We start from the raw sequence: 71,521 nt of genomic DNA, 5'->3' as shown, positions 1-71,521 counted from the left end.
CGCTTCACAGAACACACTGCAAAGTGAATTGACTGTATAGTTGTGGGCGAACGCGGCAGCCAATTGCGCACAGCAATGTCCCACAAACAGTCGTGGATTGAAAATGACCAATTTATTATTGTTTTGGGTTTTTGGAGGGATTATTATTACGTTAAAGGTGTTGTATCGAATGCAAGGTTTGGTGTTGCTATGTGATGTTGACAAACAGCGACACCTTCAGGTAACTGTATCACGTTGATGTCAGGCAACTCGGCTCTGACACGTTCTCATTGCTGGAACATATTAGTGAACGAGACTCAGCATCAGAAGTAACGCTGCCAAATGAGTAACAGTTTTCAACAGTCATTGGCTTTTTTTTTAAAACATTTTTTATCTTTCTTTCTTTCTTTCTTAACAAACAAACAAACAAATAAATAAATAAATAGAATTATAGAATAGAATCATAGAATTGTACAGCACAAAAAGAGGCCATTCGGCCCATCGAGTCTGTGCGGCTCTTTGAATAGAGCAATGTAATGTCAATCCCACTCCCCGGCCCTTTCCCTATAACCCTGTAAACCCGTCCTCCTCAAATACCCGTCCACCGCGTTTTTAAAAGTAGTTATCGAATCGGCCTCGACCGCCCTTTCGGGCAACGCGTTCCAGATTCGAACAACTCGCTGCGTGAAAAAATGTCTTCTCACCTCCCCTCGGCTTCTTTTAGAGACTATTTTGAATCGAGTCACCGACGTACCCACCAGTGGAAACAGTTTTTCCCTTTCTAACCTATCAAATTCCCTCATGATTTTGAAGACCTCTATTAGGTCTTCTCGTAACCTTCTCTGCTCCAATGAGAATAATCCCGGCCTCTCCAGCCTTTCCTCATCATTAAGGTCCCTCATTCCTGGTACCATAAATAAATAGCAGTTCCATTTATTTTAAGTGAATGTGCTGATCACTCCTCCCGCCCTGGAAAGGAGAGGCAAAGGAGGCAGCAGACTCCAGCTCTAACCACTGACACACAGCCACCGTGAGGGGTGGTTCTACGTCTATCGAGAGGAAAGTGACACAGCAAAGATGCTTCCCCACTCCCCTTCAGTCAATTCATTTTACGGTATATTCTGTGAAGCGCTTTCAGACGTTTTAGCGAAGTGATAAAGCGCTGTATCAAATGCTAGGATTATTACTACTGTTATTATTATTATTATAAGTCTCTCAGTGGATGAGGGGTGGACATAACCAGACCAGCAGACAATAGTTCAGCTTCTTAAACCGAAGGACACGAGAGCAGTTTGTAATAATTGAAGAACAGCAAGAACTTGCGATTTTACTGTTTTTTTTAATCTTTCTCTCGTTGCAAACTATTTTCATTCCAAAGACTTATTTATCAATATACGTGGTAACCCCCCCCCTCCAGTTAGCACTGACGAGAAAAGTAAACATAGTTCCCAAACGATAAATATTATAAGAAAGTTGATAGTATTGTATAAAATATTATTTGTACACAGTGGTATTCTCCCTTGTTGTCCCCTCGCTCCTGGGCGTGCTTCATTTTGCTTTGGTTAAGTATCGCGGGGCCAAACATTCTCATTGACTGTTAGAACGGATAGCAACCGGAATAGAGCAATTGTGGTATTAGATAATGGAGAAGAAGGGGTTAGGAGGGGTGGAGGCTCTGGTGGAGTATAAACACTGGCACGTATAAATAAGGCCAAAATGGCCTGTTTCCACACAAATCATTCTGCATAATGCTGCCCTCGATCACGGCTGATCTCTGTAACTTAACACCACTTCCCTGTTCTTTCACAGTATGCCTTGATTTCCACCGTCTACCAAATATTCAACAATCTCCCCCCTCCCTCTGAAATATTTCGATTGACGGATATCTACAACCTTGTTTTTGTGGGAATGGGGATGGGGGGTAAGGGGGGATGCGATGTGGGTGGCGGTGGGGGGGGGGGGGGGAGCGGGGCTGAGGGCGGAATAGTGAATTCTACATTTCTGCAACCCTGTAAATGGTTACCTTGGTCACCTTTTTGCCTAGCAAATTCTTATGTTCTTATGGGTTGTAGATGGGGACGTCACCAGAGGAGTTGTTTTGCAGTCTGAGAATTAATTCAAGGAGAATATTGCCCATTGGAGCAACAACGGCTGGGGTAGAAGGTAAGAAGGCCTTTATGCTAAAACTAGTAATACCTTCCTAACGTTTCCCGTGACAGATGCGGTAACGGAAAGATAACCGCCCGGGTATGAATTCAACGCTCTTCATCACGGAGCCCAGCAGACCAGACACACCCTTGGAGCAAACGAGCCGGTTGGTTTAAGTCGAGATGGATAGGAGTTTGGCCATAAAGCTTTCGATTCAGCTTTATCAAAAGGTAGCAAACCGGTTGCATTAGAAATGACTTTATTGGGGCCCGATGTGTGAGGATGTGTTTGTGTGTGGACACAAGGGTGGGGTGGGGGGGTGGTTGATGGTTGTGGGGGTGGCTCAGATATCTGCCTGTTTCCTTGGAATGAACATCATTTGGAGAGAAGATTCTGGCTCGATGGGGTGCTGGGACAAATCCTTGTTATTTCTGATGTTCGCTAGGGTTCTTCCATTCTCTGAGCGGACAGTGTACCTCTTCAACAGAGTCACCAGGATGCCTTTCATCATCACCATGGCGATGTATTTTCCCACACAAGAGCGAGGACCACAGCCAAAGGGCTGGAAATAGCGTTGAGGAACCTGTGGAGGGGGTCGAGCAAGAGTTTCACGCTGGGTTACACTGGGACAAACACACACGCGTGCTCCCCACCCTCGACATCCCTCTACTGCCCCCTCCACCTTGCCCCCATCATTCCCCATCTTCAGGTCATGCCTGAAGTACCTTCCTCTCCAACCGTGCTTACGGTCACCTCCCCCCTTCCCCCTCTCCCCGGCTCGGTGCCGTGCTCCGCCACTGTCAAGAGCTCTGGGACGCTACCCCGTGTGAGGGTGAGGAGAGCTATATAAATGCAAGTTGTTCTTCTACAGTAAACCCTCGCGGATCGCTTTGAGATGTCCTCCCTTCCCCTCCTCCTGACGTGAAGCTTGGTAGGGCAAATGCGAGGAATGTTATTATTTATTCTTGGCTGCACAGAGCCGGGGAGGATCCCGAAATAATAATTTAAGTGCTCCGAGACGCTGTCTGGTGTTGTTGTTGTTGTTGTTGTTGTTTTAATTCCCCCAAATTTTCAAGTACAGTACTCACATTTTGTTCAAAATTCTCCAAGTTGAATTCGTTGGGCTTGGGAAAGAATTCGACCCTGTGCATGCGGCCCAGGTTGAGGATGATGTTGGTGCCTTTCTTGACTTGGTAGCCATCGATCACGTCATCTTTGAGCGCCTTGCGCATCGTGAAGTCCACCACGGGCTGGTACCTCATGCTCTCGTTGATGAAATTCTCCATCGTCCTCAGCTGCTGCAGGTCACTGTTCTCCACCTCACGGTCCCCTAGACATCAACACAGGAAGAGTTAGGCAACACGACACAACACGACACCAATTTCTATTTATATATAATTGTAAGTGCCTTTCACATCGCCAGCAATGGCCCAAACCAAGGTAAGCATCCAATCCTCATGGCTGACCTAATGCTGTTTAGCTACGGACTGGGCAAAGCCTCAGGCAAGTTTCCTTACTCCACATCCTGCTGTTTACCTCACGTAAGTAGGACCAGTTATTAGTCGATTGGGTGGGGGGGGGGCAGTCGCTTTCCAGGGGGTAATAATCCCTCCAAAAAAAAAGGGGTCACTCGATCCACACTGTTTGTCGGACACTGCTGTGCGTGATTCAATCTCCCTCCTTCACCCCCTGCCCTCCACCCTCCCCGATCCCGACCCCCAGCTTGGGTCTGAAACACTGTCTGTTCAGCATCTTCTCCTGATGTGAAAGGTGCTATACAAATGTAACTTTGTTGTTTGTTGTTGTTTTAATTGACTGCCGTGTTTTTCCCACACAATATACGGTCAATCCACTTTACAGTACATTCTGTGAAGCTCTTTGAGACGTCTCAATGACATGATGAGGCGCTATATCAAATGCAAGGATTATTACCATTACGGATGTATTTACTTGGAATATAATCTAGTCCTTATTGGTTTGTCTGGCCATATAAATTCAAACTGTGGAAGTACCATCCTGGAGACTGGAAGAGTGGTCAAAGCCATTTGGTCCAACTAGTCCGTGCTGGTGTTTATACTGCACACCTACCCTCTCACCCCTCCTAAACCCCTCTCCCCAGCTCTCTCACCAGCCCCCACCCCTCTCTTCCCTTGTCCCTCATCAGTGCGTCTGAGCTTCCTCTTAAATGCACCGTTGCTTTCCTCTTGAACCAAGCGCTGTGCTGTGCCTTTCACTCCTAGCCCATTGCGTCTCGATCCTATTGGCAAAACCAAGGACGTGAGGACACTCTGTACTGGAATAACACAACAGATTCAAGCTTAACGGGTCTGTCAGGAAACGAGCCAGGAACTTTTGGGACCTGAATGAATTATAGACAATTATGCCATTATCCCCCCAGCTTGCCCTAATTTCTTAAAATACACAAATGGACATTTATCCCAACCCGCTTGCTCGTCACATTGCTTGAATAGCTCTTTTTAACAGTTTTGCTTTAGGACAGCGCTGATTGATAAGCTTGCTTTGGACAATGCAGACTCGAAGCCTGCTGAATAACTGGACTCGGAGTGCTTTAAGGAAACAAATTATCCATCCCGGGAGATCCCACCAGCTGGGCCTTGCTGTAAGAACGCTGGGATCTGATCAGGCTTTCCTGGGCCGAGAGAGGAGGTGCAGAAGAACGCCCGATTCGAACTCAATGACCACTGGACGAGCGAAGCCCAGAGGGAAGTGCAAGGTTCAGTATCTCGTTGTGAAGTCATTTAATTTCGGAGAAAATCACTCATTCGCCTCACAGGGATTATTATTGACCTGGGTCTGTTTCCCATCGTGGCCACCGCCTTTCATGCCCATGGAGTCCTGTAGCTCAGTGGTTAGAGCACTCGCTTTGCAAGTGAGAGACCTGAGTTCAATTCCAGGCAGAGGGCGAAACCTTGGGCAAGTTTCCTTACTCCACACAGAGCCTAATAATATTCCCTCCAAAACCAAAAACAATAATAAATTGGTCATTTTCAATCTACGACTGTTTGTGGGACATTGCTGTGCGCAATTGGCTGCCGCGTTCGCCCACAAATATACAGTCAATTCACTTTACAGTGTGTCCTGTGAAGCGCTTTGGGACGTCCTCCCGACGTGAAAAGCGCTATATCAAATGCAAGGATTATTATTATTATTATTATAGGTGGCAAGTTGGCTTGCAAACAGGTGACAACTCCACACACTGGTTGGAATAAGGCATAGCTTTAACATTAAAAAAAAACTGCTTAATGTGTTAAGCCCAAAAATGTAATGTAATGGCTACATTTTCTCCGGAGTAATTTACGGCATGTTGCTATTTGAGTCTTTTACAAGGTCAATACAACAAGCCAATCCAGCCACGCCTGCTTCACGCAGGATTTTACTGTAAAGTGTAGTGACTGTGTGTTTTTGTAGGTGAACGCGGAAGACAGTTTACACACAGCAACCTCCCGCAAACAGCCGCGAAGGGAATGACCTTTTTTTTTGTCTGAGTGGATTGTCGGCCAAGGACACCGGGAGTGAAACTCCCTTCTCCGTTCGAGCAACGCTGTGGGATACTTAACGTCCGCCTGAACAGTCATCAAGCGAAAAAAACATTTAATTTGTATAAGTATAATTTCCCGACCGCAGGAAAGTGATTGCACCCAACAATAAATATCCTCTTGCCTGTAACGTCTTGTATTTCCTCAACGACTTTCTTCTCAACCTCGGGGTATTGAGCGATCAGCATTAACATGAAGAAGATGGTGACAGACATGGTGTCTGGCCCAGCGATCAGGATTTCCAGCACGCTCTGGGTCACGTTCTCAGCGGTCAGTTCCCCGTGCGTCTGCAAAACAGAGGTAACAGGGGTGAGAGGCAGCTTTACTTGCTCTCCAGCTGTTCACTGTTCACTCCTATCAGGTCTGGGCACTTGGGAAAAATAGGAGCAGATGGAGGCCGTTCAGCCCCACGAGCCTGTTCTGCCAGTCTTGGTAACTTTCTGCTCTTCCCGCGCCGAACCTCTGGGAACACTCTCCGTGAGTCCCTCCGCCTTGGCTTCTCCTTCCCCGCCTTCAGGTCACCCCTGAAGACCTTCTTCATCCACCGTGCTTCCCGTCAAAACCTACCCCACCCGCCACCTTCCCCCCCCATCACCACTCCCCTCCCACCCCATGGCTCGGAGTCAGCAAGTTATTGTTGTTGCTGTCATCCCCATTCCCTTGACAAGAATAACAACAACAAATGACACGTGTACAGCTCCCTTCGCGTCGGAAAAGACATGGCAAAAACGCCCACGACTGCGGGCCGCGATCTACCTGAGCAAAGATCAGTTCTGTGGCGAAGTCGCTGCTGTCCTGCAGTTTCTCGGCCTCTCGCAGATCCCGTCGTTTTCTCAGTAGCAGCTCCTTGACCGTGTCCTGCAGTTCCCGCCTGGTGACCCAGCACAGGGCAAGACAGAGCGAGAGACGATGACAAAGACTCACAGAGCACGTCCAGCGCGGAAACAAGACCCGCTCAGCCCAACCTGTCCCTGCGCCCGGCGTTTATACACTCCGCACGCCGTACGTCTCCGCTCGTTCCTTTACTCCCTCCCACGCCCTTCTACTCTCCTCTCCCTCACGGGAAAGGTCCAGCTTCCCCTTGAATGTGTCTACACCATCTGATTCTAACCGCTGCTTCAGGCAGCGAGTTCCACAATCTCACCATCGGGGGAAGGACACAATGGCGGCGTCTTATAATACAATTGGTGATAATTATCACATCGACCAGGAAATGTGGACAAATGTGCTAAGGGGAAAGGAAGGAGTGGGGGAAAGGGTAGGATAACTACTGACTGCTTTTGACTGCATTTCATGTCGAGGCGATAATTATCATGGGTGATATTATCACACCTGCTGTTTAGCCACTCCAACAGGAGGAAGAGAGACTTACGCAGCATTTTCGTATTTCTTGTATATCCACTTGAAACGGAAGAAGACGTCTGGCTTCAGGAGCAGCGTTTGCCAAGTATCAAAGTACTTCTGGATTTTAGACACCATTTCGCCTTCTGTAACAGAAAAGCAACCCATGCATTTCCGTTTGCACCGAGTCCTGCCCCTTGAACCCTGAAACTTTAAGGTTAAAAACGGACGTTTCAAGCTAAGACGAGGCGGAATTCTGGGCTTCAGGCACTTATCGCTAACCAATGGGAGAAAAAAAAAAAAATCAAGCTGGGCCTACCATGCAATGGGACTCTGAGGAAGAGTCTATTGGAGACATCAAGCGTGATGGCTCTCAGAAGCTGCAGTACATTTACACAGCTGGTGGCAGCGCAGTTATCGCCCTGCAGTCTCTCCAGGTGGTCGCAAGTGGACTCCACGCACATAGCCAAGGTCCTCTGTAGCCCAGGGCCGGTCAGAGCTGAAATGAATGCACATCGATACCGGTAAATCAGACACACGCCGCGTTTGCAATTGTTTCTGTCTTCCGGCCTCCTGCCCGACAATCCCCCCCCCCCCCCCCCCCCCAGAATGAAATTAGTCATTCGCTTCATGGCTGTTTGTGAGACGCTGCTGTGCGCAATTGCCTGCCGCGTTTCGCCCACAAATCACAGTCAATCCACTTTACAATGTGTTCTGTGAAGGGCTTTGAGACGTCTCAACGATGCGATAAGTCAAATTGAGTCCAGGTGACACCTCGGAGCGGTGGTGGGGGGGTGGATGTGCTGCATTGTCATTGTCGGAGATGCCTGCGTTCCTTTGGATTCAATTTTAATTTCATTTAAACCAAAATCCCGTCTGTGCCTGTTCAGACCCTCAGTATCTGTTGACAGTCTCGGGGTTAACAGAGATCTGTGTATTATAGTTCTGATGAAGGGTTGTGGACCCGAAACATTGACTCACTTTCCTTTCTCCACAGATGCTGCCCTGACCTGCTGAGTGATCCCAGCGACTTCTGGTTCTGTTTCAGATTTCCGGCATCTGCAGCATTTGGCATTTTGTCTGTGTTTTATAGTCCTGTTAGCACTTCTGTATGTATTATGCATATACCCTTTATTGCAAATGCAAGGATTATAATTATGCGGTGCCGAACTCCAACGTATATAATATACCTCTAGAGAGTCAGCAGCGCAAAGTCTTTATGGACAGAAATGTGCATGAAAATGGAAATGATTCTAACCCATTGCGATTTTGAGGTGAGAGAAGAGACGATCGAGAGAGCTCCACCCTAACGAAACCCTGCTTCTGTGCCATCGACGACAGCAGCCTGCATTTACATAGGAGCTGTATTCATATAGTCACGAGCACATCAAAGTCTCAGAGCGCTTTTCGGTGGTTGTGGTGAGGAAGGGCGAGGGGGGAACGGATGCCGAGCCGGGTGGAATCGACCATAGGCACGGTCGAAGAGATAGGTTTTAAGGGCGTGATTTGAAAACAGAGAGAGAGAGAAAGGGGGAGATAAGGGCGTGGTGGGGGCGAGACAGAGGTGCGTCGAGAAAACGATTAGACAATCCGCTACAGATAATGTCAGGAGGCGTCTCACCTTTAGCAAAGTATGGCCGGGTCTGTTTCCAGACGGAGGGGTTATTGTTGAAGATGATGCCGTTCTCGTTCATGCCGATGCACTGCAGCGCTCGCTTGTTCCCGAACCGGGAGATGTAGTGACTCTTCTTCATCACGTGGTTCACGGCAGACGATCTGGGCAAAGGGTCAGAGCGGAACAGTGACAACCGGCAATCGCACGGCTCCTTTCCTTAATCGCACGACAACACCTCAAAGCAATTTTTAAACGGAAGCGAATCAGAATATTACTCAAGACAACGCTGATGCCAGCCTGGCTTGTCGGAAGGACTTGAAGGTAAAACACGGTGTGGGGGTGGGGAGGAGAGGGGTTGGGGGGAGGGAGTCAGGGATTCCTCCCATTCGCTCTCTATTAACCCTTCGAGCCAAAGCCCCAACGGGAAGGGTGGACAAGCGACGGTAAGCTCCCCAGACAGTGTTCACAGTGGCAAGTGGTGCTTAGTTGGTTAAACTCCAGCCATTACCACACCCTCAACACCACCACAACCACCCAACACACACAGTCTGGGGTCACCGATCCTTGGCTCTCACCAACCCGCACACTGAACACTCTCCGTAATCCTCTCTCTGAGAGAGAGAGAGAGAGAGAGTGAGAGGGAGAGGAGAGTTCTCATTCCGTTCCCGACACAGGGAAACTTCCCTTGCTGCAGATGGTTTGTGTGTGAAATCCTCAGTCTGGTTTGGAGACCCTTTTTTTTTGTTAGTTTCGTCGGCTGAGTGTCTGAGACATGCGGAAACCCATCAATCACCATGCTTAAAGGGTATCCCACACAACAGTATCCTACACCGGAGATAGACAGATTGTTGGAATGGAATGCGCACTCTCTCTCTGCTTATCTAAAGGCTATTAAAGGCGATGGGCGAGTTTCTGCAAAGTCTCAGACACCCTTCCCTGGCTGACACCCGATCCCCTCCCCTCCCCTCCAGCCCCCACCCCAAAAAAGTTGATTTCCGATTAACAAACTTCGACAGAATCGAGAGGGAGATGTTTCCGAGTAAACGTTTGACTGCATTTTTTTTTTTTTTACTTGCTGATAATGAGTGTTTCTTCGCCGTGTATCCAGACTCTCACCACCTCGCCGTATTTCTCGTTGTAGTAATTGCAAGCACTTCCGATCCCCATCCACAGGAACCTGCTATAGGACACCACAGGACCGATCCCCAGGAAGAAAGAGGGACCTGGCCAAAGAGATTTAAACACAAAAGTAAGGACCACGGAAAACAAGCGAACTCTCAAGCCTCTCTTTTTTTTCTCTTTTAAAAACAACCCCCCACCCCACTCTCCCCCCAAATCCTGCGCTTCACCAAAAAAAAAGCCGCGATACCATTGCAAATGTCTGATAAGTCTTAAAAGGAACGACGATATTTTAAAAAATATATATATATATATATATATAATTGGGTAGCTATCACGACTTGGCGGTACTTTCCGGAATTAGGTAAGCAGCACGCGTCCCTCCAGGGAGAGAGAGAGCGCACGATCCGTTTCCGACCATCTATCTCTGGAATCTCCACGTGCAGGTGAGATGATGCGTGGAATTCCCAGCTTGGATTGGACGCTCTTAAGCAACCGTGATGGGTTTTTCTGCGCGTGTCAGACACTCGGGCCGACCAACTGACCAACAACAAACTCACATCTACCCAAGTCTACCCCACCATCGTACCCGCACACAGGCACGCGCGGTGCAACCCCCCCCTCCCCTTCGTACTTCGCCTCCAAAATTTCAACCGGACTGCAGTTTTTCTTGAGCAAAATTCTCAGGAAACGCACGAATTCTCAAGACTTTTTTTTTCCCCCTCTCTTTCTTTTTCCCCCCCCACCCCCTTAACAAATATCGTTTTTTTTTTTTAAAAAATGAGGCATTTTTATTCCAAAAACCAAACCGACAAAGGAAACGACGATACGGCGACAAACCTCAGAGCCGAGGGGTTCGTTCTCTCTGCTCTTTTTTTTGGTTGCTATTTTTTTTAAAAAAAAAACAATCCCCACTTACCTGGGAATGGTGTTTTCCTCTGGGATTGCCAAACCAGGACGAGAAGCAGCACTAGAAGGAGTAAGAGAGGAAGTGTAGCTCCGGACACTCTCTTGGGCAACGTTTTGATTGTCACATTATTTCTCTCTGCATTTCCCGTCGACCACATTGTTTCCTCTTGTCCAGCCTGATTCATTCCCACATCAGCTGGACTTCTTGACTTGCATATAAAAAGAATAACGCAGAGCGAGAGAGAGAGAGAGAGGAGAGAGAGATAGAGAGAGAGAGAGAACGAGAACGTAGGAGCACCTTAAAGAAGGAGGATGCCGCAGCCACTGATCGTAGCACCGGGTTCGGTGCTGAGCAGCAGTGTAGCAGGATGGCCACCACATTCATTTTTATAAGGCAAGAGGCGAGGGGTTCAGACAGGGAGAGCCCGCAGGCGAAGTCAAAATAAATGGATGATTTACTTTTTCTTTCAAAGAGAGAGATCTGGGTAACCTTGGTGCAGAAAGTCATCACCCGGCTCTGTGTTTTAATCTGGGATCTTGTCCTTGGAACAGCCACCAGTGACGTTAAAACTCTGCCTTAACCCACCGGAGTTAAATAACACCCACTCCCCATCCCATCACTGTTAACAAACTCACATCTGCCCGAGTCTTCCCCCACACACACCCCACCGCCCCCCCCCCCCCCCACCACCTCCCCCCCCCTCACACACACACACAAAAAGGTTCAAATGGTCACCAAAAAAACTCCCATTCAAAGCTTTCATGTTTTTTTTTTCCCCCCCATCGCCTCTGATGTCAAACTAGAATATTTCTTAAAACTTGGAAAGACCTTACTTTTTTTCCTTACTTTTTCCCAAAATACACACTTTGCTGAATGTTATGTTATTTTAAAAACATATGTGATGATAATAATAATCCTCGCCTTTGGTGTAAAGCCTTTGAGACGTCTCAAAGCGCTTCACAGAATACTGTAAAGTGAATTGACTGTATATATTTTGTGGGCGAAATTTACGTACTTTGTCGAATTTACTACACACATAAGACTAAACTTTTCCTTACTTTTAAAAAAATATTTATTTTGTTGAATGTAATATTACTTTTTTCAATTTTTGTTGTTGAATGTAACACAGGCTGCCCACATGTAACTACTTGTATCTGTATTGATACACAGAAACTCACCCCATCCATTCCTTGGTTAAACAAAACATTGTATAAATGTAAATTGTATTGTATTGTAAAGTAACAAAAATACTCCCACTGATGCTCACAGTAAATATAGATATTGTCATACACACACACACACACATACACACTCAATCGGACCTGAGTCACCTGCACACGATGGGAAGGAACGCTGTTGGTGTTGATATGCCTTCCGGCAGCGTCAATCTTTCCGTCTGCTTTTTTGTGGAAATGCTTTGTTTCCTACAGCTGACGATCTCCCTTGTTCCCTTTTTATAATGGATTCCCCCCACCCGTTGCTAAGTGAAAAGTTGCCAGGAGACGAGGTGTCAGCAGCAGCGAGAGAGAGAGAGAGAGAGGGAGAGATATAGAGAGAGAGAGATGTACTTGAAATCCTGCGACTGTTTGTTTAACTCTCTTCAATTTGCAGCTATTTTAGTGGTTTCATCTATTAGAGTGGTGTCTCAGTAGCAGCCTGTGTTCAGATGCCATGTCGGTAAGTTCCCCGCGTGCTTTTTCCAAAGCTTGCGTTAATGCACAACCTATCTCTCAGTCTGTGTGGCAGAGTTTCTCAAACTATCAGGAGCATCTCCCTGGAGAGGTTCTGGGCCAGCGCCAGGGAAGGTGTCAGTTGCACACCTCCCGACAGTACCGGGTTTCGTGCCCAGGAATCGAACCCGGGTCCTCTCATTTGCGAGGCGAGCATGCTAACCAATACGCTACGGGTCTCTTTAAGTCTCGTCTTCAAACCTACCTCTTTGACCGGACATATAGGCAACATATCATCCCTTTCCCATGATCAGAGGCCCCAAGTCCCCCCCTAGTCTAAGCGCGCAAGATGATTTTCCCACCACACTGAAGGCAGATGCCCACCAGGTAGGTGTTGAGGAAACTGTAAGCCTTGGGGGCCAAAGCTGCTGGTGTACATCCAGTGCCTGGAATCCACCTTGATTGGCCTGCAGTGAGGCAAGCAACTGCTGCTTAAACACCGCACCTTCAATTTGTGGAACCGATACTCAATGGGAAGGGACGTCTGCCCGCGCCGCGATCAGGAAGACGGTGGCAATGCTCTCATGCATTTCATGCTGAGACCTGTTGTCCACTGGGAAGCTCACAGGGAGTTCCTTGTACCTACCATCCACCCAGTGAGGCTCAAACCCACACTTGTTGGATGTCGAATGACCGACTAGTAACTGTCCTGGGTCCAAGGTAACATGCCTGGCAACAAAATGTTGGAATCGAGCCAACGCTCTGTGGCGGTCTCGGTAGTCTGGTTCCTGAGCCAGACGGACCTGAAGTATTCCAGGGCACTGCTGATGACAGAACAACCAGTCTGGCTCATCGACAGGACCTGGAAGGACAGACTTGTCACTGATCCCACCCAGCTCCTGTTAACCCAACAAAGACTTAACAGGTAGGATGGTTCTCACTGGACAAGCAGCGGGAAGGCTTGCTCGACACGGCTAGTTATGCGGTTTTAGCTGTTTAGACTCCCCATTCCCCATTCCTTTTGCGTAGGTGGGAATGCATGGGGTTCTCGGCTTGGTTCGGATAATCTTAAGCAAGGTGATGTATTTCCGAACACATGTCGGACACACGGCTGACAAAACAAAATTGGCTGAAAATTTCAGATGGCTCAGGATCTTACATTTGGGATAGAAAGTTTTAAGAAAGAAAGAAAAAAAAGGCTCCCAAATTGCATCTGAATTCAAGCATCTTTGCCCAGCTCTGCGCAGTGGTGAACTTTAGGGAAAAACTGTCTTCGGGTCTTGGGAATGTCGTCAAGGGGAAAAATATTTGTTTTGCAGGTGGTTGACACAACATCGAACCTTCAAGGACTTTGAAACCATCCAAACTCGGGAGGGCATTGTTGTTGCAGATGTTGTGCGAGTAAAAACTGTTGTGTATTTTTTGCAGCTGGAAAATTATTGCCTGAACCACCTCATTCAAATGGAAGAGCAGCTACAAGCCAATATGAGTGGGCGCTTTGGCGAATCTCTCAAATCAGAGGATATGCTGATAAAAAGGTTTAACCTTTTCATATCAATTTACACCCATTAGTTTCATCCAAGTGCTTCCGGCAACCCAATTCCAACGGTGAGTGTTTATAGATATCGTTATGCTTACTGCTGGGGCACAAGGTACAAAATGGACTCGAGTATTTGGATTTGCCTTTGAATCCTACCAGGCATGGCAAGCAAACAAGCCTTGGATTTGATCTCACATTTCACATCTGGAGCACATCTCAAAGAGAGTCACAGGATTTAGTGTAAAGTGCTTTAGTTCTGCCGGTTGTGTTGGGCCGGGGTGCTTATGGCTGCTGAGGGCTGGTTGCCCTATTCGAGGAAGGTCTGTGGGCCGCATAAACCAATATTTTTGCTTTTCCCTTCCAGAAACATAACATGACAACAGCATTTGCAGGTTATGGAGGGAGCAGGTGGGCCAGATGAAATGGAAGTGTTGGTGGTCGAAGGGGGGTGGGGGGGGGGGGGTGAAGAAATGAATCAGAAATTTGGAAAAGTGTTCCAAAAGAGAAAGGAGTTTCTTCTGGTGTCCTAAGTGTACCCCATGATTATTATTATCATTATTGACCTAAGCAGGGATTTGCTATCTGTTGGGTTAAGATAATTGTTGAAAAATTATTCCCACGGTATCTCAGTAAAATGAATGAGCGCTAAAAACAAGCTGATACGACTGGTGATGTGTAGGGCAGCGAAAAGACCAACATAGCCATTTCCAAAACAGTCACTAAATAGTGAGGGAGTCTGACTTTTCGGTCCTTATAGTTCCTATGTTTCCAAGGGTGCAGTATTCAGACTCCACCATTAGATGTCATCCGATGCTGACTCAATGTCAATGGGTAGGGAGGTGTGGGTTCAATTTTCTGGAAAGCTGGAGAAATGAATGCAATTTTTATGCAATGATGGCGATAGAAGCTGAGAAACAGATGGTTTAAATAGCGGAGTAAAACCGCAGAACGAAGCCTTTTTATCTCCTTTTAAACTCTTTTCGAGAAGCGGTTGGGGGAAATAGTAATTGTTCTTTTAGTTTACGGCTGTCTGTCTGTTTGTCCATCCGTCCGTCCGTCTGTCCGTAAGTCAGTCTCGTAGCTATGTGTCTTTGAAAATCACAACTTTTTGGTTTATTTATTTCGAAATCGGCTGCAGACTAGAGTGACGTTCAGTGAAATTCACACCTCCTCCTTCACGCTATTTGTTGTTGTTGTTGTTGTTCCCTTATTCCTGCTGGTGAAATATAATAACAATAATAACGATCCCTGCGTTTGATACAACACCTTTCACGTCGGGAAGGCATCTCAAAGCGCGTCACAGGATTTTACTGTGAAGACTGTGTGTTTTTGGAGGCGCGTGGCACAGTTTTTTTGTAGCGTGGGCTATTTTCGCGGAGTATCTGGTACATACTCTGAAACTCCATCCCGGAATCTCTCTGCCTTTCCACGCCCCCACCCTCCAACACCTCTAAAACCTCTTTTCGACCGTGTTTTTGGTCACCTTTTCTCCCTCCCTCCCTCCCTCTCCCGCCCGGTAAGCTGTGCAAAGCGCTTTGAGAGCGAGAGAGAGAGAGAGACTCTCTTGACGTGGAAGGACGCTGCGTAAAGGCGTATAATTTTTTTGGATGCAACCTCACTGGAACCGAACAGAGGCAGATTGCTTCACATTTTACCCACGACTCGAGGATCCCGTTGGTGTTTAATTAGCATATCGTCAGCTGGTCAGCCTGTGGGTTGTACAATTCCTGGAGACAGATAATACCACAGTTTGTGGGGGGAGTTTGCGTTCTGCTTTCCAGCCAGCCAACAGTGACTTTACAAGAGCATTGCCCATAGCTGCCCGTCACCGTTTGTTAATTGTCTTCACGCTGTTTGTTCCCGAACTGCTGTGTAGGAGCTGAGTGAATTGTACAAGCTCCTTTCATGCTGAGAAATAACAGAACAAACCTTTTTTGGACCTTGTTTTTTAACCGCCCCCCCCCCCCCCCACCCCACCGTTCTTTTTTTTATTTTGTTTCAAAAGATAAGTTAAAGATTCTCCAGCTTTTTCCCCCCACCCCCCCCCCCCCCCCGCCCGTCAAAGGGGTGAGGCTCAGCCTAGCGCCTTGCTTGCTCTGCGACATCAGCGCATTTTTTCTCTCTCGCAATGTCCCGGCAACATTTTTCCAGTGAGGTGCAAAATGCAGGCAGCTGAGCCAAGCCACGGGCAATCGGGGCAACAGATTGCCAGTCACTGTCAGAGGTGTGAGGCGTGAGGAGAAACGAAATAAGCCTCATAAAGAGTCCTCTCGCACGTCACCTTGTAAACGAGGTATATCACGTGCTTTGCGGGACAGAAAAAGGCAACTCAGTGCAATGGTTTCAGATGAGCAACGCGCTACAAATTGACATTTATAGAGGACATCTTAAAGCGCTTAACAGTACTGGCAGGGTCAGAAGGCGTTCAAGATAATCAGCCGCCCTCGGCAATACTTCATTGTGCCGCTCCCAAACTCCTTACGCTGCACTCTGCTGAAGCCCTGGCTTGAGCCTGAGATTAATGACTAGTTGGCTACCTCTGCAGTGCTCCCACCAAGGCAATTAATCAGTTCCTTCGAAAGCTTCCTTAAAGCCTGTGACCTTGGAGATCCGGAGTCGAATTATAGTTTGATTGAATAAAAATCATGTCAGGAAGACGTCTCAACGTGCTTCACAGGATTGACTGCAAAGGGGAGTGGGACTGTGTTCGCCTGCAGAGTGTACAGTCACTACATTCTACAGTGAATCCTTTGAGAGGTCCACACGAAGTGAAAGGCGCTGTATCAAATGCGGGGAATATTGGTATTATTGGCTGTCCAATTAGCCATTGGTTGCTATAGATGAAGCCTTGCAATGGCTCCCCTGTACCACAGATCAACATCAACAGCAGCAACGATTTACATTTATATAGCGCCTTAGACATCAGCCGACACCTATTACCCACTGCCTTTATCGGGGAGAAAGGACCAAGATATCTATTGTGTCGAGGAGTGCTTGCCTTAAAGGATAACTAATTAAACTCATAATGCATTTGATTCTGGCACCTGGCCATTGCTAAATGTATGCCAATATTTAATAATTACCACAGAATTGGGAAAGGTTTGTTTAATCCCCCGCTGAGCAAGACAGCCACTTATTATATTAGGTTTCCAAAGCTGTTGTCAACCAAATGCGTAAACACAGAAGATAAGTTTTGTGTACAGTTAAGCTAAGGCAGGGTCACACAGATTCGGTTCCCAAGAGTGATGTGCTGTGTATCCTTCAGGACTGGGAGAAAATGAGAAAGGAGCTCAACATGACTTCTTCCCGTAGATCAGAACCACGTAATTCATAGCTGAATGTCTGTAATGGGGGGAACGTTAAAAATCCTGTGCCGCTAATTGGAAAGAGAAGGGTGAAGTTTCTCTGGCAAACAGCATGAAAACTGGTCACTCAACTCATGGCTGTTTGCGGGTCATTTCCGTAGACCAATAATTGGCTCCCGCATTTGCTCACAAAAGTATAGACCATCACTGAATTTCCCAGTACGTGTGGCCAGCACACACGGTAAAGGAGGACAGAGATGGGTCAATATTTAAAGCAAGTTTGTAATTGAATTAAAGACAGTTGTACAGAAAACAGAGGTGAGCATGAGATCAAGAAGTGCAATAAACCTCTGTCTACGTAAGCCCTGCATCCATCAGTGCTCCAGCATCCATCTTGTGGAACTGCTCCTCCCTCACTTCTGGGTTAGAAGGTTGTGAGCTCAAAGCCCAATGTTGGGTCTTGAGATTAATAGTCTAGACTGACAGTCCAGCGAAATGTCTAGTGAGTGCTGAATTATCAGAGGTGCGTCCATCGACTTTTGGGATAAAGAAAAGATCTTTTTTTTGTGCCTGTTTTAGAATTCTTTAGAATATTTGTGGAGTCCTGTAGCTCAGTGGTGAGCACTCGCCTCTCAAGCGAGAGGCCTGGGTTTGATTCCCAGACAGGGTGAAACCTTGGGCAAATTTGCTTACGCCACACGCCTAATAATAAACCCTCAAGAAAAAAAAAAATTGGTCACTTCAATCCACGACTGTTTGTGGGACACTGCTGTGCACAATTGGCTGCCGCGTTCGCCCACAAATATACAGTCAATTCACTTTACAGTATATTCTGTGAAGCGCTTTGGGACGTCTAGAAGACGTGAAAAGCGCTATATCAAATGCAAGGATTATATTATTATTATTATTATTATTATTATTAAGGAACCTTCACTTATTTTAACTCCCCAAACTTTGGCTCCTGCCAACCTGCGCCTAATACTTACCGGAATTAGGTAAGCAGAATGCGTCCCTCCAGGGAGAGGATGCGCATTCCATTCCAGCAATCTGTCTCTGGAATTTCCATGTGAATTTCCATGCATTGGAATTCTCAGTTTGGTTCGGATACTCTTATGCACGGTGATGGGTTTCCGCATGTGTCAGACACCCGTCTGACCGGGAAAAAAAAAAGTTCACTTATTTAGTGAGAAAATACAAAGGCACTTTGGGGAACCCAAGTCTGTGTGTGTGTGTGTGTGTGTGTGCGTGTGTGGGTGTGTGGGTGCGTAAAAGCTTGTGTGTGTGTGGGCTGCGATCTGTTTAATATGTATTAAGTGTTGAACAACAATTGACAATAAAATGTGACTAACAGAGTGGGATGAGAATTAGAGGAGTCGGAAAGATTGCTACATATGCAAATGTCTATAAATGAAGTTATTTTTCTATTCACGGAATGCAGCTGCTTCCCTTGCGAATCATTCACTGTGAAGTCCCCAATTGTCGGCAAACAAAATTAGACATTAAACCAGTATTATTATTAATAACAATAATAATCCTTGCATTTGATCGGCGGACATCTCGAAGCGCTTCGCAGGATTCACTGTAATGTTAGTTGGTAAACGAAAAATGTATAATGTGTGCTTCATGCTTTCCGAGAGGTTGCTCTTTGCTCTGAGGAGTTACTGAAAGTTTTTGAGCTGTTCGTGTGGCTGCAAGTTAGCGGAGCTCATGTGTAAATATGGTCCACGCACTCCACTGTTTGTTCCGGGTTATAATAGACGCTCCATTGCCTCGCCTGTGATTTGATTGAGAAACTCAGTGCTCTAGTAAATGAACATCTTTAACATAGCAAGAGCAATAATAGTAATAATCCTTGCAGTTGATATGGCGCTTTATGAATGTCTTTGAGACATGTAAAGCGCTTCACAGAATATATTGTAAAGTGAATTGGCTGTAAGGATAATAATAATAATAATAATCCCTGCATTTGATATAGAGCATCTTCTAGACGCCCCAAAGTGCTTCACAGAATATACTGTAAAGTAAATTGACTGTGTATTTTGTGGCCGAAATAAACATTACCGAGATCGATGAATTGGTTCAATATGATTGATGAAATAGCAATTCAAAACTAACATCATATTGAATCTCTTCTGATAATTAACGCAAAGCCTTATTTCTCCCCTCTATAAATGTAGTGAGTCTAATTATTTTCTAATTTGTCTCTTCCCTGGAGTACGTACTCTCTGCCCCTGGTCTGGCTTCCTCGTGTTGGGTTGTGGTTCCAGGGGTACAGGTTGCTCTCTGCTAACCCTGGAGGGTTTATCTGACCATCAGAGGCACAGGTCTCACAGCTGAGCTTCATCTTCATTCAACCTTCACACTAAGGGATTCCTCCAGGACTGTCCTGCTCTGTGCTGGGCAGCGAGTTACTGCCATTTCAACTTACATTTCCAAGTAGTTCGGGGGCTGAAATTGAACTATTGCTCCCACTGTTAAAATGCCACATAGAGTATGTATTCTTGGTCTGTCCAAGACCCACCCTGTAACGAGAATGAATGAAGCTCTTTATTCTTGAACTGCAAGGCACAGCACAGGAACATTTTGCAATCTGTGTTTTCAGTTGTTTGTGAATTAACATGCAAGAAGGAACTGCTTCTCCTGTACGGCAGAGACATGTAATGTAATGGTTCCCCCACTCACCCACCCACCCACATTGAGTCTCTGGACTCGGGTCTAGGCTGACCCTCCAGTCTAGTGTTGGGGGAGAGCTGTGTTGTTGGAAGGTCTGTCCTTCGGATGATATGTTAAATCGAGGTTGGGCTGTCTATCCAGGAGGACGTTAAAGATGTCCCAAGGCACTTCTCACAAAGGGAAGGTCCTGGCCAACAACCCCCAGGTGACCAAATTGGTCAGACCAACGCCTTGGGACGTGCCCCTGATGAGAAAGCTGCTGTATAAATGGAATTTGTTGTTGTTGTCATTCCCTTCATGGCTGTTTGTGGGACATTGTAGCGCTTGTAAATTGGCTGTGACGTTTGCCTACAAAATACAGTCACCGAACTTTACAGAAGCTTTTCAATAACATCCTGCTAAGTACTTGGAGGCATCTTGACAACGTGATAAGGCACTCCATCAAATGCAAGGAGTATTTATGTTACTTATATATACAGACCATAAATGTGATGAAGAGGTTGGTTATTGCCCTGATCATTTTATTGCTAATACATTGTAGCTCATTGAAGATCCTGAGTACAAACCCACTACAAGATTGACCTACACCCCGAAGGCAGATCAAGTCCAGTGCATCTGTATAAACCCTTTGCATAACCTTTGCGTGTTTCAATTTGCAATTAAATTGATGGCTTTTGCTGTCACTCAGTGTGGAACAAGGCACTGAAGTCTGCACATCCGCTATCGTTTGGAGGTTTCCAATTAAATTTCACTGGGAATCGGTGTAATTACAGCCAGGCTGCAGATCAACTGATCTGCATGGATCAGAGGCAGTTGAGAAACCACTAAGTTAAAGATGTCACTTTTGAGCGCGTCGCATGCAATCCTAGCAGGAGAAATCTTACTGCAACATTCTGAAGGCTATAGATATACTGAACGACAGTTAAGGGAAATATTTCCTTGCAGTTGTGCTGTTTAGCACCTCTCGCATCAGGAGGGCATCTCAAAACTCTTCCCAGTGTACAAGTTAGTGACTGTAGGTAAACGCTTACAGTAGAAAAACGTAACATGGTTCAAAAAATCTGAAGTGAGGAGACACAGACTCAAGCTGAGAAGAAGGAAAGAGAACAGACAGTTCAGATTTAATACTTTATTAAATCAGCGTGTAGAATGGACTTTCCAAGCAAGGATATCTTATAATAATAATAACAATAATAATCCTTGCATTTGATATAGCGCTTTTCACGTCGGGAGGACATCCCAAAGCGCTTCACAGAACACACTGTAAAGTGAATTGACTGTATATTTGTGGGCGAACGCGGCAGCCAATTGAGCACAGCAATGTCCCACAAACAGTCGTAGATTGAAAATGACCAATTTATTATTGTTTTTGGTTTTGGAAGGGATTATTATTATATCAGGATTGTATCAGCTGGGGGCATGGTTGCGACAATAGGAAATTTGGATGGCTATGAAATCGAGTGAGATGTAGCGAGACTTAGAAGAGCGTAGGATTATTTTCACATTGATTTTTTTTAAAAATTGATTAGATGGACCACAACAGAGTGTAGTATTGTCACTTTCCAAAAGACAACCCTCATTAAAATGAATGATGCCTCGAGTGATTTGGCCTTAAGCTACAGAAGCTTCGTAGGAAATCGCCGCCTTTGTGTTTTCTTGTTTAAGTTACTTCGTATATAGACGGTATCACAGCTGACTAAAATATTTGGTCTTCGATACGTAAAAGTAGCTTTGTTCAACATGTATGCAGTAAGTAAAGCAATCTTTCACAATATTACACTCCAGAACTAAAAGCTGTTATTGGTTACTTATCTTTGTTTCATTCATTTCTTTTCCATTTCTTTCGTCCAATTTCTTACCTAATCTTTGTGTTGAGAGAAAAAATAGGTAATGGTTTGATTCAGTGGTTTGGTGTACAGTAAGCACAGCGGATGATATAATAATAATCCTTTGCATTTGATACAGCGCCTTATCACGTCATTGAGACGTCTCAAAGCGTTTCACAGGATTTATGCTATATATAGTTGTCAGACTCCACCACTGTGAAAGCGCTCTGGGACGCTAACCTGCATGAAGGTAACTATATAAATGCAAGTTGTTGTTGCCGTTGTTGTATCCTGTAAAGTGGCTCGACCGTGTATTTTGTGGGTGAAACGCGGCTGCCAGTTGCACAGGCACAGCAACATCCCATAAACAGCCTTTGTTATGAGTCTTTGTCAATTAAGGTTAATCAAACGGAAGTGGGACACGATGGTGAGGTACGCCGGCGTAAAGTAAACGTGTCACATTGGGTTTCGTTTACGCGCTGCCAGACTTGACTCCATTTCCACTGATTATCCCAACTGCTTCCGAAGAGGAGCGATCTCATCAGTGTTGACATCAACATTTACCAATTTTTATCCCACAGAATAGAAGGAATATTTTCACTTTTTTCAAATTATTTGTAGCAAATTGTCCTTATAGCCAAATTGTCTTCCTCTCAATCGATGGTAACAACAGAGTAATAGATACAGACGCACATGTGTAATAGCTCTTCCTATCATGACCTTTACAGCTGCGATATATTTCTCCCATATGGCATTAGCTTTGTGAGCTTACATCTCGCTACAGTCAATTAAAGGCTTTTATTTGTGTTATCAAGTGAGCTACAACTAAATACTTCAGTTCCAAATGCTCCTTAATAGAATTAAACGTTCAATCATGCGGTGCACAATCAGGAATTTCATCCATTGCCTTCCCTTCGCCAGAAGTCAGAAAGTGACAAGACCACATGAGCAGATACGTGGTGCAGAACCTCTGCAGGGCTTTAATGGCTAATTTCTCTATTTCATGTCAGGCCTCACTGCTGATGAACAAAGACAAGAGAGCACTCAGGCTATTTCAAGAGCAGCTTCTAAGGTAAGTGCAGAGATAGCGGTTGCATTAGTCGCATTACCTGCTATGACGATATGACTGCTGAAATTGCTCATACCACGTTTTATTGTAAAAATCACCGCAGGCTGATTCTGACGGCTACCGCTACTGCCAACACTCTACAGGTCATTTCATTGGCAGTGTGGATGGGAACACTTCCCTTTTATGTTCCCAGTTTCTCTGCCTTGATTGTTCATTGAGTATTTGCCGAGGTTAAAAAAAAACACAACAGTAAACCATCGGCATAGTGAGTGTGGGCAAGGACAAGAATGGGGCTTGGTTCTGAATACCCTCTGTTGCTCGAATAATAGCGAGATAAACTGCAAACACTCCTAGTCCAGGCTCATACAGGAAGAACGGCGACTGTGATACCACGTGTTCATCTGCAGGAATCAGCACTGTGATTCACAGTGACTTTTGGTGCCTCGATCCCTTGATGTATTCCCTGTCTTGCAAGGTATAGGGATAAAGGAGGTGAGCTGAGAATACAACAACTTGCGTTTACATAGCACCCCTTACGCACGGTAGTGTCCCAGAGCGCTTGACAGTGTTGGAGCACGATGTCGAGATGGGAGGAGGTGACAGGAGGCACGGTCGAAGAGGAGGGTCTTCAGGCATGACCTGAAGATGGGGAATATTATATTAAAATCCTAATCCGTCCATGATTTCTAGCTGAGATGAAGAATAAACTATTCCTTTCACACTAGATGGGCAAACTCACTTGGAAATGCTTCGGAACTGCTGTGTTCCAAGCCTGGGATTGAGGCAGCATTTTTGTTTGGGGGTAGAGCATTAGGAGCTTCACTGTACACCTAACCTGTGAGAGTTTAATACTGACACTGGATTTCTACATTGAGAAAATCTTTCATTTCCCAGTGTTGACATTCCTCACCTCCACAAGACCAAACTCACACAGAGAGAAAAAAACGAACCCAAAAAAGGTTCCCTTGAACTTATGACTCTACACTGTGAAAAGCAATTTGATTTGAAATAACAATTGAATACAGCTGTTTCCTTATCTTTGAGAACAAAGTTCAGTTGTACGGATGTGTTCATCGCTATTCAATATACGTTTGTCTTCACAGTTTAGTCTGGAAAAGTTCTATAAATTTCTGCCTGCGCATAATATTATGTCTGCCCATAACGGGCACTGGGTATTTAGGCTTAACCTTTACTCAGGTCTACGTGATTCAGATTCAAAAGGGGTTTTCAGCAACAGAGGCTGAATATGTTAGCCCGGCTCTGTTAGTAGCACTCTCGCCTGAGTCAGAAGATTGTGGGTTCAAACCCCACGTGGGGACTTCGAATTTATATAGTCAGGCTGACACTCCAATGGAATGCCGGTAGTGAGTGCGCTCTGTTTTGTGAAAAGTACTTTCCTTCAGATCAGACGTTAAAACCAAGGTCCCATCTGCCTTTTCAGGTCGATGTTAAAGATCCCTTTGGCGCTATTCAAGAAAGTGAAGGGAGTTTCTTTCTCCAGGTGTTCTGGCCAACAATCCACTAGATTGTAGTGGTCATTCACTTCATAGCTGCTTGTGATGCACTGCTGTGTGCAAATTAGCGAGTGCATCCAATCCAAACCAAACAAAAAGTTTCACCTGCACATGGAAATTCCACATTTTAGACCCAATTATTAGAGAATTATTTCTATCATTCTTGTACGTTAAGTGAACTCGGTAAAATAACTGAGATTTCCCTCTCGGTAATTGATTTTATTTTGTTCCGTCCACAAAATACACAGTCAATCCACTTTACAAGATATTCTGTGAAGTGCTTTGATGAGGGGCTATATCCAATGCAAGGATTATTATTATTATTGTTATTATTATTATTATAATTATTATTATAGTCTCAGTATGACAAAAGTGTGGAACTCAACCATATGGGGATGAAAGTGTTCTGTAGATTGAAAGTGACAGCTCTTCTCTAATCCGAGGGACTTCTGTCACTGGACTGGAAGGAGTTTTCTTGCTCGCGATGCCCCACCCCAGCACATTACACAAGAGCGAGTCTGAAATGAATGAATGCAGTTGTGATTAAATCTCAAAAAATGCAGCCTCCGGCCATTGCCAGCTGACGACAAAGGACGCAACTGCATATAAAATAGACGCCAGTCAACTCTCACCACCACCACCACCACCTCCCCCTCCCAACACACACACCACAAAAAAGAATTCCCTGACCAGAGGGATAGGATTTGAACTCGTCATTTCTGCGAAGAATTCAGTCTCTTTTGTCCTCCCTCTCCCTCTCTCTGTGGTCTTTTCAGCCTGATTGTACCCTGACCTGTTAATTAAGGAGCACAGGACACCCCACTCTCTGCTCTGCTCCCTCTCTCTCGCTCTCTCTCTCTCTCTCTCTCTCTCTGTCTCTTATACAGGTTGAAAGGTTGGTTGAAATGAATGTGACTGTGCAGAGGGGACGCACCAGCTCTGTGAAGGAGAGAGCTTTCTTCCTGGGGGTGTTTGTGGTCACCCTGATGACCTGCGCAGGACTGATCTTCCTCTTGTTGCAATACAACAACTTGAGGAGACAGTTGGAAGTGGTGGAGAACCGGCTGGGCGATTTCTGCGAGACATGGCCAGGTGAGGTCATCTCCCACCTGGTTCAGGAGATCGAGACACCCCTGGACCAGAAACTCCGGAATAAGCGAAGCCAACACAAACTAGAGACTCGGCGAAAGTCCAGCGATCTCATCAAGATGACGACTTACTTTAAGGTCCCGGTAAGCAAAGCCTTAAACTCAAAGCGAATAATCCCTTCAAAAAAATAATAATTTGGTCACTCAGTCAACGACTGTCTGCGGGTCACTGATGTGTGCAATTGGCTGCCGCGTTTCACCCACAAAATATACAGTCGATTCTCTGAACCGTATGTTCTGCGAAGCGCTTTGAGATGTCTCAATGATGTGATACGGTTCTATATCAAATGCAAGAATTATTATATTATTATTATCATCATATTTCACTTGAGCCAAACTGACTTCAAACTCAAGGGACTTGGGATCTTTGTCAGGTATCTTCCCGAGGGCTCGAAATCTGGTCGGAACAATAAGACAAAGGTGTAATTCAGCCGCAAACATCAAACGGCGTTAGACAAAATGTTAAGGAGCGCAGACACAGTTCAGATCAGACAGACAACACAACACGGGCAGAAGTTTCAACTCTATTTTGGGAAAGAAGAGCTAAAAAAGTCAGCTGGAAATTATAAATAGATTGAAAAATTACGAGATGTTCAGATTAAAGTGCCGGGTTCCTTAAGAGCTTGGATATGTGTTGTATCTGTTGAATTGAACACAGCCTTGAAATCCCACTGCTCTGATGATTGTCTGGCTATGCAAGTGTGGTTTTAATAATAATATAATATTTGTAATGATAATGATTATTGTAAATCTGAATAACTTTTGTGTTACGAATAACTTTCATGGCTAGAATTTAAGTCAATAAAATGTAGCTATTATTCTCACTGCTTAGGCTTGTATATTAATAATAATCCTTGCATTTGATATAGCGCCTTATCATGTTGACATGTCTAAAAGACCTTCACAGAATATACTGCAAAGTGAATTGACTGTTGTGGGTGAAAGGTGGCAGCCAATCTTGAATTATATCAAAGGATATTGAAGAATCGTCTCTCAGGAGATGGCCTGCAGGTTGACTAATGGCTGTAGCAGAGTGTCGCAATGTCAGTCTATAGCAAGAAAGGAAACTGGAGAGGAGAGAATGCAATTTATAAATTGTTTTGGGGGCCAGATCAGGAAACGTCAGTTCCCCTGCAAACCCATCTCTCTATTGCGATTGGAAGACTTTCTCACTCACCACTTTGGCAATGGAGCAAAACCAGATTCCAAATTAAGACCAAATTGAAGTACTTTTCCACAATTCTGCTTGATTTTAAAATGAAGACCGGTGGTTAAGGCTAAGACCACGAGAGAATTTTGTCTTTCAGATGTTGTTGCAGTTGCAAACTTTGCTCAGAGCCAGAGACTGAATCGGGGGGGGGGGGGGTGACGTGCTGTTACAGCTGCTCAGGCGCTAGCTCTCTTGCCAAAACTGCCTCACAACGGCAGCTTCTGTAAAGAGACAAGATTGTTTCCAAGGCTCGTGTGGGTGGATATTTAAATATGAATCTTTTTACGATCTGAACACATTTCAATATCTAATGTGTTGGAGCAGGCACCATTCCAAGAGGACATGAATATGTATCTATGTGATGGTCCATTTCATTGCTCTTTGTATTACAAACCGTGTATGTGCTTTTGTTTAGGTCCGAGTGTTAGTCAACCTGTGCAATAGCACCAAAGGGATTTGCTTAACAGGTATGTTTCTCCACCATCAGCGGCTGTGCTTTCAGCCACGGCTCCCTGAAGTTGTGGTGCTTTCTCCCTCAATCCCCCCATCTTGCCCCCTCCTTCCACTTTTAGATCACTACTGAAGACCTTCCTCTTCAACCGTGCTTACGGTTACCTCCTCCCCTCCCTCCTTGCTCAGTGACAGGCTCTGCCACTGTTAAGCCCCCTGAGACGCTGCCCTGCATGAAGGGCGCTATATTAATTGCAAGTTGTTGTTTCTAACAAGACTGTCAATTTTACACAGAATGCCAAATTAGAAGAAACTCATATATATTTCTATTTACACACTATTCTTTATGAAGGAATGCAAACAATCATAGAGTTACATAGTAATAATAATAATCCTCGCATTTGATATGGCACCTTTTCATGTCAGGAGGACATCTCAAAGGGATTCACAGGATCTACTGTAAGGTGTAGTGCATTTTGTAGGCAAATTCAGTGGCTAATTGGCGTGTTGTTACCTTGAAGTTCTCTTTAATCAAATGTAACTAAATTTGCCTTTTTCTCTCGAAAACAGGGGCACCAGGAATAGCTGGACCGATTGGTAAGAATTATGAATGATTTACATGGTATGTTAGAGCAACCGAGGTGGTCGGATTTGCTTCCAGACAACTTTAACCGTGTTACTGCTCTGTCTTTTAAGGCCCTCCAGGTTCAATCGGATTTCCGGGCTTCAATGGTTCTGATGGACTTCCTGGGCCTCAAGGACCACCGGGAAAGGACGGCAAGCGAGGGCGAAAAGGTAGACATGTCTCTCCGAGGCTAAGTGTTACACAGGTGACAGTCACTGGTTGAGAATATTCACTGGGGCAGTCAAAATGGATGAGGAGTCCGTGTGCTGAAATCTTTACCTGGTGTTCTACAGAGCAAGAGGTGTCCCAAGACAAATTCAGCTCTTATTCGGAGAAAAAGTTTCCAAGCTTTACTCAAGAGATTGCCGAGGCTGCCTGTATCCTGTAGCACTTTGAAGCAATCTGTCATTTTAACGTAACATTTGGAGCAGGGAGTCAGCATAGATAGGTTACAACAAGAAGCCCATTCCGTTGTGTTAATATACTGATGTGATTCTACTCTCCTCACTGGAGCCATCTTTTTTAAAAAAACATTTCCCTGCTCGGTATCAACCACGACATCTGTCAAGGGTTTGTGAGAATTCTTTTTAAACATGAAAGGTGCTTCATCAGTGCAGGTTTTTGTTGCTTTTTGTCACACCCTTTGGGCTAGTTCCAATAAGCTGTAGCTGAGCTTCAGTAACTTTGATCACAGCTTAAATAACGTTACAGTCAAGTCATACCCTGATAACAATACACATATTGCTTTTAAATTGGGTGGGCAAACCTCAAGCTCCAACCAGCCCAAATGGATCTATTCCTCCTTCTCAAATGAAGATTGCAAAACCAGTCGGGCGCTATGAGGAAATCTAGGGATCTTCCCAGCCTAAACCAGCATGTTGTTATTTTACGTACAAGCATCAGTCGTTGTCCAATAGAACAAACAGCCGGTTAGCAGCAGAATGGATTACACTTTAAAAACAAATTACCCTGTTCACGTTAAAGCTCCAGCCGGGCCGAAAGGTGACCCTGGAGCCCCCGGAACGCCGGGAGAAGTGGGAATGCCAGGAGTTCCTGGCGCGGACGGAAAACCAGGCAAAAAGGGTGAACAAGGACCGAAAGGTGAAAGTGACGACAATTACAATGAGATCATTTTAAAAGGTAAATTGGCAAGAGTTTTTTTTTTTTTACGCACACAAGAAATCACTTTTACATAGATTTTACATCAGAGGGGACAGGAGCTGCAGAATCATAGCACTTTACAGCACAGAAAAAAGCCATTCGGCCCATTGACTCTCAAAGGAAGGTGGTTATTTAATTCCATTGCCCTGCCTTATCTCATTCCCTGCAAGCCCTCTATCCTTGATGCACCTGGAAACTTCCCTCTTGGGAAAAGGAGGGAGAAATCATGAAATCTATGACCTTTTGCTCCACATAGGATGGTGCTTCTTCACACAAGGGCCGTTGGTGATTCTGCCCCCACTGAAGTCTTGCTTTGACAGGTTTACACTAAGTGCAATAATTTCTTCCGTTCAATTCTATTAGGAAGCAAAGGCGAAATGGGTCCCCCCGGCCCCCCAGGGCCAGTCGGCCCACCCGGAGCTCCTGGTCCAAGAGCTTCTGCCATAGGATCAAAGCCCCAAGATGAACAGAGTATGGATAGCTCTGGTAACGTATTAGCATTGAGCTCTGCCATCTGTCCAAAGCTGATGTGCCAGCAATTTATTTGATAGCACAGATTAAGTGACATTATAATAATAATCCTTGCATTTGATGTAGCGCTTTTCACGTCGGGAGGACGTCCCAAAGCGCTTCACAGAACATACTGCAAAGTGAATTGACTGTATATTTGTGGGCGAACGCGGCAGCCAATTGCGCACAGCAATGTCCCACAAACAGTCGTAGATTGAAAATGACCAATTTATTATTGTTTTTGGTTTTTGGAGGGATTATTATTAGGCTCTGTGTGGAGTAAGGAAACTTGCCCAAGGTTTCGCCCTCTGCCTGGAATTGAACTCGGGTCTCTCGCTTGCAAAGCGAGTGCTCTAACCACTGAGCTACAGGACTCCACGACATTATATCCATCTGCTCACAGTGCCGTTCTCCTTGTTAAAGCAAATCTTCTCCGTTTGTTTAAATTTAGATGAGGCTCAAGTCGTACCGAACGACAGCACCGTGATAGGAAAGACATTGGCAAAAAATACAATGAGCTCTCGCTCCAAGAAACCTGGTACGGCTAAATAGGTTATAATTTTGCTGTCTGATGCCGAGTTGCAGTATTACTGTATGATGTCAACAGGTCCATGAATGTTTTTCCAACAGGACGCATTGTAATATTAGCAGATGGTCCGTGCAATGTGACCAAGTCTGCGAACACGTTTGGTGCATGGATGCAAGATTCGGCAGCGAAGAATGATGACAGAATTTGGCTTGTTCAGCACTTTTCAGGTTTGTCGGCAGAACCTTTGCATGTCCCGCAAACAGTTGTGGATTGAAATGACCAATTTATTATTTTTTTTGAGGGATTATTATCAGACACGTTGTGGAGTGAAGAAACTTGTACAAGGTTTCACCCCCTGCTGGGAATCGAACCCAGATCTAACCACTGAGCTACAGGACTCCACGAGTCATCTAGCCTGCACGAGGGGTGCTATATAAATGCAAGCTGTTATTGTAATTGCATCAACCTTGTTTTTCTAAATGTTTCTGCAATGCTATATCGCACCGCAGGTCTGACAGTATCCGAATATGAGAATTTAGAAGCACTGAAGAATGGGAGTAAGGCGAAGAATATCGTACTGCCGTACTTCTTTCACGGTTGTGGTCACGCTGTCCTTAATGGCTCAATTTATTACCACAAAGGTGGATCCGAAAACATCATACGGTGAGTACAATATACGGCTTTTAGATATATTGCGGATTTCTTTTATAGAAAAAGATCATCAATAAACACACTGTCAAAGGTGGTCAGATGTTCATTTCAGCCATCAGTTAATCATATTCCTTTGTAAATTGTGGTGCAGATAACAACGGCATTAAATTCGGTGCGGTAAAATCACACTGCGTGGAATACAGATGTTTTTAAAAAAAAAAGCTATTGAAGCGAGACGAGCAAGTGAACGTCCCTTTGCTCAGTCCCGTCACTTCCATTGCTCCAAATGTAAAGGATTTCGCTGCCAATGCGCCGTTTAAAATTCATCTTGGAAGTTTTTTTTTGCCGAGCCCATACATGGTCATGCCCATAGTTAAAAGTCTTGTGTGCAACAACGAGGTTAAATCCTGTCCACTCAATGTGTGAGAGAAACGAGTTTCCTTAAGCGCTGGATAAGGACTGGGGTCATGGAGCCAACAACAATTCTCATCATCTTTGTTTGGTGTTTCAAACTGCTGGGGATGGTGGCAACACTTGATATATAACAGAAGGATGTCATAAGACGGGGCTGGGTTTGGGCAGTGGAGAGAAAAAAAAACTAAAAAGCCACTGTAACGAGCACAAAAATGCTGTCTGACAACACATGCGTTTCAGATTTCCTTTGGACGGGACACCACCTCAGAGGATGAGGATTGAAAATGCCCTGCACAAGAGTCGCAATTATCTCTTCCAAAACTCAAAGACTTATTTCGATTTGGCGGCGGACGAAAACGGGTTTTGGGTAATCTACGCTTCGACTTCGGAGGAGACTATCACCGTCGGCAAAATTCAAATCAATGAAACGTCATTTTCCATTGTTCAGACTATTAACACCACTTACCCCAAATCAAAGGCTGGCAATGCGTTCATCGCACGGGGAGTGCTTTACATTACAGATACAAAAGACTCGCAAGTAGTTGGCGTTTTTGATTTGCTGAAAAGAAAACTGCTGGACGTAAGTTTTGATTTCAGATCATCAAGCGAGGTACTTGCAATGCTCTCTTATAACCCAAGAAATCAATACTTGTATACGTGGGAAGGTGGCTGCTTAAAGCAATATGGTTTGCAATTCCAACTTGATACATAGGTGCTGCTGTTTTTAAATTTCAGAGGACATGTTTAACTGGGACAGACACTAATTTTTAATATACTCAACAATGGTATTAATGAATTTTTTGAAAAACGTCAGCGCTATTTTGCAAAAATCTTTACGATCTGAACATTTTATATCCGCTTAAACATGTATTTGTATTTTTTAATCAGCTGTGCAACTACTTCAACACATCATGTATTTTTAAATCATCGTGGATTACTTGTTATGCAACTTTTTAAAGCCTTTCAGGGGTATTGTCACTATTCCCAGGTTTTACTGTAGAATACTTCAGAAAACAGTACCACATTTGACAGTCTATCTTGACTGTGGAGTTTAACAATAACCATCATTTGTTAAATTGTGCTTTTACATCTTTTCTGCTAAAGGATATACAAATGTATCTAGTTAATGTAGTAGGCAGAGCTTTAACTAGAACAAATCAGTAGTCAATGAAATGTATAAAGTCAATTATCTGAATTATTCAGTTCTTGGAAATATTTGTTTTTATACTGAATGAGTGTGTTTCTCACTAATGTGGCAACAGTATATGATTTATTTTTATTCCAGACTTTCACATTAATTTTGTTCTTGATGTGCATTATCGTACATTGCATCAATTGCAAAGTAACTCTGGTAACATTCAATCATTCTGTACGTAGCTCATTTCGTGAGCTTTGTCATAGCTTTACTAAAAGCACAATGTCTTCTCTCCAACTGGGTTTAGTTTGTATGAAGAGAAATGCTTAATGACAGCCTTATTAAACAGTGTACTGTCTAGAAGCTTCATTTAGTACTGTACCTGAAATGCGTATTGGATCAGCACACAATATGTACCCAAACATTTTCAAAAGCTGTACATTGAGAGATCATCCATTTTCCAGCAATAAACAAAGATACTGCACCAGTCTGTTAGCTACACACATTAAAAATAATTTATTTGACTTACAAAGGTGTGACTGACACAGAGCTAGCTATTCTTTTAGACAGTTTCAAGCGCAGGACGTAAACTCTCTATCTTCAGTCCACAAGTAATGCAATGAATTTATTACAGAACAGACATTGGGTTTTTAAAGGTGAGCAGAACTTCACAGATAACTTGGGAATACACAGAAAGGCTCTCAAATTTCACTTACCACATTGGTTCGCAAGATATACATATAGAAAACATAAAAATACAATAAATTAAACTTGAACTATGGGTTACAGGCAAAATAGCAAACAATACACAGCTCTTGTATACAAGCTGTTAATTCATCACAGGTCAAAACTAACTAAATAAACCCTGTCATAATACAGTATTAAAGTGTTGGCCCAATGAAGCCAGACATTCAGCTAAGAAAATGCAACCTTTTACACATTTACTTGCATTCTGACTTTTTAAATACCAAAACTTTCATAGCGTCCTTTTAGAGTGCAACGTTGCAGATTCATTGGATAAATTAACAATGATGGTAGATCCAACCTCGTATGAAGAGACTAGCATTTCCCCACCTGGTTTCTTTCACTTTCTAGTATAAAGTCCTTAATGCCACAATTATACTGTGCTACACTTCACATTCCCAAATGCAAAGGCAAATTATTTGTAATAGAAAGACAACGGTCTTATAGGTTGAAGATCTGTGTGCAAAACGTACATAAAATAGGTTCCATGGGTTGAGTGATCAAATCAAGTTTCAAAATACTTATCAATTGTCATCGACAAATCAAATAAACTGTACATCCGAATGATTGTGAATCTAACATTTGAAAACACGGTTTGCATTGAGAAAAAGATCACCCAGCTGCTTCAGTGTCAACACTGAAGGTTTACTTGAATACATTTCGAAGTGCGAGGGTGTGGAATGAATTCAAGTCCTACAAATCAATTCACACTACCATTACATACAGCAATTCTCATTATGTCAATGCTGATGGGAGGGGGCGAGTTAGCTGTGTGCACGTCTTTTTAATGTCCATACACTTAAGAGTACACTGAAAGATTCTGCATTGTGTTCACAGAGCACTACCAATAACCTGCCACTGCATTGCTTTTAAAAGTAATAAAACCGCACATGCAAGTCTGTCCTATGGGTATATAATATATGGATATCTTCAAAGTCTCTATACCACACAACCATATAACACTGCTTTTAAATTACTTTTTTCACTTCATCCTTCAAACCCACTCTGACCCTGTGTAACAGAAAACCTCAGCACAAAGCTGATTCTCAGATCCCAACCCGCTCCTCCCAGTCTGACCAAACAGAGCGTACTCCCCTACAGCTTATGCATCGGCAGCTGCAGCTGGTTTCTAATAGGCAACATCCAGGAACAGCTAGCTCAAGGACTGTGGCCCAATCGACTACAAGATGTCAAATATCCCAGCAGGAATATTAAAATGGTCTGGCAAAACTCGGGTCTTCACTGTTCCATCTGCTCCACAGGAGAAGATGCGATTGGCAGGCTGGATTTCTAACTGAGTGACTCCTGCTCCAATATTTCGAAAGATAGATTGTTTGGCATGTTCATTTGTGAAGGAATGAATTAAACCGTGACCAGTTAATCTCCAGACCTGAGAGGCAGACACAAAGAAATGCTATGTCAGGGAAGTAGAAGCATGTAGAACAAATAATACCTGCAACTCAGTAGCTGGTAAGGCCCATATTCAAGGTGCTAGTTTCTCAATTATTTTAAGCAACACAAAACTTCAAATATTGTTAATTTAATTGCTTCTGTAAAAAAGTATTTTGATCATCAACTTGAGAACATATTCTATACACTATTGTTTGTACTTGATGGTATATATTTAAAACAGGTGACTTTTTAAACATATTTGAATATAAAAATATTGTTATATTTTGAACAACAATAATACTATTTGAATAACACATGCAGGAAAGAAAGATATATGTAGTCAGCTTTGGGGACCAGAAGGGGGGCACCCCAGAGGAAGTATTTCTATTTATTTTTAAGTGATCTCTCATGTCAGGGTCCAGCCTCAAAAAAATGAAACTTTGAAAAAAAATTGTATGACCACTAGCTTGTAACAAGCACACCAGAACTACATGGACTAAATACCTTATAATGCACTCCACATGTTGGGTAAAATAACAATTCGGGGACCAATAGTGAATAAACCACTTCTATCACAGTCTATTTAATCCTAAAGGGTGCAAGTCCATTGCACAACACTGCTCAAAGTAGTAATTCACACTCAGGCAGGTTAAACGGATGTCTGAAGTGGGATATCATACTGGAGAAGTTAATGGCACACTTAAAAACGTGGGCTGAAGAATCATTGCTGGAGAGTTTTACTCTGATCATGGACTTCATTTGATATATGGCATTTGATGAAAACCTGCAATATTACAAGAAATTCTGAGTTTATTTCACATCTACTACCCACAAATTCTCTCAAATGGCATACAGCAGGATTGCACTACTATTGGTCTGCAAATATCATAGATCAATGTGACAGTCAGAACAGATGGGGAAAAAATTGGGAGTGAAAATTACATTTTTGCCCTACAGTACTTTAGATCATTTTGCTAGTTCTCGACGAAGAGAAACTTGGGAGATCATTTCAGTGTCCTTAGAAGAGATAGGGCAGAGCACTTGCATTTGATTTGTTGACCTGTCACAACAAAACGTCTGAAAATCCTTTACACAGTGTATTACTTCGGCATGAAGTGTGCATTCATGAGTGGAAACCTAACAATTCATCTGTGCCACCAAACCACCCACAAACATCAATGTGATGATTTCCCAGATGTAAGCCTTTTTTTTTCAAAATTTAGCTGAGAGGAAACGAGAAAACTCCCTACTCCCAGAAATATTGCTTTTTTAAAAAATATATATCTGCTTGAAGCACAAAAACCACGCGGTCCCTTATTGAAAATCCTTACTCAAAGAATGGCATCTGCAATAATCCTATAGTTCAGCATTAGAATGTGGCTAGGTTATGAGCGCAAATCCTGGTGTGGCATCCAGACATGTGAGTGCTACCAGCTGAGCCAAGCTGACACATTTTGATCATTATTCTATCTTCATCAAAACCTTGCGTGAAACCTTACCTTCATATTCCCCTCTGCTGAACCTGTAAGGAAGTAATCCTCTGCGGAGTCCAAAGCAAGAGCTTTAATAGCAGAATCGTGTGCCTGAAACGTATGCAACAACTGCCTCTGCCTAACGTCAAAAATACAGATGAAACCCTTTCTGCCTCCAGAGACCAGAAGCTGCAGTTTCGGTGCATACTGAAGCACTGTCGCACCATTGTCATGGCAAACAAAACCTAAATGGTTAAAGAGAGAAGAGATTGTAAATTCAGATTGCATATTTAATCAGAGCCTCTACACTTAATTCTCAAACGCACTCGAGTAAAATAATAGTTGCAACACCTACATTGAGGGTGTACAATCCTCTTTCCTAGAGCCATAAAGGTCTCACTGTACTAACAAACCAAAGGACCTGTTCTCAGGCAACTACCAATTCACTCTCAAGCTGTCATCTGGAGAAGGCAGCCTCGACTGCGGCAGATGCCAGGAATTCAGTCTAGCGGGAGGTGATAAGGACCATTGGTGCTTTACCAGTATCTGTACAAATGGCATCTAACTTTCAAAAAATGTGTTTTTTTCCTGAAATTAAGTATCTGTTATTATCTATTATCAATAGAAACGATGTCCAAATGCTTAATGCTTCTCTCAGCTACTACTCTATCATGGGACTCTAAAAGATCAGGAAAAAAAACTGACAACGAAAACATTTCTATTGAGTTTGTTTGTCTTCACTCAACTTCACTGGATGGACATTTGGTTTAAATGCTGCTTGACCAAATAAGCAGACATATTAAATTGGATCAAGTTGTACCAATGCATTTTAATCATCACATTTTGAGTGTCGGGAATATCGATTGCTTTAATGGGAGAGGTATACACAAGTACAGCTAGCTTCGTAACAGTGGATGTAAGGAAACTGGATTTGCCAAGCCTTCCGGGTGTAGGTCAATGAAAATATTTGCACATACAGATCAACATTTTTTTTGAAAGTTGTTGTATGACACTAGATGCACGTTAAAACCAAGCTCTTTTAAAGACAAATGTTCTGCGTTACTTTTCCAGAAAGAGTAAAATTAACTATTTATGTATTTGGCACAATTTCTGTATCATAAAAAAATAGAAAATTGCTATTTGCATTATTATTATCTAAACTGCTCGTATGGATAGTGACCTTACCATGCACAAGACTGTTGTGTGGTGAAATCAGTGTGTCCCACAGGCATACATTTCTGGAACAAACAGAATGCCAGTTATAGACAAACAATATTATGCTATAGATATGAGAGGGAATTAGCGCTTTGCATGATTTCCAATGGGAATACAAAGACAGCAAACAATTTATTGATTGCTTGATTTATGGGTTATATGGTTTCAGGCAGATGTTGGCAGATATATCATTTGATTTCTAGTCCTAAAAAATGAGGGCTCCTCTCTCCCCTACTGCTGCAGTACATGCCTAAACTGAAATCTATGCCACACTGGTTCAATTGCCGAGTCCCTCGCACTCCCAATGTGATGAAGAGTTTAGCACCGGAGGAGGTGGAGTTCACCTCCTCCCCATTATCACAAACTGCATCATTATGTTCTACTAAGATGTCGAAAACAATGAAGGGCTTTGTATGATGCAAGAGAGCTGGAGAAGCTAACTCTCTCATAACACTGCCAAAACGAAGCCTTCTGGGCTTAATACGACACAAAACTCAACAGCAATACCTCCTACGGCAAAACATAGTTGCTTAATAATTTGTAAAATCTAGAAGTTATTTGTAAAATGGGGAATATTTTAATTCTTAAACTGAAAACCCAAAACAGTCATGCTATACTTGAGATATACTGTGTTAATGAGATCCACCTTTATAAGTACACTAAACTTCACAATTGGTGCATTGGGTTGAAAATATATTTACGATCATTCTGAGGAACATGGCTTTCTTAAGCTTCTTGTGTCCTCATCATTACAGTTGTCTATACCTGTTGTCATTAGATTGCCCAGCTGTGGCTACGAGGCTCGAACAGGTGATGAACGCAAAGTCACCGGTAGCTTTACTGTGGCACTGCCAGTTCTGTTAACAAAACAAATCATAACCATTAGCATACCTAGGCAACATCCCACCAGAGATATAATGACAGTATTATCCTTGGCTCTCATTTAACAAACTTTGTGTTCTTTCTTCATGGGTGATGGTTCAAACTGCTACAAATTACTATTATGATCTACGTCCCTGAAGCTCTCAACGACATAACAAATGTAATCTGTACTTTTGGCAGAAGATATAGTTTTAGCTCATCTATATAATGCACTTAAGACAGACTGAACATGCTCTTGACCTGTCTACAACACAAAGAAAGTAGGTATTTATAGCAACAGTGAATAATTGTGTGCCATGTACTAGCTGTATTCCATACCAGATATGGTTTAGGGTTTGATCCAGTTTGATTGACCTGCCAAAGGCTCAGAAATCCTTCTCCATCTGCGACCCCCAACTGTCGTGAGAAAATAAAACTCTTTCATAAGAGAATCAGAGACATCTTACAGAAACTGCACATTATACATTCATATTCTACTCAAACATTACTCCCTCCGCTACCATAACAGACATGTGGGTAGACTCCCAGCAAAAGCAACTAATATCATGATGATGTAGGAATGATTAGATAAAAACCTGGTTAGGAACAAACAAGGATAGGTGTAGACAGGGCTGATTGAATATTCCTTTGCAGCTGGCAACACAGGCATGACAGCTGTGGAATTCAGACAGTCATATCTGCATAATATAGGTTGTAAGGTCAGAAAAAATACTCTCATTTCAGGTCAAGCAGCTTTGAATGCCAAGAAAACATATTGCAGAAAGCTCTCCCAGATCCGAACATGAAGCAAATGTATCAGTAAAAGCAATGGGCTTGATGAACTGCATGGCTTTATTTTTGTCCCATGCTTTATATATTGTTAAGCTTAGAATAAACTTTGAACTTTAAAAACGTTGAATTAAGTACAAACCTTATTGCCTTGGGAATTGAAATGTAGTCGAGTAACCCGAGCGTTGCCAGCTTGACGGAAACATATAACCTGTTGAGGGCGATTCCATTCAAACATCCGCACACTTCCATCCTGTGCACCTGTAAGATCTGAATGACACAATTGCAAACAATAAATTGTTGGTTGCTGAAATATGTAGACATTTTACTTACTTTTAAAATGTACTTTGGTGCATAATGGCAGGTTATATATATAATATATTGTATATATTATATCTAATATATTATATCTAATATATATATAATGTATACTATATATAATATATAACTTGCCATTGTATATAATATATATGCCATTATTATATGTTTTTTTTATTTATTTATGCATGCATGCATGCAGATCTATTGGAGAAACCTCATGTATATTTTGATAGTATGGCAGAAATGTCATTACTTGTTACAGTTACAAAAACACTGCAAGGGATTAAAAGTATACTTGAAACTGTGGTGTGATATGGAAAGTTTATCAGGTGATTGTGCATTGCGATGGGCATCGTCACTGACATAAACTAAGAGAAAAAGAAATCAGGACTTACAATACTGATGAACCGGGTGCGAAGTCATCCTTTTCACATTGTTCAGGTTTCTCTTTATGAGCTACATAAAAGGAAAAGGGGGAAGAAGCCTTACTATGGAAACATCAGAAATTCAGTAAGATCAGTTCAAGAAAATGACAGAGTGCAATTATACAGGGATTTCTTTCAATTGACATTCTTATAAATTTCCTTTTTAGTGGACACAATTACAAAAGCCTTGCATTTGATTTGGTGCCTTATTGCGTTGTTGAGAAGTCTCCAAGAGCTTCAAAGGATATCCTGTAAAGTGGAATGACTCTGTATTTTGTGGGTGAAATGCAGCAGCCAATTATGCAATGTCCCGCAAACAGTCAGTGACCAACTTTATTTGGGGGATTGTTGGCAAGAACACTGGGAGAAATTCTCTTTTCGAGTAGTGCCACCTGAACAGGCAGGCGGGACCATGGTTTAAGGCAGTGGTGCTCAACCTTTATGGTCGGCCAACAAAATAAACTTTCTTGATTGTATATTTCTTGATCCATGCCATAAATCAAGCCCTCGGTTTAACACCTCACCCAAAGGACAGCACCTCCGATAATGCAGCACACCCCCAGTACTGCATTTAGTCTTCCTTTTAAAGAAAATAGTTAACGAGCCTGAAATTCTGATAGGAGTAAAGGTCACTAATAAGACTTAACTAATGATAGTCATTGGGATGATCACACTCATCCAAAATTTGGAACATACCACAGTAGCTCCTGTACTGGTTTGCCCACTTCCCAGCCAAGGCATGGAAGAGGAAGTTGAAAGATGACCAGATCCAAAATGTGGTGTACTTGTTTGGCTAGCGCTTCCCGAGGAAGGTCTATGCTCTAGATCATCTGAACTAGAATGAGAGTACATTTATTTGCATTACTCAAAAGACAATGCATAGATATACTTAAAAATTCCAGGATGGGTTCAATAAAAGTTAATACCTTCTGGACTCCCTGTCTGAATCTTCACCAATCCATGTATATGATTGAGCAGCGAGGAGAGCAGATACATCAAGTTCCTGTACATCATGAGTAGAAGCTAAAACCATCTCATTCGTATTTGCCTTTTAAGATTCAAAAAGAAGAAAGTTAAATTTTACACAATTTAAAAAACGATAGCATCCCCAATACAATCACACACACATTCCTTCTTGATATTCCCCTCTTCAATACAGGAGTATTGAACAGATTCCAATTGTAGCACCTCTACTGCCAACCCTGCTGAGATAAGCAACCTCAGTGCAGACCAGGATTCAAATCTGTTGCCTTTTAGTTTCCTTGACTGTGCATTTAGCCATTATGCTATCAAGGAAACCTGAAAAAATTATTATTAAAAGTAACACAAAATTATTAAAGTACAACAACGACAAATTACATTTGTATAGCGCCTTTCACTTCGAGAAGATGTCCCAAGTCGCTTCTATACAATCCGAGGAGAAATAAGTAAATAGGATTTACAAGCCACTTAGCTTCTTACCTTATTGATAGCAAATGCCATTATGGCATCGGAGTCCTTATGGATAATCTTGGCCTTTCCACTTGGGTAGCCCAAGTCTGCTTCCACCTAATATAGAATTGTATGCGACTTAAGTAGTGTTCTACATCAACCGTAAAACAGTTCTGTACCAATCCAGTTTAAGTTTTCATTTAAAATGAAAATGAACACGCAAAAGAAATGAAAAAAAACTTCACTGGACTTAATATTTGTTTAATGGTTTTAAGCCTTAAGAAGGTTTGCTTGCATTCCTGGACATAAAGTGTCACGCTTACATCCACGAGATTTAACTTTGCATCCAGAATAAGTTACTGTGTCCCGCCATTAAACAAAATGTTCAAGTCAGTGCATTCACATCAGCTGCTAAAGAGGAGGGGATGGGATAAGGGATACTACCTTGTGGTTGCCATGATGCTCTGCTACGTAGTTTGGTTTGACTTGATCCACATGGTCTTCTAATGACTACACAACACAGCACACAGTCACAGCACATTACACATGCACAGAAATGAAAAAAACAAACACAAAAATGAATAAAGATCTTTTTTAATTGAATAAAAAAGATGAAATCCTGGCAGCATAACCAATTCCTTCACTGCATTCAGAAAATGGAATCAATTTATGACTTATAATTTCAAATTCTCATGTTATCTTCGCTGTATACATCAATAGATTTCAGTACATTCTGCTTACCCAAAAGAAAAATCGATTGAGACATTGCGGGTCAAATCACTTAGCCTTTCAAGAGTAAATTGAGGAGATGGGTTTGTCACAATTAGAACCAGGTGTGGACATACAAAACAATGCTCACTACAAACACCCTAAAGTTTGTAAGTGTGGGAATATAAGAGGCCCAGAGCAGCACTCAACAACAGGATTACATTTATATAATCAAGCTACTCGAAGAGCTTTGTTCTGAAATTATTGCATTGGGGAAGGGACAAACAAGAAAATAAACAAGTCAAGAGTCCCACATCCTGATCTCCATGGGGAATTGATAAAGCAGTCTAAATAGGATACCCTTATTCAAAGTAGAGGAGACTTAACCATCCTTAAATCTCCAGCTTAGCTCACAATCAGATAAGCAACAAATGCAGCTGGTTGGACTTGCAGAATTGGAAATTTAATGCCAGTAAACAGAAAAGGGTTTGATTATATGGAAAAAAAAATCAAAGTTAATTTGCTGGAAATGAAGGCCAATGCTTGACAGATCCTTTAGCACTAGGTTCCAGAAGCTTGAGGAAAGGCCTCATTATTATTGTAGATGAAAAAAGGTACCCAGACATCTCAGGCAAATACTGGATCACAACTATTTTGGTTTGCAAACACTTTAGAATCTTGTAATGATAAAAATGCTCCCCAAATTTCTTGTACACTAAAATATTCTCATTTCCTGGAACGCGCAACATTGTTGGAGACCAGAAGGACTTTGAGAAACAATCCCAGTATGTACCTTCCTCCGAATAACTAGATTCCCCCTCATCCTTTAAACAGGAGAAAAAAAGGAGAGTGACACATGACATCAGTCTGTTTAGGAACTTGTATTAAAAGCCATACTTCTCATATTTGGCAAGCAGAAAAAAATCTATTGTTAAATTCAGAGAATCAAAGACTGGTTTCTGCATTAAAATCCAAACTCAGAATTTAATAAACAAGTTTCAAAAACAATGCTGCCAGGACCAAAAAATAAGGAGCCAAACAATAAGACTGATGATGTGGTTAACTTAATCAAGCTATGGAAATGCACTACAAGTACTGCAGACATTTTTATGGTATTAAACCAAATCAAAACCTATTTGTGAAGAAGCACTTGACAAGACTTTACTGGCTTAAACTAGGTGGGATTCAAAGTTGGTCGACATGTAATATAAAGTTAGACTTCTGAACCGTTAAATATTTGCCACAAACAACTGATACTGAGAATTACCCAATACAATATTTATTTTTAAATTTTCTCCTCTCATCTGTAGAATCATAACACTTATATCATAGGAGACTACTTTGCCCATCTAATCTAAGATGAATTTGGCTTTGTCAGTGGATAGTAGCTATTCTGTTAGTAAATGAGTAAAATGTGCAGAGTCTGTTAGTTAAGCATGAATTTACTATTTGCAATTTTTATGCCTTTTCTGATTTTCAAGTATAACATGATTTGAAAAGTTTAAAGCAAATCAACCACTAAATATTTAAGTTCAAATGCATGCTTACACTGTAGCTATTAGTTAATGCACTGTTTCACTTTATTTTAATACATTATTTTAAAAATACCATGCAAATAATTTGCGTTAAGCTGTAAAATGCCAATTACTTGTGAAATAGTTACGTTCAAAATGCTAAAGTTACATACATACAAGATATGTAACATCTCTCTTGTCCACACCCACCCACTTACCTCACTTTGCCTTCTCTTCTTCGTGAATATAAATCTTATAAATGTATCTTGCAGAATTTCTTGTTTCACCAAGAAGTACCACAACCGTTTAACAGGAAGAGTGGAACTAAGTCTTGACCTAGATCAAAAGATAAAACAATTAAATGCAACCTTAAACAGTATATTTATAACTAAAGCAAATTCAAATCATTTTAATTGAATAAAATAGCTATAATATTAAGCAATCGCTGATTGGGTGATCGTTACTATTCCACTGAAATATTGACCAGATAAAACTCTGATGTCATGAATAATGAGAGAATTATAAGGAATCGTCTCCCACTTTTTAAAAAGTTGTTCGAAATTGGAACTTTCTTTTCCTCGACTGTAGTTTCCTTACTTGAATGGGGTGTTGTCTGGTTCAAGCATTGCTTTGTGTCTCAGAATGGCTGGTCCACCTGATGCTGCCAGGTCACTGGGATAGGTGTTAATATAGTTTGGAGGTGGCCCTTCAAGCTGCTCTATTTTTGCTTGAAGTAAATGTTGCCAGTTTTCCAAGGTTTTAAGAACAGCGTTTCCCAAAGGCGAGGTTACTGGCAGATCTGTTGCAGGTCAAAGGCAATTAGTTGGAGAAATAAACATTCAAATTTGCAGCTGTTTTTCAAACTAATTTTGCTCACTAAAATAATCACTCGTTTCCAAAAACTCTAAATATAGTTACTTTGCATCAAGTACAATTCAGTTCTCTATGTGGATTTCAATTATTGCTGGTGTTGTGAAACAGAAAGGTCAGCTTAAGCTCTTTAAGTAGGCGATTTAAAATGCATAAAAGTAATGAACAATCTTAACAGTTCAGTGGAAGTATATTTAGATTTATATAAGATTGAAACCAGATACCAATGGCTTTAAATCATTAACGGCTCAGCAGTAATTTGAAAAAATGCTCCGGTCATTAAAGAGATGAAAATTTAATCAAGTATTTTGTAGCTTCAAAGGAGGGGAACCGCTTACATTTTTAAAATCCTTATTTTAAAATCCATATTTTCTGATTTCGCTCCACTTATTCTAGTGGATTTTTTGCTCATCAATTTACAAGTTTTTTTTGTGTATTGTGCAATGGCAATAGCACAAGTACTGTACCTGAGAACTCCAACCCCGCAACAGGAAAGAAGTTTTTCACATTGTGCAATGCAAGCTTAACCATTGCTAAACGCATCAGAGACCAACTGTGAATGAGTGCAAAAGAAAAAAAAAATTCAGTGGAATACATACATTTAACGAAAAAGTAAACATCTTAAAAAACAAATTGCCTAAGCCTTAAATTTTGTATGCAGACATTTATGCTAAGTCGTTATGCTTTTAGAATTCTGTAACTGGTTACAACAATTGCTGCCTGTTGGCTAGTTACATGAAGAAACTTAAAAACTGCATGAAATAATCAATCAATGAACCTGTAAGAGTTAGGATCCGAATGTTCTTGTAGCTGAATATCAGAAACAAATGCATCATCATCATCTTCATCATCATCACTAGGGATACTGTCGTCTGAGTCGTACATTGCTCCACTGTCAGATGGAGGCAGGAATGGCTTTAAAAAGAAATCCACATCGATGGATTAAACAAACGTTAGAAGTTTCATTTTCTTGGCAAAAACCTACTATACTAAATGTATGTCTTTGCTCTACAATGTTACAGATATACCTGTCTGGATATTTAGAGAAGAATAAAATAAAGTTTTAGAAAAAGCAGGGAAGAAATAATGCAAGGAAAAAGGGATGCAACAAGAAATGTTTTATACACCAAATTCCTAATGTTTATTTAAGGTTAATATTAAAGCTCTCTGGATACTTAGACGGCTTGATTACTAATAAAAGTAATTTCTTCAGCATCATGGTGCACAAGCTGAAAATGTACAAAATCAGAGGTCCATGGAAACAGGAATTTCTGTACAGCTGTGAGCAATAGGAGGCTTAATTCAAGCTGAGTTGGATAGGCTGCTATCATTCACAGTCTCATTGCGAGTAAATTAAAAATATTAACTGTTTAATAAACTGCAATTAGAAAAACTATTTTACCTTGGCTACAAAATAATCCCACATACTGAGCTCCGGAGGAATGAACTTCTCTTTGTATGAAGGTCGCTCGGTGGGCACAGGTGGTGGGGCTGAAGTTTCCTTCACAGGTCTCCCGGGAACCAGCATTTTCATGTTGAATCTCCTCCGATATCGGTCAACGTCCTCAGGGGGAACTGGAGGAACTGTTCAGAGGAACGCAGTAAACACACTGACAATTTATGGATTGATTTCTGAAGTGGGAAGGGAACACACCAGGCAGGAATAGATGAACACATCTAGGAAAAAAACCCACACAAATTTCCACAGCAAATGGCAACATTTCCACTCACCACCAAGGCCTGGTGAATGTTTTGCCTGAGTCTCACAACTCACAGACAGAGGCACAGACACTGGTTCTGTCTTCAAGGAAGCATTTTGCTCCAACTGTGATACAGCTGAAATAAATTACTTTTTAAATAAAATACAAAATGGCGAGCTTTAAACTTTTTCACTGTATAAAAATATATTAATTCAGACCCTGATGCACAAAAATATCTAAATCGCCGATTTAAAATCTAGATTTACTTTTTCCCCAAGAAAATGACATACCTGGGGTAACTTCTGGAAGTTTCTTAGGCTTTATTATAATCTTCACACCACCTCCAAAAACTGCAGCCCATGTGCGATTGTTCAGTGGATGAGCGGCTAATCGAAACAGCTCGTTGCTGGCATGGGTAGCAATACCATGGATCAGTAAACTTAGATACACAGCAACCACAGCCTCACAAAGCATCACGTTCAATTTTGGCTGATCTTCATCCCGAGCTGTTGCCAGGAGATTGATCAGTGATGTGACACCTGCAACCAACAAAATGTATACTTTACTAACCCTACAGGAATTTTGTAGCTTGAGTGATAAATTTCAAAAATATACATAATGTATTGGCAGCTTCCGAGTAGAACCAGAAGACTGGTATTGTGTGCAGCAGGAATTAAATACATTCGGCTGGCCAGACCAGTGGCTGAAAAAATGCAGGTAAATGCTGGTACTGGCATTGTAACTGTTTGAATCTCACAAGCAGGAGATAGTGAATATTTCCTAATCCTCCAGCAGATTATTTTTTCCAAATCAACAGTCAACTATGTCAAAAGTTAAATCTTTAAATCCTGCCAAAAATAAGACTAGAGCAACTTTCACTTTGCTCATATGTACCTCAGTTTTAAAATAGAATAGAGCAAGCTCTGGAGAATATGTTGCTATGTTACACTGCTCCATCTTACCAGGCCATAACGCAGGTACAGAGTTTGGGGTCACGTGCTCATCAATGCTTTCAGTCCGCAGTCTACGTCGTTCACCCAATAAAAGTCCCTGATACACCATTCCTGTAAACCTGTTTGTATCAGTTTGACTGCAAAAGAAAGCCATGATTTAAGGCGGGTGAAATCAATAAGCTCTTTTTAATTTAATTGAAATAAGAGTGAAATATTTTACCTGTAGCTATGACTGTCACATAGAGACTGGTAAATACAGGCAGAGAGGGAGGCTGCCAAAGTATGCAGAGTAGAAACCTGATAAAGGAAGCACATGCAATCAAAATTAATAAAAGGGAAAAACATAACAAGTAGGGTCTGTATCTCATCTATTCAGCAGTTCATGCAATATTAATTTGATAAAAAATTAAGTAGTTCATTAATACTCTACGATAAAATAAATTTGTGGTTCTTATATTAGCCTTCCTTATAACCTCAGTCATGTGACTCCTTAGACCCAGAGCTTTTCAGATTTACGGCCTCTCAAACTGCAAATGTCAATTTTTGCTGTAGAAGTGGGTTGAGATTCCTTCCAAATGACTTTGGACTCTTGTAGTTAACACAATGAGGGAGCTCATCTCTACAACCTGGGTTGAATTTGAACCCAGGTACCAGTGGACGGCAGCAGCCAACTGCACTCCACAGTCTCTACTGCAGCCTTTGTGCTCAATTCATCTAGCGTACTCAAATCCTCAGTGCAGCCAGACAAATCTGATTTTAAGACAATTTGTTACCTTTTCATCCCTATGATCCGGAATAGGCGGGCAACTCATCTGTACCACTGTGTGCAAGATATCGTGGATGTAGTTACTCAAATGCATGACTGGATTGGCTATAACAGTTTTCGTTGGAGCGATGCTTGCAGAAAGCAGGGGCAAAGTTGTAGGTAAAGGAAGAGGAGACTGAAGCTGTTTCACAGTAGTTTCCTAACAGATGGGTTAAAAACAGTATTAGGGTAAACTGTTCCAATCCCTTTAATGCATTATCATTACAATTCTAACCGGTAAAAAGCTTTTGGGTACAATACAAAATTACATTTGTATCGCGCCTTTCACATTGGGTAAACTTGCTCATGATGCAGAAATCAAGCTGGTGAAGTAGTGTTCCTCTACCACTAATTTATTTAGTAATTTGTTTTAACTGTACAAGTGTGACAGACATTTAATGGCAAATATATGTCAGGACTTTGAGCTCCCGGGCTAGGCTGATACTCCAATGCAGTGTTGGGGAAATTCTGCACTTTTGGAGAAGACATCCTCTGGACCAGACTTTAAACTGAAGTCTTGTTTGCCTGAACAACTGGATGTTCAGGATCCTGTGGCAGTATTCAAAAATAATGGATTTTTTGCCCAGTGTCCTGGCCAACAATACCCCAGATTTAAAAAATGGTCATTCACCTCTTGGCTATTTGTGGAGCAGATTTGCTGCTAAATTTGACGACAATAATCCCTAATCTTTACACCAAAATCCTGCGAAGCGCTTTATTTCAAACAATGTGAAAAGGTGCTATATGAATTGCAGGGATTATTTATTATGTACTCCACACTTTACCTGTTGCGATTCTTGTAATAAGAAGATAAGTTCCATTCTGACTGAGGCCAAGCCACCTCCTTGAGCCCCATGTAAGCTACAGTAGCTCATAAACACTCTAAGCAGAGCCTGATTTTTATGCAGCCACCACTTGCGCCTTTCTGCATGTTCTTGCTTTGCTTGCAGTCTTCGGCGATCAATCTGATGGCGTTCGTAAGAAGCTATTTCCATGTTCTCAGTCAATTCCATGTCGTGGTCAAATGAGCTGCTGCGCCTTTCGTTTATCTCCCCGGCAGTGTCTTTACCGTTCGTTTTATAATTGCAGATTTGATGCATAGCAGAGATCTCCTTTTCTAGCCAGTTGTACAACTGGAACCTGAGCTTTCCTCCATCTACTTCATATCCTGTAGCCAACGTCCTAAGCTCGGTCATTAGAATCTTTAGGCAGGCTCTGAATTTTAACTGTTCGGCTATCACGTCAATCTGAAAGCTAGCAGAACTGCTGGAATCCTCTTTCTGAAGAGTCTGGGAAACTCCAGGAGTTTCAGGTTTCTTCTTGCCTTCAGCTTTTTCCTCTATTTCACTGTCTTTCATGATCAACCCATCATCCTCTTCTGATTCATCTTTATCCTCTTCCCAATCAAGCTTTAGAGGCTCTTCAGCTACCTTTATCACTGATTGACCCCAGTCCAGTGTATCAGAACTACTGGTAGTCCAGTCCAGAGCAGATGTACCACTTGCAGTCTGTGGCCAGCCAATATCCACAGCTTTTTCTTCATGCTTTGCTTCATTTACACTTACAGCACCATTTGGGGCTTGGCTAGTTAAATCTAAGGTGTCAGTTTCAAACATTTTCATTACCTTTGGGATTTTAGACAGTACCTCAAGTGCTAAGACAGGGCAACCAACTTTAAAATGGGCATTTGCGGTTGTGAAAAATAATTTTCTCTCCATGAGATTGATTTCATCTTCACCTTTTTCTGCTGCTAGTCCTAAAGGAGCCAAGGAGCCCTCTGGTGAAACAAAATGCCTGCGCATCAGCAAGGGATGAGTACGAAGATAATTATAAAAACTGAACACTGCTGGATTGCAAGACTTTATGATGATACCTGGAACACAAGAAGAAAGCATGTATACACTATCTAGGCAAGATCATTGTATGATTATACATCACAAATCTAAACTTTAAATCTTTCACTCTAACATGTAAAGGCACCAGCATTACTCAGAAATTCTACTTCAATCAGCCTATTACATTTAAATCTGCAAACAAAGCATAATACAAGATTCAGTTTAAACACTGCATTTCTATTCCCCTTACCTGGATGGTCCTCACTGTCCTTTGTAGGCTGTTCCAATAGAGTATCCAGTGCCCGGGAGTAATCCTTCAAAATCCAGTATGCAATGCTACGTAAGAAAGGATCTGGATGTAGTCGGCTAGGTACAAATTCAGAGCCATCTGGCTTACAACCAAGAACCTTCTCATAAAGAACGGATTTGCAAGTGAATGACGTTTCATAGTCGGATTCGTAAAGTCGAGCAATGACCATGGCTAACTGGATATCATCCATTTTCTCCAGACACACCTGTCAATGCATGACAAAATATTGTATTATGCAGAAATATAAAGAGAATTGCAGAAATTAGAAATCTGAAACAAAAACAAAATTCTTGATAATCCACAACAGGCCAAGTGGCGTCTGAAAGAGGGAAACAGAACGTTGCTAAAAAAATACTTATCTTCTTCTTTCAAATAATCATCTATGTTCTACAGAGGTTAGAGAAAACGTGTGCAACTGTAATACATTAACCAAATATATTGAGCCCTTGGTGTAATGTTGAGATGAAACAGCTATGAGTTAAACGAGATAAAGCAACATTACCTCAATAGCATCCTTTAAGGAACCTGCCAACAAGAAAAATGCTGCTGATTGTTCAAACCGCTGTTTTCCCAGCAACGCAAATGCATTTTTCAAAGCTGCTCTACGCCATCTATCTTCAGTGAAATTGTGACTGAAAAACTCGGTCATCTTTTTATCATTCTGAGATCTGAAAAAAAAGAATGTACGCAACAGTGACTTCGCATTGGGAAATAAACTTATAAATTCAACAGTTGCCAAGGTAAGGGGTATATAAAGTCCCAATTTCTCCAATGGAAAGTTTCTGGTTGGAGTTCTTTGTTGTCCAGTCAGGACAATTAGATACTTACTGAAAATAATTTAGGATATTCAAATTTAATCGACGAAACATATTATATTGAACGTACCTGAACAAGCCCCACAATACAGCTTTCTTCTTTATAGCAAGGTAAAACAATGCAGCATCTAATGGTTCATTGTTTCTTTGAAAAGCAGCTTTTGCAACCTTCATCAAAAAGGAAACAAAAATCATTACTTTTTCAAATATTTCCCGTCATATTTGTGCAAACAGTTCACTTTGCTGCCATACTATTCGAGAGGTTTGAGAGGTAAAACAAAAGATCTGTACTCCAGATTTGGCTCATCAAATCCATACAAGCACATTAGCTTCTGTAGGTTTGAGCAGTGGGGCTCTTGCCAATGTTTCCAATTTTTGATGTTAATAGTCTATTATTCTCCATTTTCTGCTTTGAACAATGGAATCTGTTCAATTCCTAGTTTATGGTGAGAATAGGAACTCTTGGGCTTATACTAGTGAAGTTACTAAAATACCTTGAACACAATTTTCCTTATACATTCTGAAAATAGTTTTGAAAAAAGTCTGAAAAAAGTCTCCATTCATCCTCTCAATTTATAGCAGTTTCATGTTATCAAAACAAATACAATGACCAACTAGTTTTACATAGTTTTATACTAAACTAGAATTAGAGCTATCATACCTTCTCAATGCTCTTGCGGAGTGTATTAATGTTTCTAACCCACCAGCCCACTCCCATTGCTTTCAGCTCAGTCCACTGAGGATCTCCTTTCTGCATTGCAGGAATCATATTGAGCAATTCTTCCTCAGCTTCTGAATAAAAGGCCCAGGCAAAGTGGCAGGTGGACAAACCTATTAAATACAACAGGTTATACATCTCATTAACAACTTAAACATTTGAGAACATGTTAAGCATAAATATTTATGAATTACTAGACCAATTATTGCACTGGGTGATGGCCTACAGCCTGAGGGCAAACTGAAATTAATTCTATGCAATATAAAATAGGATTGATTTTCTTTTACAGATCTAGTTTAGGATTTCCCTTTCCATGGTTCATTAGTCTAATACTAATTGATTGGACTTGGATGTGAATAGCCACTTGGGCGACGTACCAGAAAGCCCTCAGCCTTGTGGAGGTGTGGAAGAAACATAAAATAAACAAACAAATCCCACTGTAACTACAAGTTAACTTTTTGAAACATTTTGCGATTAATAATATCAGAAGACACCTTACTCTTGTTAATTGTCTCCAAGTACAAGAACATTTTTATTTCAGACAAAAAAATCTATTCTCCCTTCTTTAAGTGGGGTAACAAGATGGTATATGGGCATCTTTGTTTCCATCACCAGCTAAAGAGAGATGTTTCTCCCAACTTTTCTCTTCTCTTCCCATCTGCTCGAGGACTTGCCAGTGAAGGCAGAAAATCCACTTCAGCCCGGATTTGGAAATCCATAACCCTCTGAAAAATGCTGGAATTAAAACGAACGATTTTTCTATTGCGTAAAATGGGTTAGTGAAATAATAGTTTTGAATTAATCCCTACTTGGAACGAGGAAGTAGGAAAAAGGGAAAGTCCCACAGCTACCTTATACTAAGATTATATTTATACTAAGATTATATTATATACTTACAATATATAAACAGGTACTGCAGAGCAAAATCGTAAACTGTTCAAAGGGACCTCATGCAAGACACATACCTTGATGCAAAAGTTGAACTCTATAGACTGGAGGCAGTGATGTCAGAAGGCATGTATGTAAGCGCATAGCAAGTAAATAACGCAGGCCACATTCATCCAAAGTTTCAGCTCCTGGAACAAAGGTCAGTAAATAAATCAGACTTTATATTTTTTAAACAGTAGCTTTCTATAGACGTTTAACCAAACTGATAGCTTTAAGTTTGTGGCCAATAGGATCTGTTGCATTGTAATCTTTCATTTTAACACTTCTTAAGCAATGAGACTACTTATACAGTAAAAGTAATTCTAACCACTTTCCCTTTGCAACAGTAGTTATGTAGGATTGCACTATTGGTACTGAAAAAAACATAAAATAAAACACAGAAAGTCAAGATACACACACCTGAGTAATTTTTATCCTGGTTTTCGTTAACCTCTGTGCTCGTGGTAGCCACTGTATCAGCTAAAGCCACAAGGAACATCTGCTCCAATCGTGTAAGTCCGGGCAAACTGGAGTGCATCAAGTGACTGGAAAGTAAGCGGGCATGTTCTGGTCCAAAGTATGTTGGTCCATATTGGGACAAATTTATAACTTTAGATTTAGTTTCTTTCCTCTCAATTTCAAAGACAATAAAATCATCAGTGGTTACACTCTGAGTCTGGAAAAGGTCAGCATAGTGGTCCTCTGGTTCTCTTTTACTTTGACTTCGTGAACGTTTTCTTACTTTTGCTTTCTCCTCAGCAGTTTTATAGGATGTATCCTGATCGGCAGACAGCAATGCATAAAGTGGCAGTGGTGGAATGGAGTCAATCTCAGTATAATCACGAGTGCCTTCTCTTCCAGCTATAATTGTGTCCTTTGCTGTACTTCCACTTACACTGATGGTCCGAGAGAGGTGACGTTTAGGCCCTCCTCCTTGAGCTGGGTCTATATCCCTCACAATTGCAACTTCTCCAGCTATACATTTAACCAAATGGGAAAGAATTGCCTTAGCTCTGCGCACCTTACCCAAGTCCATAAGCTCCAACAGCTGAGTGGGGTGATACTGAGGAAGGGTAGGAGACAGGACATGAGCAGCTTCAAACAGCCCACCATCTTGAATCATGCCTGGGACTCCAAATACATCATCTGCAGCAGCTGTCCCGTCAACAACACTGTACTTCTTGGGAAATATTTTAGTCTCAAACACGGACGAGCCCATGTCGAGTGATAACACGCTGTCACATTCAGAATCGTTTAACGGCCTTGAAGAATGTTTCCACTGAGCATATACATGCATTTCACAGTCCATTCCAATCACAAGGATGCCATCTCTCACCCAGGAAAGAGAAACTGGCAGTGACGGCGTACCATCCACTGAAGACACCAAATCCACACATCTGAGCAATACCCATTTTGACTTGGTTCCTTGTTTAATGCTTCCCCCTAGTGGCAATGTAATAACAGCCATTCCATCCTTGCTGCTGGCTTGTTCAGTTAGAATTCCCGATAGTCTTCCATACATGAGAATTTTCGAACCAACTCCAACAGTAAGAACATGAGAACCGTCTTCTTTTGACACCCAGTCCAAATGAACTAAATGTTTTATATTAGAAGTCATGTGGTTGCCCTGGTTAAGATAGATGTCCGACTTGTTGTACACAAATAAATTGCTATCTACACTAACCCGAGAGTCCAGGACACCTCCAACCTTTCCTAATTCATCCAAATGAATGGTTTGCTCCAACACCCATTCTGAACCTCCTGTCGATTCACACTCAAATATAGAAACATGCATAGAAAACTCTTCAGATGTAACACCATTGAGTTGAACAGGCTGTTTATAAGCTACAGCCAGGCGGCCAGTATATGAACAGCTTACAGCCACTGGTCTTCCAGTCACATTCACTGCACTGTTACTGTGTTCTCCTTCCTCATTCATCAGAGGCCAGGCTTCCCACCGATAAGTGTGCGATTCCTTTAAGTGGTCACCCTCCAAGTTTGTATCTACCTTGCAACGCCAAAACCTCACCTTACCATCAGAGCACGAGGTCACGATAAGGTAGGGTGCAAGGCAGACTGGGTAGATGGACGATGAACTCAAGTGACCTAAACAATAAAAGTAAAAATATATATAATCAAACATTCCTGTTTGAATTTAAAAACAATTAAATTTAATTTGTTCCTCTTGTGTTGTGTTAAAGTAAACCGAGTTGCTGATTAAAGAAGAAGTTTGTGGTTTCTGACTTAAGTTCCCAAATTCTGCTCAATTTGTCAGTATGCTTTTATAATGGGATTTTCTGCAAGTTAACAACTTGATATACTTAGCAAACAAAGAATAAAAAAACAAAGGATTCATACAAGTTAAAAGATCTTGGGGGAGAAATTTCACCTAGGTCTATACTTACTTTTTTCTTCTCAGCATTTTGGGCAATTCTTAATTCTGAAGTCAGATTCCTGTTATGTTATTTGAAGAACTACAGAAAAAACAGCTTCAAAAGAAATTCAAAGTCTAGACCCAGATGAAGTTTCTCTCCTCTTAACTGTAGAATTCTTAACATTAAATCCCAGGAGCAACTGTTCCGCCTTTACCTGCAGAAGGGGTAGCTCGGATTACTTCTACTCCCTCAGGCAGGTTTAACTGCTGGCTGTAGACTAACTTGGAGCTAAGTATCAGCTTGCTAGCAGTCTGGAGATTAGCAACTGATGCAGAGCGTGGAAGAGGAGTCAGACCAGAAGTTGTTTTTAAGGTTGTTCCAAGGTTGTTTTCTTCTGGTACAGAAAGCTGGCTATCCGATGTGTTCACTTCTGTGATGTTAAATTTAAATGGAAGAATAAAAGGGAAACATTAAAATACTGTGTCTCAAACATCACACAAGAATAATGGTGATTTGGTAAGACAATCGCTGTCAGTAAAACAAAAAAAGTCAAACATCCTCAGGAGGGAAGAAAATTGGTGAAGAATAAAAAGATAATTCAAGGGTTACAGATCCGTAACTTGCAAATTAAATTTCAGAGATCTCATTTGACTAATCGCAATAGTGGTTAATTTTATGAAATTGCATTTAAGCTGAATACATCTGTAAATCAGTTTTGCACTGCATTTGAAAACACCTACCAACACGAGGTTGCACAGATTTCAAATGGAGATGCCACATGTGAAGAACAGACTGCCTTTTGTCTCTGTCTATGACCACAAGAAAAAACTTCTCAGAGAACGATGGGGCCCGATATCCTGAAAACAGTTCAAAAAGCAACAACAGTTATAAACAGGACAAGGATTCAGTTAAGTGCCTTTCATTGAAATCAAGTAGTCAACATACCTTGTGCGGATGGAACAGAAAATTCTTGCTCCTTATTCATTTCTTCTTTCTGTGGTTTGTACCCTAAAATGAAATCTTCTTGAAACACGTGAAGTAGTTGCGTGTTTGAACCACACTGAAAGAAGATTGAGAACTTTGTGTGTAAGAAATGACACTAAAGGCATTTCTAGAGGTCTTAAAACATAATATGAATCCACACAATCTTTCTTTTCTCTCTTGAGATAGAGAGGGAACATGATAAAGGCATTTTAAGATTACAAAAGGATTCAATAAGATGCACATTAGTAGGCTGTTTCCATGTACTGGTGAGCTGTCATAAATATGATAGCTAGTAAAAGGAAGATTAGAAGAAATTGTTTACACAGAGAGGGGTGAGAGTGGAGCTCACTGCCGGAAGCTGTGGCTGAAGCAAAAAAAAATACAACAGAGGAAACTTGATGCATATACACGGGAGAAAGAAACAGCAGGAGGTGAATAGGAGGCTTGTGTGGAATATAAACATTGCACCAACTAGTTGTGCTAAATTGGCCTGTTTCCGTGCTGTATCATTCTGTGTAATTCTACATAGCAATTGCTGAAGTTTACTACTAACATGAGGGTTATTTAGATTAAGAGCTACAACTTTGTTTTCAAATACAAACAAAACAAAATGTACACTGAAAGCAGACAAGTACATAAAATAAACTGAGCAAACTACCAAATGGAATTCACTTCATAAAATACTGTGGTAAATGCACTTTTACACCATCATAGTTGATCGATATGTGCATTAATACCCATTCAAACAATTAGAAATGAAGTACTTAAAGAAGTGGTTTAAAATGTGAAAATTTCACACCAACCCAAATTTCTAACCTGTGCTGTTATTACATCCAGTTCAATGATGCACCCTGGGCGAGCAGTGGACTGCTGACTGACGATGTTGAATACTTCACCCACAAGTTTCTATGATAAGATGTACAAATTTTGAATAGAGTTTAATAATCAAGTTAAGTTTTTCACTAAATGGTTAATTAAGCAATTCTTTAAATAACCAGACCCGCCCCCACTACACACACATTTGTAGTTTTTTTTTAAAAAAGCTTCATTTTATATCAGACAAGTGAAGGCCATAATGGTATGTTTAACTCGTTGCAGGTTAACCTACCGATATTTCAGGATCAGAAAGTTCATCCAGAAGCTTTCTGGCATCAATCACAGCCTGATAAAGTCTGAGGTTCTGACCATCGGAAGCTACAAAGCAAGCACTAGCAGAGTTGCAATAGGTACCTAAAAATAAAACACAACACAACTTTGTATAATTTCAAACATATGTTTTGTTAAAAGTCAAATTAAAAACTCTTAAAATAGTTCACAAAAATGTAACATATCACGATGAATTTGCTCCGTTCTACAGATTTAGGAACCTTGATAGTAGAAGATCACAGGAATTTTACAACTAACAGAAAATTAGGATCGTCCGCTAAGGTTCATAATTTTTCTAGCCTTCATCTCTATTATGTTCACAATCACTGAAATTTCTGCATGCACTGAATACAAATATCAGTAAGTAGAGAAAATCAGGTTAGTTAGAGTTAGACAATTAATCATGCAGTTATACAATCTGCTAACTTGTGCTGTTGTCCCATGACCAAACCCCACAATCACTGCTCAAACAAGTTGGTTATCAGGAGCAGCATTATTCTGATTCAGCTGCACTGCAGATCAGACTAGATGAGGTTTTGATAAAATCTGGTTAGTTTGTGTTGAAACTTCACCCAGTGAGCTTGATAGGATGCCATCTAGTGACTTGTACATACACCTTCAAACAAAAAAGCCTCAACGATTCGGATTTGCCTTCAATTTCCCAGTTGTGTTACCTGTTTTATAAAAAGTGCATTAAATATAATGGAGAAACTTCTCTTAATAAACTTGAAAACTACCTTTATCGTCAAATCCACCCTGATAAAATGACAGTGCGATTGGCATTTACAAATCTACAATCTACTAATTTGATTTAGAAACTATGTTCCAAACTGATTTTTATCACACTCACCAAGGCAGTAGCTGGGGATCAGCGTTGGAAGCCAGGCTACATTTGAAAAAGCTGAAGTGTGGAGGGAATTGATACGTGCCAGCTCGGAAACTCCGCCAGAATACGACAAGGGTCCTATTGGGTCCATACGCCAGAGGATCAATTCACTATAGATTGCATTGGGATCATGAAAGGTTCGGGTAGCAGCATTTTTAACTCGCTGTGTAACTGGCCCTTTCAAGGACCTGACAGGTTCGATTACACGATTTTCTTTTTCAATGGAGTCAGCTTCAGGGGTTATTAATGCATTGTGATGGGAAGAGGTTAACAGCAAAGGTAGTACTGAATGGCAAGCCAAATCGTTCAGATGGAAGCGGTGTCCACAATATCGGAAGTTATGTGACACTGTTAAAACCGTGGTGAAGGCTGACTCTTCAGCAAAGGTAACTGCCCATTGGTTCAGAGATCCATCGATGTGTTTTGAAATCATCATAACTGATGGAATGAAGAGGTTGATTTTTAAGCTACCAATATGATGCGACGCTGGTTTGACATTTGAGTCACTATCTGGAAAACTTTTAAACTTGGTGAAATGTCCTCCGGTACAGACTTCTTTAATAGAGGTTGTGCACGCATACATCATGATATTTTTGCTTAGTGAGTTAGCGTCACCAGTAGGAAAAGCAACAGGAATCCGTGATGAAAACGTAATCTAAAATGTGAAGACAATTTGGATAGTTTCAAACAGACATATTTTATACAAACACTCAAGATATTCAGACTCAAGACAGGATTATCAGTTAGCCAAAATCTAGGTCAATCATATAAATCAAGGAAAAATAGGACTGTCAAATAAACTGGTTTCCTGATGTGTTGATTTTAAACATACAAAAAAATCTAAGTTTGACATTATTTGTACCTGGACTTGTCTGAAAATTCCTGGATGGTATTCATCTAAATACTTCACATGCCAGACTAAAAACGAACCATCTACGGGATGGATTGTAAACAGCATATCTGCATTTCTATTCCATTCATTGTGAAGAGTCTCAATTTTTCGGTCGAGCAGCAGAGTGGGCATTGGCATTCCTGCAGAGAGAGGTGTAGATGCTTTTGTGCTCTCATCACATTCCATCTCTTCATTCTCGTGCTCTGAGCTTTTCTCTGAAACTTCATCTTGTTCTGGAACATAATAAAACAGGCAAATGATACATTCCAGAAGATTGTGGCAAAATATCAAGTTTTCTTTTATATTCATACCTTTTGAAACAGTTTCTAATGAGCAGGAGGAGGCCATTCAGCCCATCCAGCCTGCTCTGCCATTTTCCGAGATCAAATGTGATCTGTAACTCAATGTAATTTGCCTGCTATTTCTGCATACTTCCTGATACCCTCAGAAGCCAAATATGTTCTGGCCAACAATCCCCCAAATAAAATGGATCATTCACTATATGGCTTTTTGTTGATCTCATTCTGTTGATGGTCTCCTGGGCGAAGACACTCCCGCAATGTGAACTAAGCCTCGAATACTAGAAAGTTACCCATTTCATTCTCATTTTTGGCATTTTACTCAAGATTAATATTAGGATAATAAATCTATTATCATGTTTGAGGAGGTGTGCTAAAATAATATTTAATCTGTTTTCCAGCAACACAGTGCCTGAACTGAAAAACACACCCACTCATTTAGCTCACAGAGACAAGAGTTTCAGAAGACTAGTTTACACCAATTGCCTCTTTACTCTCATTCTTTTTTCTGATTTAATCTTTTTCAATAAGGTATACAATTCATAGAGTATTCATAAATATTGTACACACTACAACATTAGTTAAAACATACAACACATTCAAATTCATCATATTAAATATTGACTTCCATCATACAAGTTATTTTGAATGGAATGGCTGGTATTCTCACCAATATCTATTTTCATTTCCAATCCACTGTGACGGGCAAAGTCAGCTTCCTCATCTATTTGGTTATCGGTGAGCTTTTTCAAATGTTGCATGAATGTTTCCATGGAAGACGTGAAGTGCAATTCTTTATTATTCAGCCAGTGAACCACAAAGCTTCCACCTCCTTCTTCTATATTAAAAGCTGTTCCAGCTAAGGCTGGAGGAATATCTGCAAGTAAAACAATTATCACTCCCTTCTTTTTTTCAAATAGTCTCATGAAACTTGCAATATCCAAATAGTTCTGATTACTTTGTTTAGCAGAAGAACGACAAACATTAGTTTTGCTATACCAACCTGTGTTAGGGTTAATGCTTGATGCAATGTGGAAGTGGCAGAGTGCATTTGCATGGTGCGAAATCTGTCTGTGAACATCATGTGTTCCAAGCTGGCTCGGCAAAATCTCTGTGTGGGAAGCCAGAACAGAGGATCTACGACGACGGCTTCTTAAATGTTTCAAGTGGTGAATTGTCTATAAAATAGATTAAAGCAATTAAAATGGCTGACATAAAACAAGATAAGATGAACCATTTTAGAAAAAAACAACCCGAGAACAACCCTTTTGTGCCTTCAGAAATTACCTCCAGAGCATGTTGGATCTTGTCTTTCTGACTTCCACTATGGGAAAGATGAGTGCTTGAGCTGATAGTGGACTCGGTCATTTGTCCCCCAACAATATTATCTTCTGGCAATAAAGTTTCAGCCCAAAGTCGACAGATCCCATCTTGGCATGAGGTCAGCAGCACATTGCACACTGAACCCCTGCAGACAGAACACACTGCATGTCAGACACACTGTAGAATACCATGTACAAGTAGTTTCTCTTCACCCTCCTCATTTTATCATACCCACTTTGGTTAAAAATCTATTTTTTATAACTTCCATTGGTCATTCCTGAATGTTACAGTGGTATAACTGAGCATTTTTCTAACCTTGGCATGTATTTACTAGTCTTACGCCATGAAAATCCTGTTACAGCACGTGGATGTGCCAGGTACACAAAGGAAAAGTGTTCAGTTGCAGAGGTATGTTTTTTGTCAAGAATTTCCGAACCTACTACTGCAGACTTCCAGCCACTTGTAAGATACCAGACTTTCAGAAGCGAGTCATCCTGCAGAGGAAAAGGTCATTTTTATTAGATTGGCTAATGCAAAGCACAGATATAAAATGTCAAAATAAGAATGGAATTTCAAAAGATCTAAAACATTTACTTTCCACCAGATGCAATATTGATTTGGAATTAATTTTCTAATGTGTATTTGAATTAAAATGTAAATGAAGATAAATTGGGAATGAATGAGTTTACATGATTTTACCTTTCCTGCTGTTGAAAAGTATTCCCCATCAGGAGACCACTTCATAAGATAGATTGGAATAGCAGTCCTGAACACAATAAAACAATTTGACATGAGACCCTCATTGGGGCTCAGAATTTTTTTTCCAAACAATTAGGCTGAAATTCCACCTGGGTCTAGTCTTGCTCTATTTATGGAACGTTTCGGGTTGTTCAGAATTTGGCGAATTGCTGAATTCAGTCTTAAACTTTATAACTCTGTAGCTCTTAAAAAAATTACCCAAAAATTGCTTCAATATTAAAGCGGTGTATTTAAGAATTCTGGATTCTATAAATTGCTACTGAGAGTGAATCTCGACCCAGGTGGAATTTCAACCCATAGGTCTAAGAGGTATCAAAAAGCTCACTTACTTGCACTGCCAGATACATTTCCAGTCATTCAAATCCGGGTGCAATTTATATTCCTCAGGAGAACACCCTTCTTCTTCAATAATATCATTAGAGGGAAGTGACCATAATTGCAGACGATCTGTAGCTGTCAATAACTGGTTACCTGTAAAAGGAAAGGAAATGCTGAAATGAATACAGTGAGTGGACCCCAGCCTTCCCATTTATATTTTCACACTTTTAGAACTCAAAACTGAATAAACGTTTTGATCAGCCTTTCATCGTTGGGAGCATAAATTATTTGAAAACTACGATTGGATAGTTTTGATAAAAAAAACAAAATGGTAATCATCCCATTAAACTACAATTTAACATAATATAGACGCTTCATTCAATTCCTCTATCAGGAATTGCCATAATTCGCCCCCCGCCCCCACCCCACAAAAAAAGAAATCTGACTACAGACTAAAATGTATTAATGATGAATTGCATTTGAGAAAAGGTTGAACTTCTTTTTAGTAAACACTTGAATGCAACTTAATACTCTAATTTACCTTGCGGATCCCAGGCCAAGTTGTATGCAATGGACTGGAGAAAAAACTGTCCCGTCTTTTGCCATTGATAATTTAGAAGCTGTAGTGTGACACATCGTTAAGAAAATAAATTAGACTATTTTAAAAGTATCTTCATCAATTAAACAGGTGATCACAAATGTTATCCATAAAAATGTTTAGGTCATGTAGAGTTGGCGCACATGAAATATTTTATTTTCAGCTCTAAATTTTGATTCTGTAAAATAACAGTTATTCAAAAGGTGACTGTGAATTTACCTACTAACCAACAGGGGCTAACAAACTAGTACAGCATCTGAGAAGGGAACAGGCCAGATGATAAATATAGCTTCATAACTGCTAAGTGCACTAATAACCATCACATGTTCACTGAAACGTATGAAGTGTGCTAAACCTGAAACAAAGGGTTCAACATCTGAGATGGTTGCATTTAGAAAAGACTAGTCAGACATGTCACCGTCAATGGAGTTGAAAAAGCATTCCTCAGCTAAGTAGAAACATTAAGGTGACCTTGCTACAGGGAAATATACCTCGTAACATAAATTAAAGTTCACTTCACTTAAAAGAATTAACAGATTAAATAGTGGTGAAAACTTACACTTTTTCTCTTATTGTGCCTTATGAGCACTGGCTCAAAAATGCAAACAGTGTTTCCATAAGAAGCAGCAATCTAAAAATGACAAAACAATTGAATGTATTCACAAAGCTCAGAAACGTGTCAATATTTAGAATTATATATAATATACAGTTCATGTAATTTCCCAGTAATGAAACTAATCACTCCAGTATAAAATATCAAATACCAATTTGTTCTCACTTTCGTTCCTGCTGTTCTTGTTGTTCGTTTGCACCTGGATTATCAAATTTATATTTTAACTGTAAACATGGAGTTTTCCTGGGATCACTATCATTCATTACTGAGAAATTTAACTGAGTATTTATTTACACATGTAAGCATGTGTGTAAACATTAAATAAAATCAGACAGGAAAGCAAAATATTCCATCCCAATGTAAAATTCAGCGTACATTTAAATCTGGATTTTGGCAGCATTTAGCACTGTAATAATGAAATCAAAAGTGCTTGATTTTAGAATTTTTAAATAGAATCTTGAAAATGTTTTCACCAATCTCAAACTCCAATCCTTAGGTACCGATGGACAAGGTACAATATGTTCATTACTGCTTTTAACACTCCTGAAACTGCATTCAAATAAGATCTAAATTGGAGCATGACGGGTCAACATAATGCACTTCTAGTTACCAGAACGATTCACTATTTGTGACTCTGAATTATTCGCAAGTAATCACTGATGTGAAAAAGCACAGAACAAAGTGCTAAGAACAAAGTTTTGGGTTTATTATAATTTATTCAATTGATGAGATTTTAAAATGAAAATCTGATTGAGTTTAATTTTAAATTTCTGTCTGATTTCCTACAAGGCACAACAGCAGCAAGAGATTAAATAAATATATTTTAAAAGCCCCTAAACCACCTAATTCTTCAGCTAATTGTGTCACTCGAAGTAATCAAAAGAAACGTACTCTGCCTTGCTGGAGTGAGCATTCCACACAGCCAACTTGGATGTTCCCATGTTTAGCACCTGGGATGATCTGAACACATTCAAAGTCACTTCCCAATATCACAATATCACATCCCGAAGCATAGGCCTAGTGAAGATAGAAACCACAAGAAATAAGTTAACCAACCATACATAAAAGGCTCCTAGCTAAAGAAAACGTTCATATGATCAAGGGGGAAGTTGTAAATACAAAAAAAAACCCTGACCCACAATCAAAAAAGAACATTTAGCTGTTATAACGAGCAATAGAAATGAATGAACGGTAACACTTAACCTCCAGTTAGTAATAGACTTCAGGAATACTGAAATGTGCACCTTTTTTTAGTAGAATACATCCTACCTTTCATTCAAAGCAACTAGGATGGACACAATCCCATGATACTGCACAACCACACCCATTATTTTACTTACAAAAAATGTGGTGCATTAGAATGAAAAAGGTTAGACTGTAAGATCCATTTTATACTGATCACAAAATTAGCCTTTAGCTATCAGTAAAAAGCGTCCTCAATACATTGTTTTAAAAAATACAGATGTGGGCATATTTTGAGACTCATTATCATTATATAAGAATTTTGCTGATTCAATAGGTTCCATGTGGTATGAACTTGAACAAGGTCAACAGTACAATGATAAACATACTTGCTACAGTTTATAAGAAACAAGAGTTAATTTCAGTTGAACTGTACATACTTAATTTGCTTTACCCATCAAGTCAATTTGTTGGCACAGTCCAGCATGATGTAATTGACATTTCAGCGCACAATAGGAAACCGAGGGGGGTTAGTTAACTTGTCGCTCACCACATCGAAACAGTGCGAGACAGCAAAAAACACAAAGTACGCATGGCATTAGTGACATTGCCGAACCAGCTTAATTTTGAATCACTAAGGTCACACGCAAGCTGTACGAAAAGAAGCAACAAACAAAGCAAACAGAATGCTGACTACATCACCGAATCAGTCAAGTTTACATCTCTCGAAGTCATGTTCAAATTGTACAATCCTCTGGTTAGATTGCACCTAAAGTGCTGTGTATAGTTCAACAACAACAACTTGCATTTATATAGCGTCCTCCACGCAGGGTAGCGTCTCAGAACACTTAGCAATGGAGGAGCCTGTCAGTGTGACATAAATGTGATACCTAATTCTGGAAAGTATTATTATAACAATAATCCTTGGATTTGATACAGTGCCTTATCACGTCTTTTGGACGTTCTCAAAGCGCTTCACAAAATATACTGTAAAGTGAAATGGCTGTATGATTTGTGAGCGAAACGCCGCTGTCATTTGCACCCAACAGTGTCCCACAAACAGTCGTGGGTTAATTTTTGTTAAGGGATTATTACCCCCAGAATGTGATTCCCCCAATCGACTGACAACCAGGTTCCTACTTCCTGCTAGGTAAACAAGAGTCTTGTGGAGTAAGGAAACATGCCCGCTATACAATGCTCCGGTTAGATTGCACCTAAAGTGCTGTATACAGTTCAACAACAACAACTTGCATTTATATAATGTCCTCCACGCAGGGTAGCATCCCAGCGGGGACCACCCTACCCTTTAGGGCTTCGGCTTGCAGGGTTAACAGGAGCTGAGTGGGCTGACTCCCTGCCCCTAGTGACTGGTCTGCCCTTCCAGGTACTGCTGAAGAGCCAAGCTGGCTGTGCTGTCATCAGCAGTGCCCTGGAATACTGTGAACCCACCTGGCTCAGGAAATGGACTACCGAGGCCGCCACAGGGGGCTGGCTCGAATACAACCATCCATTGCCAGGCATGTCAACTTGGAGCCAGATCAGTCCCAAGGAAACCCCACTTAGGGCTTCAGGAAGGGTACAGAACACCCAAGCGAGTAAACAAATATACCACAAAACTATTTTCAAAAATTATTTCCAAGTATAAATGCTTGCAATTTCTATTTGGGTTAAATTCTCCAAGAGAAGGCCATGCTTTACTGATTTTGTACCTGTTGGCAACACTGAACAGGTCTGCAGTACCAGGAAAAACTTGTCCGACCGTATTGTTGTTCATTTATTGGTTAACAAACCTCATCTCTTTAATGCCACATCAAACAAGTGTCAATTTTTATTTATAAGAATAAAGTTAAACAAGTAATTTTTCAAAATAATTTATATTCTCAGGTTGAGAGGAAAGATCAAATTTGTAATGTTTGCATGCACACTTCTATTAAGATAAAGGTATTTCTGAACAGGTAAACAATAGGTCTGCATTGTTATACAACACATGAACAAGAAATTCATGAGCACACAAATCAACAACTGGCTCTCATTCAGGTCAACTCTCCCAAGAGCTTTTAGTAAACCCAATCAAAGGCCAGTGTCCTACGGTTTCCCCTACCCATGTTACGTTTTCCCCAATTGTAGAATTTCCTACAGGATGGGGAGGTGGAAAAGATAGTGGAACTGATATTTGCCAATATAATTTTGCAATGAGAGCACCACACTGTAAAAGTATACACAATTGTAAAGTTCTTTTTCTTTAAATAATCCTTGCATTTGATATAGCGCTTTTCACATCTTCTAGACGTCCCAAAGCGCTTCACAGAATATACTGTAAAGTGAATTGACTGTGTATTTATGGGCGAACGCGGCTGCCAATGTCCCACAAACAGTCATAGATTGAAAATGACCAATTTATTATTGTTTTGGGTCTTGGAGGGATTATTATTAGGTGTGTGGAGTAAGGAAACTTGCCCGAGGTTTCGCCCTGTCTGGAATTGAACTCAGGTCTCTCGCTTGCAAAGCGAGTGCTCTAACCACTGAGCTACAGGACTCCACAAATAATAATAAAAATAATAATAGTAATCCTTGCATTTGGTATTGTCGAAAAGACATCCCAGGAATTACTGTGAAATGGATTGACTGTGTAGGCAAACGAGGCAGCACAATTGTCCCACAAATAGCCAAAAAGGGAATAATCAAATTTTATCTGGGGGATTGTTGGTCAGGACGTGGGGAGAAACTTCCCTTTTCTTTTCGGATAGTGCCATGGGATCTTTAATGTCCACCTGAACAGGCAGACAGGACCTCGGTTCAACATCTCATCTGAAGGATGGCAACTGCGAAAGAGCCGAGTTTGGTTCCATTTTAGATGGCCCACCAAAGGACTCGTGTTTTCGCAGTGAATTATAAATCTCTCTTTCCACCGTTTGCAAAGACTCTTTGCAGTACATCGGTTCGGCTCAATGTGCTGTCATCACTTGGCAAAGCTGCAGACACCAATATGGCTCCCCCCCACCCCCCCACCCACACACACACACGAGCAACTTATTGGAACCTGTTGGAAAATGTAGAGCAAAATGTTCGCCGACGTCAGTTTCAGCACCATGATTTATTTATTAATGCGATCGGGAAAACAATCAGCGGAAAAGCCTTTTGTCGGTATCACGCAACCTGAACAACGGTGACCATTTAAAGTCTCGCTGCATTTCCCAAATTCGGGGGGTGGGGTTGGGGTGTGAGAGAGAGAGAGAGAGAGAGAGAGAGAAAAAAAAGAGAGATTCAAATCCGAAGACCGAAGGGCAACAGTTATTTGCACGATTGCTGCTGATGCCCCACGAAATGGGTTTACCCAATGTCATGTGAGACCCGCATAGCAGCAGCAAGAGAGAGAGAGAGAGAGGGGGGGAGGGAGGGAAGGAGAGGGAGAGAGAGAGAGGGGGGGAGAGAGAGAGAGGGGGGGGAGGGAGTGTGTGTGGGGGGAGGAGATAAGAGAGAGGGGAGGGAGGGAGGGAGGGAGAGAGAGGGGGGAGGGAGTGTGGGGGGGGAGATAAGAGAGAGGGGAGGGAGGGAGAGGGGGAGGGAGAAGAGAGAGAGAGGGGAGGGAGGGGGAGATAAGAGAGAGGGTAGGGAGGGAAGAAGAAGAGAGGGGAGGGAGGGGAGATAAGAGAGAGGGAGGGAGGGAAGAAGAGAGAGAGGGGAGGGAGGGGGAGATAAGAGAGAGGGGAGGGAGGGAGAGAGGGGAGGGAGGGGAGAAGAGAGAGAGGGGAGGGAGGGAAGAAGAGAGAGAGGGGGAGGGGGTGGGGGAGATAAGAGAGAGGGGAGGGAGGGAAGAAGAGAGAGAGGGAGGGGGGGAGATAAGAGAGAGGGGGGGAGGGAGAAGAGGAGGGGAGGGAGGGAGATAGAGAGAGGGGAGGGAGGGAAGAAGAGAGAGAGGGGGAGGGGGGGGGGGAGATAAGAGAGAGGGAGGGGGTGAAAACAGCTGAGCAACTGCGCTTCCATTGCTTCGATCTGGTCACTCTCTCTCTCTCTCTCACAGCCTGAGGAGAATTAAAGCCCTACAGCTGTCACGCAAAGCACCAAACCCGCCATCGCCATCTGTCTGGCCGCCCCCTCAACACACACACACACACCTTCAAAGATGAAATAACTTGACTAAACCTCTCTCCCCCCATTGATCCCATCCCACATTAAACGCATTGCTGTGAAACAAGAGGCGCTGACGATAGGCTTCATCTCTCTCTCTCTCCTCTCTATATATATATATATATTTATCATCCATGGTCTGGTAATAAATACCACAGCAATATGTACCGCTCGCTGTCACCATCGCCACGGTCTGTCTACGGTGGTGGTGGGGCTTCCATTTTGAGGTGAGAAGAGGGCAAGAAAGAGAGAGCAGAGAGAGAGAGAAAGTCACCGGAGCCACTCCTCTCCTCTCATCTCTCTCTCTCTCCACTCCTTCCCTCCCAAGAGACACCCGGAGAGCCCGAGAACGAGAGAAACTCACCGTAAAAGGGATGTCGCACACTCCCCCGACCGAGTAGCAGTTGTCGCCGGGGTTGACAGCTCCGGTCAGCACCTGATGGAGATGCATCTTTCCCTCTCCTTCCTTCCTTCCTTCCGTCCTCCTTCCTCCTCCTCCTCCTCCTCGCCGGGTCACCTCACACCTTCAGCGCTCAAAACATCGCCGGCTCCGGCTCGCCCCGCAGCTGCTGTAGAAGTATATAACTCCCTCACTCCCCTCCCTCCCTCCCTCACTCACTCGGGGGAGTGATGGCGTGTGAGGGGAACGGGGTTGACAGCCGAGGAGGAGGAGGAGGAAAGCCTCGCCTCGCGCTCTCAGCGCCTCCACCGGCCGCTCGCGCCGCGTTTGTCAGTTGGACGCCGTCCCCGTCCGCGCTCGGCACCCGGATAATCCCCCACGGCGCATGCGCCATCTCTTTATCCTCCCCGCCCCCCCCAATCCCCGGCCGCAGATACGCATGCGCACATCCACCCTGCGTCACCTTGCGCGAGGACTCCGGGCCGAGCGCTGCTGCCGTCAGAAGGTGGGAGGAGTTTGGGGGGGGGGGAAAAAGGTGGGGAGGGCGGGGCGAGGGGTGGGGCGGGGAGGGGCTGCTGACGTCACGTGCGACCCGCTCCCACCTCACCGCCGGTCCTAAAGCCCGCCTCTCCCATCCCACCCCCCAACAACAACAACAACAACAACCACCACCACCACAACGGCGGCGACAACGACAACAACCACTCGGATTCATAGAGCGCCCTCCGCGCCGGGCGGCGGCTCGGAGCGCTTCTTCGCAGTATCCCGGAACACCGGGACCGAGCCAGGGGGGGAGGGGGAGGTGACCGAAGGCGCGGTTCGAGGAGAAAGGTCTTCAGCCGGGACCGGAAAGTGGGAAGGGGGGGGGGGGGCGAGGCGAAGGGAGTGAGGGAGGGAGTTCCAGGGCCTCGGGGCGTAGTGGCTGAAGGGCACGGCCGCCCAGGGTGGAGCGGAGAGCTCGGGGGGACGAGGAGGAGGCCAGACCCGGTGGAACGAAGGCACCGGGTACTGTTGTGAGGACAGAGGAGGTCAGAGAGATGGGGGGGGGGGGGGAGGTGCAGAGGAGTGGAGGGATTTGAAGACAAAACAACAACAACAAGTTATATACGGTAAACAAAACACAAAATACAAAAGGCAAAAATACTTCAGATGCTGGAAATCTGAAATAAAAACAGAAGTTGCTGGGAACATTCAGCAGGTCAGGCAGCATCGATGGAGAGAGAGAGAGGAAATTGAGTTAATCCAGCGCCTTGGGACGTCCTCCCGATGTGAAAGGGCGCTTTAACAAATGTAATTTGTTGTTGTTAAAGTTTCAGTTTGATGACAAATTATACAGTATTTGATAAGCGCCTTTCACGTCGGTAGGATGCCCCAACACCTCCTCCCCTCCCCTCCTCCCCGGCATTTGAACCTCATTCGCGACAGCCATTAGGCTCCAAAGATTAAGGAATGGTTAAGGTTTGGCGTACAGTGGAATTATCCCTAAAAAAAAAGTTGGTGTCTCTTTTTCTTTTGCTTACTGCTACTGCTGTATGTTTTCCAGGAAGAGTCTTCCCGTTAAAAGGAATGGTTCTAAATTGGAAAATCTCTCTTCTGCTGTCAATAATTTACTCAAATCATTGCCAGTGTTTGCAAGATGACATCATTGAAACAGCAATATATTGTGTACCAAATTGAATCAAAATGACATCTTGTTCTTTGGCTTTTTTTATGTAGACAATAATTAATTCCCATGAAAGAGATTCACTGGCAATTCGTGAGCATGGGCAGGTCTGTGTTATACAAGATAGTACATTTTCTCTTAAGCAACTTTCATTGATATACTAAACTGATGGGCCTTCCTTCTTGACCATCCACTGAATGAATCAATCATTCTTGCATTCAAATTCAACACTTTTTGATCAACCCGATGTCTGATACACTCAGAGACCCATTTCATTAAGAATATCCAAACCAGATATTCTTAAACATGGTGATGGGTTCCATGTGTGTCAGATGCCTGGCCGATGACACTCTGCGCCCCCACCCGGCTGGACAAGCAGCAACAAAACCTGCCAGGCAGTGCTCTCATTGGCAAACTATGTAGTTTTAGCTGGTTAGACTCCAGCAGTACCCCAACGCATACTCTGCGGTCCCCAAGCTTTGGCTCTTGCCAACCTGCGCTTAATACTTACTGGAATTAGGTAAGCAGGATGCATCCCTTTAGGGAGACAGTGCACATTCCATTCCAACAAATACCTCTGGAATTTCCATGTTTAGGTACAACTCATGGAATTCTCAGTTTGGTTGGATACTAAGTATAGTGATAGGTTTCCGCGTGTGTCAGACACCCGGCTGACCCCCCAAAATTTAGATAATTACTCAGTCCTCACTGCAGGAATCAGTTGCTTTTTTCTCTCAGGTGGGACTCCAGGGTGTTTGAAGCACTTTAACAGGTCCTCCGGACATGAAAGGAGCTGTATAAATGTTGGGTGCCATAGAATTTCTTATCTTATTTGTTCTTGCTCTATTTGTTTGCATCTCATGCTGATCAGACTTATTTGGTTTTGTCATGGAATAGTTTGTCAGCTTGTAGAAGGATTGCTGATAACCTTTACTCGATGTTACTAGGGTCTTTCAGTCCAGATTACAGCTTGGGATGTTGAAATGGGAGAGTACTTTTACATTCTGAGGCCCCAATTCTTGCTTGAAAAACATAGTCTTAATACCAATTTATAGTAAATGTAACCTAGATTCTTGCATCATGCTGTTCATGCTGATATCCCCTAATTAAGAGGTTGTGAAATAATTCTCCACTTTCAGCACCCAAGCAGAACATGCATATAATAATAGGCTGTCAAATGTTAACGAGATGCAGATTAATTGTAAATTAATATTGAATGAAAATACAAAACAATTATTTTTCTCGAGTTAATTGAAAATAAAATCTCACAGATCAATACAGTGTTGGCCAATTTGGATCAGTTATCAGTCTGATACTGACAGAAGCGCTTCGCCAACACTTCAACTTTGGCGCTGATTCAAGGAGCTACAAAATACAGGGAGGTAAAGACTATCATGTTATACAGTAAAATAATAATAATCGTTGCATCTCATGCAGCACCTTTCACATTGGGAGGGCTTCACAGGATTCTACTGGAATGTGTAATGACCCCCAAAACAGCCATGAAGTGAACAATCAATTTTATTTAGCCAGGATACCAGGAGAAAATCCCTTCTCTTTTCAAATAGCACCACAGGATCTTTGACTACCACCTGAGCAGGCAGACGTGACCTCGGTTTAATGTCTTATCCTAAGGTTGGTGCGTCCAATCATTCAGGGCTCCCTCAGGGCATATTGGTGTGTCACTCTAGACTGCCTGAGTTCAAAGTCCCGACATAATTGGTTTAACTAAGTAATGTATAATGGAAGGATATCAGCACACAATCTTTTTATTGTTCACTCAAGTTGTTTTCTGATCCCGTGAGAGTGGACTGAAACAGGCTCAACCAATGCACTCTGGACTAGACACAAAAGGAAATTATAAGGAACTGTTCTGTCTGTCTGTCTGTTCGAGGTGGGTGGGGGTCAAGAATTCCCAGAGCGATTCCCAAGAAGAGAAGGAACATTTCCCATGCACTGGCCAATAATCATTCCTAATTTGAATCACCACAGAGCAAATTAATTGGCCATTCATTGCAGTGCAGCTTGTGTGACATTTCTGGAGAAGTTTG

General features: G+C 41.9%; 3 protein-coding genes across 3 annotated transcripts; 1 reads left to right on the top strand and 2 right to left on the bottom strand.

Moving 5' to 3' along the window:
- Positions 1-2,456: 2,456 nt before the first annotated feature.
- Positions 2,457-9,810, bottom strand: LOC103186779 (aromatase). Its single transcript, XM_042344065.1, has 9 exons — positions 9,713-9,810; positions 8,647-8,801; positions 7,345-7,524; positions 7,057-7,171; positions 6,441-6,555; positions 5,809-5,971; positions 4,471-4,476; positions 3,216-3,457; positions 2,457-2,710 (listed from the first exon to the last, which is right to left on the bottom strand). Exons 1-9 carry the CDS (start codon positions 9,805-9,807, stop codon positions 2,471-2,473), a joined length of 1,311 nt encoding a protein of 436 aa, XP_042199999.1. The 5' UTR covers positions 9,808-9,810; the 3' UTR covers positions 2,457-2,470.
- A 12,907-nt stretch (positions 9,811-22,717) lies between these two features.
- On the top strand, positions 22,718-32,462 carry gldn (gliomedin). The gene is made up of 11 exons (XM_007906019.1): positions 22,718-22,755; positions 25,154-25,498; positions 27,040-27,091; positions 27,645-27,671; positions 27,771-27,869; positions 28,684-28,839; positions 29,224-29,346; positions 29,822-29,908; positions 30,001-30,126; positions 30,409-30,562; positions 31,205-32,462. The coding sequence occupies exons 2-11, from the start codon at positions 25,172-25,174 to the stop codon at positions 31,674-31,676; spliced, it is 1,623 nt and encodes a 540-aa protein (XP_007904210.1). The 5' UTR covers positions 22,718-22,755; positions 25,154-25,171; the 3' UTR covers positions 31,677-32,462.
- A 6-nt stretch (positions 32,463-32,468) lies between these two features.
- Positions 32,469-68,167, bottom strand: dmxl2 (Dmx-like 2). Its single transcript, XM_007906032.2, has 44 exons — positions 67,772-68,167; positions 62,989-63,114; positions 62,044-62,115; positions 61,428-61,506; positions 60,898-61,039; positions 60,509-60,575; positions 60,125-60,303; positions 59,774-59,954; positions 59,490-59,664; positions 59,157-59,363; positions 58,158-58,420; positions 57,260-57,950; positions 56,372-56,493; positions 56,080-56,169; positions 55,225-55,339; positions 55,020-55,136; positions 54,494-54,709; positions 52,325-54,010; positions 51,943-52,053; positions 50,921-51,090; positions 50,330-50,427; positions 49,947-50,112; positions 49,385-49,649; positions 48,085-49,172; positions 47,268-47,459; positions 46,715-46,791; positions 46,504-46,631; positions 45,832-46,080; positions 45,244-45,425; positions 44,620-44,756; positions 44,309-44,394; positions 43,569-43,770; positions 43,190-43,307; positions 41,194-41,259; positions 40,780-40,866; positions 40,245-40,366; positions 40,015-40,153; positions 39,289-39,349; positions 38,715-38,842; positions 38,123-38,200; positions 37,688-37,779; positions 36,893-36,945; positions 35,735-35,952; positions 32,469-34,233 (listed from the first exon to the last, which is right to left on the bottom strand). The coding sequence occupies exons 1-44, from the start codon at positions 67,856-67,858 to the stop codon at positions 34,024-34,026; spliced, it is 9,138 nt and encodes a 3,045-aa protein (XP_007904223.2). The 5' UTR covers positions 67,859-68,167; the 3' UTR covers positions 32,469-34,023.
- Positions 68,168-71,521: the final 3,354 nt, after the last annotated feature.

Source organism: Callorhinchus milii, unplaced genomic scaffold (genome assembly GCF_018977255.1).
Source record: "Callorhinchus milii isolate IMCB2004 unplaced genomic scaffold, IMCB_Cmil_1.0 Scaffold26, whole genome shotgun sequence".
In the NCBI taxonomy this organism is placed as follows: domain Eukaryota; kingdom Metazoa; phylum Chordata; class Chondrichthyes; order Chimaeriformes; family Callorhinchidae; genus Callorhinchus; species Callorhinchus milii.
This window is presented reverse-complemented; position numbering and strand designations above follow the sequence as displayed.

Coding starts and splice junctions, on each gene's coding strand:
- dmxl2 (XM_007906032.2), bottom strand. CDS start 67,858: ATGCATCTCCATCAGGTGCTGACCGGAGCTGTCAACCCCGGCGACAAC. Junction 55,340..56,079: donor TGGATGTAATAACAGCACAG/GTTAGAAATTTG, acceptor ATCTTCTTTCAG/TGTGGTTCAAACACGCAACT. Junction 40,867..41,193: donor AGCATCATGGCAACCACAAG/GTAGTATCCCTT, acceptor ATTCTATATTAG/GTGGAAGCAGACTTGGGCTA.
- gldn (XM_007906019.1), top strand. CDS start 25,172: ATGAATGTGACTGTGCAGAGGGGACGCACCAGCTCTGTGAAGGAGAGA. Junction 27,672..27,770: donor AGGAATAGCTGGACCGATTG/GTAAGAATTATG, acceptor CTGTCTTTTAAG/GCCCTCCAGGTTCAATCGGA. Junction 29,347..29,821: donor ACAGAGTATGGATAGCTCTG/GTAACGTATTAG, acceptor GTTTAAATTTAG/ATGAGGCTCAAGTCGTACCG.
- LOC103186779 (XM_042344065.1), bottom strand. CDS start 9,807: ATGGGGATCGGAAGTGCTTGCAATTACTACAACGAGAAATACGGCGAG. Junction 8,802..9,712: donor GAAACACTCATTATCAGCAA/GTAAAAAAAAAA, acceptor CCCTTTGCCCAG/ATCGTCTGCCGTGAACCACG. Junction 6,556..7,056: donor AAGAAATACGAAAATGCTGC/GTAAGTCTCTCT, acceptor CTGGGTCACCAG/GCGGGAACTGCAGGACACGG.